Here is a 71456-nt window from a genome sequence, read left to right as displayed (position 1 = left end):
GGCAGTAACGAACCGTCAACATCCATTGACATCAGCGATGGACAGGTCGCAGACTCTCCGAGGTTGAGTAGGGCATGAAAGGCGGTAGGGCGTTGTGTCTCGAGTGGGCTAGTCCATCTTCTATGTTCTATTCTTCCTTGTCGTTGACCTCACCTTCACTTCATAGATCTTAAACCCCACCGTTGATCATGGAGACGGCAGATGGAGGACGTGATCGCCGATGCGAGTACAAACAAAGTGGACGACCGGCATCACCGTATGATAGGTTTAGGGTCCGTCCGCTTTTCTTTTAATGACAAATGTCTCAAATATGATGAATGTAACCCGGTTTATAAGAAAATCCGTCGTGTTTGTATGAATTTCGTCTGGTTTGTTGTATCCCAGCTTGAAATTTATGTGTGCAGTGCTGGATGGCCGCCCCCCCCCCCCCCCCCCCATCCGTGTACTTGGATTGGTGCCCCCCGTGTTGTGGATTGGTGCGAAAGTAAGGGGGTGTTTATTTTCAGGGACTTTTTGGTGTAGGGACTAGAAAAAGTCCCTCTTAGAGACTTTTTAACCAAACTGGAGGGACTACTAGGGACTAAAAGTTATTTTTTGGGACTAAATGAAGAAGACTCTCAAGGAGAGTCTTTTTTGGGTTTTTTTGAGACTTTTCTAACAATGCCCCTACCTGCACCCATTGCCCCGCCGCCCCATGGTGTTGTTTGGTTGTTATTTTTTTGTATACTAGGGGTAACATGATCATTTAATAACCTCTAGGGAGGGACTAGGACTTTTTAGTCCCTGAAAACAAACAGGAAAGGACTTTTTAGGGACTAAGGACTTTTTAGTTGGGACTAAAAAAAGTCTTAAGACTTATGAACCAAATAGGGCCTAAATATGTGGGCCAGCGTTGGAGATACCCAGAGACCATTAAATCCAGGTCAGGGTACCATGCATTCCAGGGCACGCTACATTTTAATTATGTGACCTGTTTCATGACTTCTAAACTGAAGGCATGTTTTTTATATCGCATCTGCTCCTCTATAGCAACTAAATTCTTTCTATTTTTCTGAGGAACGACAAGTAAAAATTTTGTTTGTGGAGTAGCAGTAGTGTAGTCCCAAATATAAGATGGGAAGGCCATCGCAGACCCAACATATTTGCCTGACCTTGCCGAATGCGGGAAGGCCATGAGGGCCCTCATTGGAGGCAGGGATGAAGGCACACATTTGCAGGGGTGGGGTTATGAAGACAGGAACAAGTGTCATCCTCTTCTCGCTTCGTTTGGGTGGAATGGAGACGGGCGGAGTAAGATGAAGCCATGACCGTTGTATTTCAATCCGATGGCCGATGCAAATCGATCGAAAAGTCTATAAAATCGAGCAAATAAAGGATAGGTAAGTACTCCCTCAATTTCTTTTTTCTCCGCATATAAAACTTGTCTAAAGCCGAATTTAATAAAAAACTGACCAAATTTATATTAAAAATATTAGTATCCAAATTTATATTTAAAGACAACACAAAAATCACACAGCATGAAAATTAATTTCATGATGCATCTAATAATAATAGATTTCGCAGTAGAAAAGCAACGAAGAGAAGGATGTTTACTTACATACACGCCTTTACTGCTACTCCGGGCCGAGAAGGATCCACAACTTCCCAATCTTCCACGAGTCCATGAAAAAGAAAATTCACGAGCATGTCGGGGGTTGGGGAAACGACGCCGATTGGGTCCTGTCCTGTCCTGTCAGTGCGTCGAGATCCATCTGTAGACGACGAATTCAGTAAAGTCGTCGACATGGCGTGTGCTTGTGTGTGCCCACGCCATCACCATCGGTAAAATGTACTCCTATGTGATGCCGATCGATGGTGATTGCTGTCTCCAATTGGTATCTCCCTCCCCGATCAATCGATCGATCCAGCACGAACGCACGCACGCATCACGCATGGTATGGTAGCTAAGTTAACCCACAGAATGGCCGGAACTGGTAGCTCAAGGCACTCATTAGAGAAAATTCCTTATTTGACACTGTATTAAAATTTGATTCCTTATTTGACACTAAAAAAGTTTTTCTTCTCTATTTGGCACCAATCCTAAATTTTATTTCCTATACGACACTTTCGGGAGCCTTTGGGGAGGAGGACGAGGACGACGGCGACGTAGAGGAGGAGGTCCGGCGTAGGCGAGCGTCGAGGTCGGAGACGCGAGGCGGAGGGCGATCCGAGCGGCGACGGTGGTCGGCGACGGCGGGGCCTTCGGGCGGCAGTGGTGGCACACGGCGACGACGGGCGGGTGCGGCTCGGTGACGAAGGAATGATGGGGAGGAGATGAGGATGGGGCGGTCGCCGGCGAACGGTGAGACGGCGGGGACGAGCCGGGGTGTCGGGCGTCGGGTGCCGATCCTGATCCAGAATGGGGAGGGGGAGAGAGGAGTGGGGCGAGCGGGGTGGGTGGTTAGGGTTTTCCCCCAGTGGGGTGGATAAGGGGGAGGGTGTGGGGTGCGGCTGGGCCGGCCTGGCGGCCCTGTAGCCTGCTGGGCCGAGGCCTAGCTGGGGGGGGGGGGCTTTTACTTTGTTTTGTTTTTGTCTTAATCATGTTTAGTCTTTTCTTTTATTTATTTTCCCTTTACTGTTTTATTTTTAGTCCCATCTTATCTGAGTTTTATAAAAACATAAAAGTTGTACCAAATTCAGTATTACAAGTTTAAACCCCTAAATAAAATATTTTAATATTTTATAATTAACAAAAGGCATTTATTAAATTGGTTATGTTGTTGTTTCATTCCCATTTGAGCATCTAAAGATTTTATAAAAGTGTGGTTTCTCCAGCACAATTACCTATGCATTATTTGGCTCACACCGAACATTTGAAAACATTTATTGTTTGCTTGATTTTGAATTTGAATTTGAATTGGTTTCGAACTAACGTGAGACTAGCAACAGTAATCGAGGTGACATGGCATCCTTAGCGGAGGTTCATTGTAGCTTAAATATCCGGGCGTCATAAGCCCCCACGTTTGTCTCTTGGATACCTTAGTCCGTACGTCTGGACTACTAAGGGCATGAACTATGGTGGCTTACTGAGGGTCTTACTTGGCAGTTTATTGAAACAAAAGCTATAAAACATGATTACTACAGTAGCTTAATCATGTGAACACACAAAAACAGTAAGGGTAAATATTGGGTTGTCTCCCAGCAAGCGCTTTTCTTTAATGCCTTTTAGCTAGGCATGATGATTTCAATGATGCTCACATAAAAGATAAGAATTGAAACATAAAGAGAGCATCATGAAGAATATAACTAGCACATTTAAATCTAACCCACTTTCTATGCCTAGGGATTTTGTGAGCACACAATTTATAGGAACAAGAATCAACTAGCATAGGAAGGCAAAACGAGTATAACTTCAAAACTTTAAGCACATTTTCAGTAGCAGCATGAATGAGTTCAAGAATATAACCATCACATAAAGCATTCTTTTCATGATCTACAAACATATAAATTTTTCTACTCTCTACATAAGCAAAATTCTTCTCATTCGGAATAGTGGGAGCAAACTCAACAAAATAACTGTCATGTTCAACAAAATAACTGTCATGTGAGGCATAATCCAATTGAAAATTAAAATCATGATGGCAAGTTTCATGGTTAACATTATTCTTTATAGCATACATATCATCACAATAATCATCATAGATAGCAACTTTGTTCTCATAATTGGAACCTCTTCCGAATAGCGGAATCATTACTAACTAAAGTTGACACTCTTCCAAATCCACTTTCATAAATATCACACTAAGATTCAACACCGTCCAAAATAGTGGGATCACTAATTTCTAAAGTTGACACTCTTCCAAACCCACTTTAGATGATAGTATTATTCATACTCCAAAAGATATAAGTGAAGTTCATGGAGCTAGCATTCTACAATTAATATAGACTAACCAATATCCAAGCTCAAAATATATAAGTGAAGGACATGAAGCATTCTATAAAATCATACTCAAAAGATTTAAGTGAAGCACAAAGAGCATTCTATAAGGTCATACTCAAAAGATATAAGTGAAGCGCATGAAGCATTCTATAAATCGATGAAGGGCTATCTCATACTAGCATGGTTCTTAAAGAAAAAGAAAAACACAAATGACACAAATCATGTGGACAAAACAAAAACCGAGGTATACTGATAATTGTTGAAGAAGAAAGATGGGATGCCAACCGGGGCATCCCGAAGCTTAGATGCTTGAGTATCCTTGTAATATTTACTTGGGGTGCCTTGGGCATCCCCAATCTTGAACTCTTGCCTCTCTTTATTCTTCTCACATCGGTAACTCCTCGTTCTTCGAACACTTCATCCACAAAAACTTAACAAAAACTTTATGAGATTTGTTAGTATACTAAAGCAAATCACTACCTTTAGGTACTGTTGTAAACTCATTCCAATTTCATATTAACACTTTATCTACTGTATTCCAACTTCACTGTGGTTCATACCCCCCGGTACTACCCATAGATTCATCAAAATAAGCGAACAACACAAAGAAAACAGAATCTGTCAAAAACAGGACAGTCTGTAATAATCTGGAGATTTCGTATACTTCTGTAACTCCAAAAATTCTAAAACAAATATTAAAATTTAAACAAATTGTACAGAAGTAATGTGCAAAAAGTTTCAGACCCATTTGACTTTCGAGTAAAAAATGTAAATTCACGCGCTACAGGCAAAGTTTCTGTTTTTTGTACTGCACATAGTAAACAAGCAATCTAATCCTCCTAAAACCAAAACTTGGCATATTATTTTTATAATACATTGGATATATACAAGGGGATAATTTTTTTCAGAGAAACTTTCATGAATTTTTTTACATTGTTTCCATAAGCATGAACACACGTGTTCAAGGTCGACCCTCACTTCTCCAATGCATAACTTTCCAATCACTTCTCTTTTTGAAAAAAATGTTTTTAGGCACATGAGGCAAGTGAATCTTTTTGTATTTTATTTTTTTGATTTTTTTTTATGTTTCACCCACAACTAAAAATAAACAAAAAGGGAAAACAAAAACTACTTAGTGAAGAAAGCAAACAAGCATACACAAGAATATCAACCCCACGCTATTGCTCCCCGGCAACGGCGCCAGAAAAGAGCTATATAATCCCCAAGTGTAGGGAATCATCATAGAAATTCCCAAAGGTGGAAGTGATAAGTATGCAATGTCGAACCCACAAGGAGCTAAAGGCAAGATCAATATCCTCTCAAGTCCTATCCGCCACTGATACGACTCTACGTACACCAAACATTTGCTTTCAATTAGAAACGAGAAATAAAACTACGTTGTGGGTATGAAGAGGATAAATTTGCATGATATCGGAGAGCTAAGATATAAAAATAGGTGTTGTTATCATAAATTTAGAATATATTACTAGATATTATAAATAGCGAGTGTGGAATAATGATGGGTCGGTGTGTGGAATTATCCTAGGCAATTGTTAACAAGACAGGTAGTCATCATTGCAATTTCATATGAGGGAGATGCATAAGCTAACACACTTTCTCTTCTTGGATCATATGCACTTATGATTGGAACTCTAGCAAGCATCCGCAACTACTAAAGATCATTAAGGTAAACCCCTACCATAGCATTAACATATCAAGTCCCCTTTATCCCATACACAACAACCCCCTTACTCGGGTTTATGCTTCTATCTCTCAAGCAATCCACTATAAGCGAATCATGAACGTATTGCAACACCCTACAATGGGAATCCCTCACGCTTGCGCGACACAGAGGGCACAATAGGACATCACCAAAATAAAACATACAACCCATACCAATCTAGATCATCAATTAACCCAAAGACAAAGAATATCTACTCAAAACATCATAGGATGGAAACACATCATTGGATCATAATATGTGGCATAAAGCACCATGTTCAAGTAGGGATTAAAGCGGGATGCGGGAGAGTGGACCGCGTAAAAGAGATGAGGATGGTGATGATGATGGTGATGTTGATGAAGATGATCACCGCGGCGATGATTCCCCTCCAGATGGCACTCCGGCGCCACCGTGAGAGAGGAGGAGAGGTTATCCCCCTTGTGCTTCCTCCTCCATGGCCTCCCCCCTGGATGGGGAGAGGTTCTCCCTCAGGTCCTTGGCCTCCATGGCGATGAAGGCCCCTCCGAGATCCTTCTTCATGGCCTCCGGTGATGATGGCCCCCTCCAGCAGGGTGCCAGAGAGGGCCTAGATTGATTTCTTGTGGCTACAGAGGCTTGCGGCGGCGGAACTTCCGATATAGGTTATTTTCTGGAGGTTTGGGCATTTATAGGAGAGGTTGGCGTCGAGAACAAGTCAAGGGGGCCCACGGGGAGTCCACGAGGCAGGGGGGCGCACCCCAGGGGGGTAGGGGCGCCCTCCACCCTCATGGGGCCCACGGGACTCCCCTCCTGTAACTTTTTGTTCCGGTATTTTTTATATTTTCTAGAAAAAATCTCGGTTGATTTTCAGCGCATTTCGAGAACTTTTATTTCTGCACAAAAACAATACCACGGTAGTTCTGCTGAAAACAACATCAATCCGGGTTAGTTCTAATCAAATCATACCAAAATGATATAAAACTATTTTAAACATGGCATGAATACTTCATAAATTATAGATACGTTGGAGACGTATCAACACCCTACTCCTATGAGCATATTTGAGAGACTGAGCCGGCATATCATCATTGACGAAGTCACCTCAAGCGCCTGTAGTCAACGGAAACGTCTTCTTTCACAGAATGCACATCACCCTATATCCTGAAATAAATCCAGGATAATGCGAGCACCAGGACTTGAACCCTGATGGGGTGGGGATACCGCTATCCTCCTAACCATCAAACCACAGGTTGGTTCGCTCATGAACTACTTTATATCCGAATTGTTGTCAATAACTAAGACACGATAATGTGATACTAATATTTAGCATGTCAGAACTGTTTAACTCAAAAGAAAAATATTACATATGACACATGCAAAAAAACTATGTCTAAATCATAATAAAAAGTGTTCAATTTTTTGTTGGTCATGTGCTATATTTTTCTGAGAAGAAAGCAATTTTTTGCTTTTATTTTTCCATTCAACCCGCTAGCGGCCGTCGCCAAAGTACAAGCAGCCGGACTTGGGAGTTTCTGTTGTGTGTGACACAAACTCCACAGTTTTCTTCATTATATTAACCAGAGATAGACGGTCTTTGTAAACGCTTTCAATATTTATGTTGTTTCTCATGTGGAGCATGGGGGATTCCAAGGAGTTTGTTTATGTCGTAATGCCGATGATGGGTAATGAAGGAGGTGGAGGAGGGGGTCTTGAGCCATTACAACACACGGGCATTTGTGCTACACAGAAAAGGTTTTGATGAGATGTTTTCACATATTTGATTCACTAAATTTGAAAATGCATCATATTTTCTTTCGTTATAACGCACGGGCGTATGTGCTAATAATGGAGTCTGGCGTAGACATGAGCAGAAATTTTGAAACATATTATCCACTTTGCAATATACTCTTTTTAGGAAAAATAATACAGTAGAGTTCCATTGTATCTGAACGGCAAACTCCTTCGACGCATTGGTGCACCTTGCACCTACCACTGCGGATCAGTACGTCGACCCTCTCCTACCACCGCGTCCATCAGCTCTTCGTCGGCGACTAGCCTGGCGAGCGCATCACGGGCGACGCACACCTCCAGCTCCATGCTCCCTGCCCCTTCGCCGCCCTCGTAAACCGTGACCATCCCGTCCACCTTGTTCCCGGCGCCGCTCCGGACGGCTACCGGCCTGCCCCACCCGAAGTCGTTGCCGTACACGTCGAACCGCGGCGATCCGGTGACCACCATCGCCGCAGGAGGAAATCGGCCGTACTCGGACAAGTACTTGAAGCCGGGGTTAGCAGCCCACGCCGCGAGCTCGTCCTTCACGCTCGCCTCGTCGACAGCAGCCACGGCCTGGTTCAAAAGCCACGCCGCCCAGCCCAGCCGGCCATCGCCCAGTATCTCGCCGACGGTGGACCTGCCTGCGACTCGCGTCACCGCGTTGCCCAGATAACCCTGCAACATGCCCTTCACGCGTGTCCGGCATCCCACGGGGAGCGCGCACGTCGTCTCCTGGTCCGGCGCGAGCCCACGGGCCCGACACATTGCTCGCCATAGATGTGCAAGCACGGCTTGCAAGGAGGAGATGGTGGCTGTGCCGGTGGCCATCTCAGCGTTCGCTTTCGCCTTCAGCTTCTTCACGCTCTCCGACGAGAAACGGAGCGAGCATTCCTGCACCGGCGGGTACTCGAACCGCCTGGCGATGTCCTCCACCCTGGCAAAGGGGAGAGGGATCGGCACGGTGCAGCCGTCGAGGAACCATCTCTTAGGAGGTGGGGCCACCGTGGAGATGTCTCCGTTGGCGGCGGCGCGGCTCCGGCTGATATCCGACCATGCGTTGAACAGGTCCCAGAACGTGGTCCCGTCGGCGGCGCCGTGGTTCAGCGACATGGCGACCACGAGGCCATCGGCGAGCTCCGTGACCTGCGCGGCCAGGACCGGCCGGCCGGGGTCGACGATGGCGTCGGCGCCGAGCATCCCGCTGAGAGGGAAGAAGGACCACACCACCCGTGGGATGACGTGAAGCGGGCCGGCGATGTCGGCGACAGCCACCCCGGGCGCCACGGCGTGGACGAACTCGGCGCCTTCGTCGCCGCAGCGGAGCGAGATCGTCAAGCTCGGCCGAGGTGACGGCGCCCCGTCGTCGTCGGTGGCCCCCGGCGCGACGGTGAAGCGGCCGGCGAGGGGGTAGAAGCGGCCCACGGCGCGCGCGAAGGACGACGCGAGGTGTTCGACTGCGTGTGCGCCGGCAGGAGGCTTGGGCAGGACGACCCCCTTCTGGATGTAGTCCACCGTGATCCGCCGCAGGTCCCATGGCGTCAGGTGGACGGTCTCAGGCTCCCCCGGCAGGGAGCTCGTTTGATAATCTGGCTTGAGCATACGCCGAGATACGATCTGGACTCCGCGGCCTTCCATTTTGATCGCCGGAGCAGAGTAGCGAAACTGTTATTTTGCGTTCGACCGTGTTTGTTGTATCATTGTATGGCCATGGATTGGGCGATATAAATAAGCCTATTAGCAGGTACTGCCTCGTTTTTATTTACTTTGTATGTTAAAATTGACTAAAGTCAAATTTTATAAAGTTTGATATAGTTTATAGAAAACAATATAAACATTTATCATAACAATATAATAAATCTAATGATATTGATTTGTTATTATATATGTAAATATATTTGTTTATAAACTTTGTCAAAGTTTATAAACATTGACTTTGACCAAAGATAATATGCGGCAAATAAAAACGAAGGAAGTACATGCACACATACACTCAACTTTATAGACAAAGTCAATGAGAACACTTTCTTCCATTAAATGAACATCACTAGAAAAGCTGGTATAAATTGAAATAATGCAAGCACCAGTGAAAGAACTTGAACTCTGATAAGGCCTTGTACAATGAGAGGTGCTTAGAGAGATGCTTAGAAAAGTAAACCGGTTTTTTCTGAAGCACCGGTGCCAATTTCTACAAGAGAAACGCTTAGTTAAGCATCTATCCTATACAAATAAGCACCGGTGCTTAAGAAAAGCCTGATTTATTTCTCTAAACACCTCCCCTAAGCACCTCCCATTGTACAAGGCCTAAATTGGTACCAGCATAAAGAACCTAACCATAAGTTAGGTTCAGTTCACACCCGAGAGGGATATAAAGACAAGACAACGATGTGATCGGTTTTCCATGAAAAACATGGGAGTGGCTACAGTCAAAAAAGTCTATCACTGCGTTTTATAAATAAAGCAACCAACACATCCATACATCAAGTTCAATAGGGCATAGAAATTAAAGTCCGTTGGGCAACAACAAAAACATGCCAGAAGGAAAGAAGAGAGCAGTTATTTGTTAGGTGCATGTGGAAAATAAATTATAATGGCTATGTGCACAAAACAAAAAGCAAATAGAGCAACGTCACGGCATTAGAAGACTGGTTTTCATAAATTTAAATTCTTTTGTAGCTTTTTAGCGGAGGAAATCTTTTCTAGCTTAAGATGTCTAATCATTTGCACCCTCCGCACTCATCTATTGATTAAGTGATCAGTCCTAATCAGCTAGGATTCGATGTTAAACAAGTCATATATACATGTGCGTATATGATATGACACATTGGGCTCAGCCAATCAACCATAGAGCAGTTCATCCACACAAAGACTTAATACATAAATGATGCAATTGATGATGAAATCGATGACGTCGAGCCATCATGAGTTGGAGACAAGATTACGGAGTGTGGAGGGTAACGGGGTGAGGTGTGAGCCAATGATTGGATTCAGCGGGGAGAAATTAGAGCATGGTTAATAATATAGTTTTTTGCTGCCTATAACAATGTTGTCATGTCGTCTATACGCAGCGTAATAGCCAACACTTATAATAGTTAACTATATAGAAGTACTACTTTATTAATATAAGACCCGCCTTTCATTCTCACAAAGCCATAAATCTACTGTTTCTCTTTTTTCTCCTCTTCTCTCTCTTCCAACTCATTAAAAACAGAATTTTTAAATCTTTGTAGCCCGCTTACATCAGCTTATTAATTATACATGCTCTTAGCTAAATGATTACACAAAAAGTTTGCAAGCAAAGCTTTAGGTGTAGGTTTATTGGTTGCCCTTTTTGCTTGTGGCACCATTCTTTTTCTTTCCTTCAAATGTACTTCATCTCTAGAGCTACCATAAAGATAATATGTGAGTCTATACCAACGAGCTGAGCAGGCATGTTCAACTTTTGTATTTAATATGATAAAAAGACACATCTTTATGTATAATGTTTTGGTCACACAAGCGAGTGGCTGCGACAATGACCTCCAAATTAGAATTTCTAGACTATATGTAGAAAAGCACCTACAAAATTATATATGCTGACCAACCTATGACAAACACGGTAAGATGAAATAATCCATTACATTTATTCACATATGCTAACTTATCTATCTATACATATACTAAAGTGCCTAAGGGCATATCCAAGGAGGGGCCCTAAGCTGCCCGCAATTGTCTGGACCGCGCGGTCCGGACATGCTTTGCCATCCAATGCGGGTTTGTCTATATCGGTCCGCTGAGCGGTCCGGACATACTTTTCTCGGCAAACTCAAGACGAATGCGGGGGCTTTGTGGGAGTCGGGATAGAATCCACGTAGGACTCCGACACCCCGGCCCATCCAAATGTTAGGGAACGTAACAGAAATTCAAAATTTTCTTACGAGTCACCAAGATCTATCTATGGAGAGACTAGCAACGAGGAGAAGGAGAGTGCATCTACATATCCTTGTAGATCGCTAAGCGGAAGCGTTCAAGAGAACGGGGTTGAAGGAGTCGTACTCGTCGTGATCCAAATCACCGAAGATCCTAGTGCCGAACGGACGACACCTCCGCGTTCAACACACGTGCAGCCCGGTGACGTCTCCCATGCCTTGATCCAGCAAGGAGAGAGGGAGAGGTTGGGGAAGACTCCGTCCAGCAGCAGCACAACGGCGTGGTGGTGGTGGAGGAGCGTGGCAATCCTGCAGGGCTTCGCCAAGCACCGCGGGAGAGGAGGAGGACTTGGGAGAGGGGGAGGGCTGCGCCAGAACTTGGGTGCGGCTGCCCTCCCCACCCCCCACATATATATAGGGGCAAGGGAGAGGGGGGTCGGCCCCCTCAGATCCAATCTAAGGAGGGGGCAGCGGCCAGGGGGGTTGCCTTACCCCCCAAGGCAAAGGGGGGCGCCCCCTTTTAGGGTTCCCCCAAACCCTAGGCGCCTTGGGCCCTGGTGGGAGGGCGCACGAGCCCACCTGGGGCTGGTCCCCTCCCACACTTGGCCCACGCTTCCCTCTAGGGCCGGTGGCCCCACTTGGTGGACCCCCGGGACCCTCCCGGTGGTCCCGGTACGTTACCGATAGCACCCGAAACTTTTCCGGTGACCAAAACAGGACTTCCCATATATAAATCTTTACCTCCGGATCATTCCGGAACTCCTCGTGATGTTCGGGATGTCATCCGACACTCCGAACAACATTCAGTAACCACGTATATCTATTCCCTATAACCCTAGCGTCATCGAACCTTAAGTGTGTAGACCCTACGGGTTCAGGAACCATGCAGACATGACCGAGACATTCTCCGGTCAATAACCAACAGCGGGATCTGGATACCCATGTTGGCTCCCACATGTTCCACGATGATCTCATCGGATGAACCACGATGTCGAGGATTCAATCAATCCCGTATACAATTCCTTTTGTCTAGCGGTATGTTACTTGCCCGAGATTTGATCGTCGGTATCACGATACCTTGTTCAATCTCGTTACCGGCAAGTCTCTTTACTCGTTCCATAACACATCATCCCGTGATCAACCCCTTGGTCACATTGTGCACATTATGATGATGTCCTACCGAGTGGGCCCAGAGATACCTCTCCGTCACACGGAGTGACAAATCCCAGTCTCGATTCGTGCCAACTCAACAGACACTTCCGGAGATAGCCGTAGTGCACCTTTATAGCCACCCAGTTACGTTGTGACGTTTGGTACACCCAAAGCATTCCTACGGTATCCGGGAGTTGCACAATCTCATGGTCTAAGGAAATGATACTTGACATTAGAAAAGCTTTAGCATACGAACTACACGATCTTTGTGCTAGGCTTAGGATTGGGTCTTGCCATCACATCATTCTCCTAATGATGTGATCCTGTTATCAACGACATCCAATGTCCATGGTCAGGAAATCGTAACCATCTATTGATCAACGAGCTAGTCAACTAGAGGCTTACTACGGACATGGTGTTGTCTATGTACCCACACATGTATCTGAGTTTCCTATCAATACAATTATAGCATGGATAATAAACGATTATCATGAACAAGGAAATATAATAATAATAACTAATTTATTATTGCCTCTAGGGCATTGTTCCAACAGTCTCCCACTTGCACTAGAGTCAATAATCTAGTTCACATCGCCATGTGATTAACATTGACAGGTCACATCGCCATGTGACCAACATCCAAAGAGTTTACTAGTGTCACTAAACTAGTTCACATCACCATGTGATTAAGACTCAATGAGTTCTGGGGTTTGATCATGTTTTGCTTGTGAGAGAGGTTTTAGTCAACGGATCTGCAACATTCAGATCCGTATGTATTTCGCAATTCTCTATGTCATATTGTAAATGTTGCTTCCACGCTCCACTTGGAGCTATTCCAAATGGTTTCTCCACTATATGTATCCGGTTTGCTACTCAGAGTCATTCGGATAGGTGTTAAAGCTTGCATCGACGTAACCCTTTACGCAGAACTCTTTATCACCTCCATAATCGAGAAACATGTCCTTTATTTACTCCAAGGACAATTTTGACCGCTGTCCAATGATCCATTCCTGGATCATTCTTGTACCCCTTGACTGACTCATGGCAAGGCACACTTCCGGTGCGGTACACAGCATAGCATACTATAGAGCCTACGTCTGAAGCATAGGGGACGACTTTCGTCCTTTCTCTCTCTTCTGTCGTGGTCGAGCTTTAACTCTTAACTTCATACCTTACAACTCAGGCAAGAACTCCTTCTTTGACTGATCCATCTTGAACACCTTCAAGATCATGTAAATGTATGTGCTCATTTGAAAGTACCATTTAGCGTTTTTTGATCTATCCTCATAGATCTTGATGCTCAATGTTCAAGCAGCTTATTCCAGGTTTTCTATTGAAAAACACCTTTCAAATAACCCTATATGTTTTCCAGAAATTCTACATCATTTCTGATCAACAATATGTCAACAACTTATACTCATCAGAAATTCTATAGTGCTCCCACTCACTTCTTTGGAAATACAAGTTTCTCATAAACTTTGTATAAACCCAAAATCTTTGATCATCTCATCAAAGCGTACATTCCAACTCCGAGATGCTTACTCCAGTCCTTAGAAGGATTGATGGAGCTTTGCAATATTTGCTAGCGTTCTTCAGGATTGACAAAACCTTCTGGTTGTATCACATACAACCTTTCCTCAAGGATATCGTCGAGGAAACAATGATTTGACATCCTATCTGCAAGATTTCATAAATCATGCAGTAATTGCTAATATAATCCCAACAGACTCTTAGCATCGCTACGAGTGAGAAAGTCTCATCGTAGTCAACTCCTTAAACTTGTCGGAAAACATCTTAACGACAAGTCGAGCTTTCTTAATGGTGATACTTACCATCATTGTCTGTCTTCCTTTTAAAATCCATCTGTACCCAACGGCCTTACGACCATCAAGTATTTCTTCCAAAGTCATGGATCCTTTCTCTGATTTTATGGCCTCGAGCCATTCGTCGGAATCCGGGCCCACCATCGCTTCTCCATAGCTCGTAGGTTCATTGTTGTCTAGCAACATGACCTCCAAGACAAGATTACGTACCACTCTGAAGCAGTACACATCCTTGTCGACCTACGAGGTTTGATAGTGACTTGATCCGAAGTTTCATGATCACTATCATAAGCTTCTACTTCAATTGGTGTAGGTGCCATAGGAACAACTTCCTGTGACCTGCTACACACTAGTTGAAGTGATGGTTCAACAACCTCATCAAGTCTCCACCATCCTCCCACTCAATTCTTTCGAGACAAACCTTTCCTCTAGAAAGGACCCGATTCCAGAAACAATCCCTATTGCTTTCGGATCTGAATTAGGAGGTATAACCAACTGTTTTGGGTGTCCTATGAAGATGCATTTTATCCGCTTTGGGTTCGAGCTTATCAACCTGAAACTTTTCCACATAAGTGTCGCAGCCCCAAACTTTCAAGAAACGACAGGTTAGGTTTCTCTAAACCATAGTTCACACGGTGTCATCTCAACGTAATTACGTGGTGCCCTATTTAAAGTGAATGCGGTTGTCTCTAATGCCTAACCCATGAACGATAGTGGTAATTCGATAAGAGACATCATGGTACGCACCATATCTAATAGGGTGCAACTATGATGTTCGGACACACCATCACACTATGGTGTTCCAGGCGGTATTAATTGAGAAACAATTTCCACAATGTCTTAATTGTGTGCCAAAGCTCGTAACTCAGATACTCATCTCCATGATCATATCATAGACATTTTATCCTCTTGTCACAATGATCTTCAACTTCACTCTGAAATTACTTGAACCATTCAATAATTCAGACTTGTGTTTCATCAAGTAAATATACTCAGTATCTACTCAAATCATCCGTGAAGTAAGAACATAACGATATCCACTGCGTGCCTCAGCACTCATTGGACTGCACACATCAAAATGTATTACTTCCAACAAGTTGCTTTCTTGTTCCATTTTACTGAAAACGAGGCTTTCAGTCATCTTGCCCGTGTGGTATGATTTGCATGTCTCAAGTGATTCAAAATCAAGTGAGTCCAAACGGTCCATTTGCATGGAGTTTCTTCATGCATATACACCAATAGACATGGTTCACATGTCTCAAACTTTTCAAAACGAGTGAGTCCAAAGATCCATCAACATGGAGCTTCTTCATGCGTTTTATACCAATATGACTCAGTGCCACAAGTATGTGGTACTATCACTACTATCTTATATCTTTTGGCATGAATATGTGTATCACTATGATCGAGATTCAATAAACCATTCATTTTAGGTGCAAGACCATTGAAGGTATTATTCAAATAAACAGAGTAACTATTATTCTCCTTAAATGAATAACCATATTGCGATAGACATAATCCAATCATGTCTATGCTCAACGCAAACGCCAAATAACAATTATTTAGGTTTAACACCAATCTCGATGGTAGAGGGAGTGTGCGATGCTTGATCACATCAACCTTGGAAACACTTCCAACACATATCGTCAGCTCACCTTTAGCTAGTCTCCATTTATTCCGTAGCTTTTATTTCGAGTTACCAACACTTTGCAACCGAACCGGTATCTAATACCCTGGTGCTACTAGGAGTACTAGTAAAGTACACATTAACATAATGTATATCCAATATACTTCCGTCGACCTTGCCTGCCTTCTTATCTACTAAGTATCTAGGGTGGTTCTGCTTTAGTGTCTGTTCCTCTCATTACAGAAGCACTTAGTCTCGGGTTTGGGTTCAACCTTGGGTTTTCACTAGAGCAACAACTGTTTTGCCGTTTCATGAAGTATCCCTTCTTGCCCTTGCCCTTCTTGAAACTAGTGGTTTTACCAACCATCAACAATTGATGCTCCTTCTTGATTTCTACTTTCGCGGTGTCAAACATCGCGAATATCTCAAGGATCATCATATCTATCCCTGATATGTTATAGTTCATCACGAAGCTCTAGCAGCTTGGTGGCAATGACTTTGGAGAAACATCACTATCTCATCTGGAAGATCAACTCCCACTCGATTCAAGTGATTGTTGTACTCAGACAATCTGAGCACAAGCTCAACGATTGAGCTTTTCTCCCTTAGTTTGCAGGCTAAGAAAATCGTTGGAGGTCTTATACCTCTTGACGTGGGCACGAGCCTGAAATCCCAATTTCAGCCCTCGAAACATCTCACATGTTCCGCGACGTTTCGAAATCGTCTTTGGTGCCTCATCTCTAAACCGTTTAACTGAACTATCACGTAGTTATCAAAACGTGTATGTCAAATGTTCGCAACATCCACAGACGACGTTCGAGGTTCAGCACACCGAGCGGTGCATTAAGGACATAAGCCTTCTACGAAGCAATGAGGACAATCCTTAGTTTACGGACCCAGTCCGCATAATTGCTACTATCAACTTTCAACTAAATTTTCTCTAGGAACATATCTAAAACAGTAGAACTAAAGCGCGAGCTATGACATAATTTGCAAGAATCTTTTGACTATGTTCAGGATAATTAAGTTCATCTTATGAACTCCCACTCAGATAGACATCCCTCTAGTCATCTAAGTGATTACATGATCTGAATCAACTAGGCCGTGTCCGATCATCACGTGAGACGGACTAGTCATCATCGGTGAACATCTTCATTTTGATCGTATCTACTATACGACTCATGCTCGACCTTTCGGTCTCTTGTGTTCCGAGGCCATGTCTGTACATGCTAGGCTCGTCAAGTCAACTTAAGTGTTTCGCGTGTGTAAATCTGGCTTACACCCATTGTATGTGAACGTTAGAATCTATCACACCCGATCATCATGTGGTGCTTCGAAACAACGAACTTTCGTAACGGTGCACAGTTAGGGGGAACACTTTCTTGAAATTTTAATGAGGGATCATATTATGTACTACCGTCGTTCTAAGCAAATAAGATGCATAAATATGATAAACATCACATGCAATCAAAAAGTGACATGATATGGCCAATATTATTTTGCTCCTTTTGATCTCCATCTTCGGAGCTCCATGATCATCATCGTCACCGGCATGAAACCATGATCTCCATCATCATGATCTCCATCATCGTGTTTTCATGAAGTTGTCTCGCCAGCTATTACTTCTACTACTATGGCTAACGGTTTAGCAATAAAGTAAAGTAATTACATGGCGTTGTTCAATGACATGCAGGTCATACAATAAATTAAGACAACTCCTATGGCTCCTGCCGGTTGTCATACTCATCGACATGCAAGTCGTGATTCCTATTACAAGAATATGATCAATCTCATACATCACATATCATTCATCACATTCTTTTTGGCCATATCACATCACATAGCATACCCTGCAAAAACAAGTTAGACGTCCTCTAATTGTTGTTTGCATGTTTTACGTGGCTGCTATGGGTTTCTAGTAAGAATGTTTCTTACCTACGCAAAAACCACAACGTGATATGCCAATTGCTATTTACCCTTCATAAGGACCCTTTTCATCGAATCCGATCCGACTAAAGTGGGAGAGACTGGCACCCGCTAGCCAGCTTATGCAACAAGTGCATGTCAGTCGGTGGAACCTGTCTCACGTAAGCGTACGTGTAAGGTCGGTCCGGGCCGCTTCATCCCACAATACCGTCGAAACAAGATTGGACTAGTAGCGGTAAGCATATTGAACAAAATCAACGCCCACAACTACTTTGTGTTCTACTCATGCATAGAATCTACGCAATAGACCTAGCTCATGATGCCACTGTTGGGGAACGCAGCAGAAATTCAAAATTTTCCTACGAGTCACCAAGATCTTTCTATGGAGAGACTAGCAACGAGGGGAAGGGGAGTGCATCTACATACCCTTGCAGATCGCTAAGCGAAAGCGTTCAAGAGAACGGGGTTGAAGGAGTCGTACTCGTCGTGATCCAAATCACCGGATATCCTAGTGCCGAACGGACGGTACCTCCGCGTTCAACACACGTGCAGCCCGGTGACGTCTCCCATGCCTTGATCCAGCAAGGAGAGAGGGAGAGGTTGGGGAAGACTCCGTCCAGCAACAGCACAATGGTGTGGTGGTGGTGGAGGAGCGTGGCAATCCTGCAGGGCTTCGCCAAGCACCGCGGGAGAGGAGGAGGACTTGGGAGAGGGGAAGGGCTGCGCCAGAACTTGGGTGCGGCTGCCCTCCCCACCCCCCACATATATATAGGGGCAAGGGAGAGGGGGCCGTCCCCCTTAGATCCAATCTGAGGAGGGGGCGGCGGCCAGGGCGGTTGCCTTACCCCCCAAGGCAAAGGGGGGCGCCCCCTTTTAGGGTTCCCCCAAACCCTAGGCGCCTTGGGCCCTGGTGGGGGGCGCACCAGCCCACCCGGGGCTGGTACCCTCCCACACTTGGCCCACTCTGCCCTCTGGGGCCGGTGGGCCCACTTGGTAGACCCCCGGGACCCTCCCGGTGGTCCTGGTACGTTACCGATAGCACCCGAAACTTTTTCGGTGACCAAAACAGGACTTCCCATATATAAATCTTTACCTCCGGATCATTCCGGAACTCCTCGTGACGTCCGGGATCTCATCCGGGACTCCGAACAACATTCGGTAACCATGTATATATATTCCCTATAACCCTAGCATCATCGAACCTTAAGTGTGTAGACCCTATGGGTTCGGGAACCATGCAGACATGACCGAGACGTTCTCCGGTCAATAACCAACAGCTGGATCTGGATACCCATATTGGATCCCACATGTTCCACGATGATCTCATCGGATGAACCACGATGTCGAGGATTCAATAAATCCCGTATACAATTCCCTTTGTCTAGCGGTATGTTACTTGCCCGAGATTCGATCGTCGGTATCCCGATACCTTGTTCAATCTCGTTATCGGCAAGTCTCTTTACTCGTTCCATAACACATCATCCCGTGATCAACCCCTTGGTCACATTGTGCACATTATGATGATGTCCTACCGAGTGGGCCCAGAGATACCTCTCCGTCACACGGAGTGACAAATCCCAGTCTCGATTCGTGCCAACCCAACAGACACTTTCAGAGATACCCGTAGTGCACCTTTATAGCCACCCAGTTACGTTGTGACGTTTGGTACACCCAAAGCATTCCTACGGTATCCGGGAGTTGCACAATCTCATGGTCTAAGGAAATGATACTTGACATTAGAAAAGCTTTAGCATACGAACTACACGATCTTTGTGCTAGGCTTAGGATTGGGTCTTGTCCATCACATCATTCTCCTAATGATGTGATCCTGTTATCAACGACATCCAATGTCCATGGTCAGGAAATCGTAACCATCTATTGATCAACGAGCTAGTCAACTAGAGGCTTACTAGGGACATGGTGTTGTCTATGTACCCACACATGTATCTGAGTTTCCTATCAATACAATTATAGCATGGATAATAAACGATTATCATGAACAAGGAAATATAATAATAATAACTAATTTATTATTGCCTCTAGGGCATATTTCCAACACCAAAACCCTCCCCCGACCCCGCGCATCCATCCTCCCCAATCTCACTCCTTCCTTCTTTCTCTCTTGCCTTCGCCGCCGCTCCACCACCCTGGCCAAAATGCCACACCCCTGCCAAAACTTTATGCCTCCATCGCCTCCAGCGTTCCAGGCAGGCTCCACGGCGCTTCTCCCCCATCGTTGTTCAAACCCTCTCCTCCGACCACCACGCCAGATATCATCCGCTACTTCTATACTCACCATGCCCGGCAACAGTTTGATGAATTGTCGAAGCTATAAAAGTTGTGCCCTATTCTTTCAAGCAATGGATTCCGATTCGGAGTACATATATAAGCACTATGTTGAGTCGTCCGATGGCTTGTCCGGCGAGGAGGACTACACGTATGAGATGGTGATGATGCAGTCGGTCCTTGAAGACGCGGAGCGTGCGGAGGAGTGATACATCTCCGTCGTATATACTTTTCCTAACGCTTTTCCTCTTGTTTTGGACTCTAATTGCATGATTTGAATGAAACTAACCCAGACTGACGATATTCTCAGTAAAACTACCATGGTGTTGTTTTTGTGCAGAAATAAAAGTTCTCAGAACGGAATGAAACTTTGTGAACGTTCTGCTAGCTGAGTTGAAAAACGAGTAACTCGTGTAGCTGGTGGTACTGTGGAAGGTGTTGCAACAACTAGGGCTGTCACTGCTTGTCTGGTGGCAGCTATTAGTTTCTGTTTGGCTTGTTTTGTAGCTCGTGTAGCATGGGATACCGCGTTTGTACAATTTTTCGCTGAACTTTGACCTTCTATTGCACCATTACCAGCAGAATCTGCATAATTATTCTACTTTCGTTTCCGTGTGTCCTTAGTACTAACACCATCCCCTGTCATTTTGTGTTCCTTCCTCTTTCTCTGTGCCATGTTAAGTCAAGCCGACAAGAAAAAGGAATAAAACTTTAGTTCTTCGGAACAAATTGATGCGTGATACAGACGAACTAAACTTTGATGTTAGACAACCACATGATAGGAGGATGTAATATGTACGAAAAACAGGACGACATGAGATAATCAGAACTATGATGTGTAACCTAAGCAGAATGCATTTCAATAAATTAGAAGCAATGCAATGGAAGGTAGACACCATATGAAAGATGCTACAAATACCGCTCTGTCAAGTTAACAGTGTCTCGTCATAACTGGCGTTTAAACAAATGTGAATCAGTACAAGAAATAAATCATATGCAAGATGCAAACAACAACACACTACCAAGTTAAAGCTCTCTCATCATTAGTGCCATTGCATATTCACAGCATTGCATATTCAGAGCTTATGATGTGTAAACTAAGCAGAAGACATTTCAACAAATTAGAAGCAATGAAAGCTAGACACCATATGTAAGGCAAAGGTTTGCCCTTGATATGTTTTCTATTTTACCGGTCTCATGGTTGTAGTTGGGAGACCGGGTTATAGGATCGATTGCCGTACTATCAAGGGGGGCATCATGATGAGTAGCTTGATCGTATCATTCGTAGAGAGCTCGAACCATTGCATCATTGCATCATCTTTATTGGTTCTTGTTTGTCTTTTCTCCTTGTTAGATTTGGAGCTTATGGTCATCTTGATGACAAGCTCGAGTTCATCGGAAACGGAGTTCACGTGCATCTTCTATGATGTTTTTGATGTTGGAGGTTATGCCGGTTCTTCTCTGTTGGAGGATTGTCTCTTCTATATCTTGGCATACCTCCCCTGCCTCTTCGCTGTTGGATGCTACTCGTCGTCATCTATCCAACAAGCTTGAGTTTGCTCAATTTAGAGTTCATTTGCAGAAGTTGTGGCAGTTCTGGTTTTTCTGGAGCATCTGTTTTGCTTGGAAGTGGCATAAGGAAGGCGCCAGCGGTAGTACCGCGGCCCGGGGCAGCAGTACCGCTGTTTCACAGCAGTAGTATCGCCCACGACCACAGGCGGTAGTACAACTCCGATTCCGCGCTAGTACCGCCTCGACTCGAGACCTGCGTGTCTCCTGTTGGGTTCAGCGGCAGTAGCAGCGGCAGTATGAGCGGTAGTACCGCTTGTAAGCGGTAGTACCGCTTGTAAGCTACTAGTGCCGCTCAACGGCCCTCCTCTTTGTTCCTTCTCCCTTAGGCGATGTGCGAGGTCCCAACGGTACTCCGAGCAGCAATACCGCTGCGGCCAACGGTGGTACCACTCCCTAGAGCGGTAGTACCGTTCGCTGCAGGCTGAGAATGGGGATAACGGTTGGATTTTTTCCCCTCCTATAAAAGGGGGTCTTCTTCCCCATTGAGCCTTATCCTTTGAGCTCGCGTTCTTCCCCCATTGTTGACCTTCTTCGAGCTTGCTTTCACTCAATCCCTCCATGGATTCTTGCTAGTTTGGGGGAGAAAAGAGAGAGGAGATCTAGATCTACGTTTCCACCAATCACTTTCTCCTCTATGTGAGGGGAACCCTTTGGATCTAGATCTTGGAGTTCTTTGTGTTCTCTTCTTCGTTCTTCCTCTCATTTGGGAGAGAAGGACTTGGGCACTCCGTGTGCCCTTGCCATTGCATTTGGTGCATCGGTTTGTGTTCTCCACGGTTATACGTGGAAGTTTCTAGTTGAGAAGCTTATTACTCTTGGGTGCTTGGTATCCTTGAGCTAGCAACATCTTATCGGGTGAGGCTCAGGCCGACGAAGGCCACACACAACCGTCAAGGATATGAAGTTGCGAAGAGTTGGAGGTAGTGCAGAGGCTTGGCCGCTTGGGGGTGGAAGGAAGAGTCTGACTCGGTCTCAAAATTGGTTGACCAGCTCAAAACCGTTACCAGGGTTGTCTTTTGAAACTTTTTGGTAAGTTGAGGGTGCAATTCGACCGGTTTCGAAGATAAGGGTTGTAAATCAAGCCTGGTTTGTTCATGGTTGAAAAGTGGATTTTTCTCTTATTTATATCGCCCAACCCATGGCCTCACAACAAACACGGTTGAGCGCAAAATAACAGTTTGGCTACTCTGCTCCGGTGACCGGCGCGTGTGCGTGCATGCGTTCGCGTGTGTTACGTTGGCGCGTGAGTGTGCCTCGTAGTCCATCCCATAGGATCAGGTTGTTGGAGTTGGTTGCAAAGCAGCCGGGGCGATCCGAGCATGCGTTTGAGCGCGTCCTGTGCGCGGCCGGTGTGGCATCATGCGGATCGTGCGCGCAGCCGGGCGAGACGGGCACTAGCGGCGTGCGTGCGTGCGCCTGTGCCCTCTCCTTCTTTCACGAGTACCCGGCTTCCTCGCAACACAAAAATGGAAGGCGGCGCAGTCCAGATCGTATCTCGGCGCACGGTCAAGCCAGATTACCAAACGAGCACCCGGCCGCCGGAGCCCGAGACCGTCCACCTGACGCCGTGGGACCTGCGGCGGATCACGGTGGACTACATCCAGAAGGGGGTCGTCCTGCCCAAGCCTCCGCCCGGCGCGCACGCCGTCGAACACCTCGCGTCGTCCTTCGCGCGCGCCGTGGGCCGCTTCTACCCCCTCGCCGGCCGCTTCACCGTCGCGCCGGGGGCCACCGACGACGACGGGGCGCCGTCACCTCGGCCGAGCTTGACGATCTCGCTCCGCTGCGGCGACGAAGGCGCCGACTTCGTCCACGCCGTGGCGCCCGGGGTGGCTGTCGCCGACATCGCCGGCCCGCTTCACGTCATCCCACGGGTGGTGTGGTCCTTCTTCCCTCTCAGCGGGATGCTCGGCGCCGACGCCGTCGTCGACCCCGGCCGGCCGGTCCTGGCCGCGCAGGTCACGGAGCTCGCCGATGGCCTCGTGGTCGCCATGTCGCTGAACCACGGCGCCGCCGACGGGACCACGTTCTGGGACCTGTTCAACGCATGGTCGGATATCAGCCGGAGCCGCGCCGCCGCCAACGGAGACATCTCCACGGTGGCCCCACCTCCTAAGAGATGGTTCCTCGACGGCTGCACCGTGCCGATCCCTCTCCCCTTTGCCAGGGTGGAGGACATCGCCAGGCGGTTCGAGTACCCGCCGGTGCAGGAATGCTCGCTCCGTTTCTCGTCGGAGAGCGTGAAGAAGCTGAAGGCAAAAGCGAACGCCGAGATGGCCACCGGCACAGCCACCATCTCCTCCTTGCAAGCCGTGCTTGCACAGCTATGGCGAGCAATGTGCCGGCCCGTGGGCTCGCGCCGGACCAGGAGACGTCGTGCGCGCTTCCCGTCGGATGCCGGACACGCGTGAAGGGCATGCCGCAGGGTTACCTAGGCAACGCGGTGGCGGGCGCCGTCGGCAGGGCCTCCGTCGGCGAGATCCTGGGCGACGGCCGGCTGGGATGGGCGGCGTGGCTTCTGAACCGGGCCGTGGCTGCGGTCGACGAGGCGAGCGTGAGGGACGAGCTCGCGGCGTGGCCAGGAAACCCCAGCTTCAAGTACGCTGCCGAGTTCGGTGGGGATCCTCCTGCGGCGATGGTGGCCACCGGCTCGCCGCGGTTCGACGTGTACGGCAACGACTTCGGGTGGGGCAGACCGGTGGCCGTCCGGAGCGGCGCCGGGAACAAGCTGGACGGGATGGTCACGGTCTACGAGGGCGGCGGAGGGACAGGGAGCATGGAGCTGGAGGTGTGCCTCGCCCCTGATGCGCTCGCCAGGCTCGTCGCCGACGAAGAGCTGATGGCCGCGGTGGTAGGAGGGCCGACGTACTGATCCGCGATGGTAGGTGCATGGTGCACCAATGCGTCGAAGGAGTTTGCCATTCAGAATTTCAGATATACAATGGAAGTCTACTGTATTATTTTTCCTAAAAAAGAGTGTATTGAAAGTGGATAATATGTTTCAAAATTTCTGATCATGTCTACGTCCAGATTCCTCCAGCTATAGATGTTACTAGCACATATATGCCCGTTGCAACAAAGAAAACAAATATGATGTGTTTTCGAATTTAGTGAACCAAATATGTGAAAAACATCTTATCATATTTTTTTCCCTGTGTAGCACAAATGCCCCTGTGTTGTAATGAAAGACAAAATACCCCAATTCACTAACCCAATGGCTCAAGACCCCCTCCTCCATTACCCATCACCAGGCATGATGACATCAACAAACTCCATGAAATCCTCCATACTCCCACACGAGAAACAGCATAAATATTAGGAGCATTTACAAAGACTGTCAATCTCTAGCTAATATAATGGAAAAAACTGCAGAGTTTGTGTCACACGCAGCAGAAACTCCAAGTCTGACTGCTTCTACTTTGGTGACGGGCGCTAATGGGTCGACCAAATGAATAAAAGCAAATTTTTTGTTTTCTTCTCAGAAAAATATAGCACATGACCAATAAAAATGAACAATTTTTTTATTATGATTTAGACATATTTTTGTGTGTGTTATACGTAATATTTTGCTCTTGAGTTAAACAGTTGTGACACGCCAAATATTAGTATCACAGTATCGTATCTTAGTTGTTGACGTCAACAATTTGGATATAAAGTAGTTCATGAGCGAACCAACTTGTGGTTTGATGGTTAGGAGAACGGTGATATCCCAAGCCCCTCAGGGTTCTAATCTTGGTGCTCGCACTATCCTGAATTTATTTCAGGACATCCGGTGATGGTGCGTTCAGTCGGAGGAGACATTTCTGTTGACTACGAGATGATTGAAGTGACTTCGTCAATCCCAAAATAATGTGTCGGACCAGTCTCTCAAATGTGCTCATAGGAGTAGATTATGCATGTGTGTGTTCATAGAAAGTGCACGCTGCGTATATATGAGCTACTGCTTATGTACTGTGTTCCCAAAAAAATAGATTCACCCGTGGCATGTGCACCTAAACAAAACACCTAGCAATTGAGCTACAAAAGAAGCCGTTCAACAAATTTAGACACAGAGAAGAAATTTCATCGGTTACTGATAAGCCTATTGTTCTTCAATAAACTTATATTCTACCATGTAAAAAAGATGATATTTTTGGGGCATAATTACCAATTGTCTCGCTATATGAGACAAAGTAACTATTGGTGTATGTTCATTTAAAATGGTATTAATTTTTTTCTTTTCGAATATCCTATTGTTCTTCAACAACTTATATTCTACTTAGATTATAATCGCATTATAATTTACTTTAACTTTAATATTATGTTCTGTTTTACTAGTTATAATTTTATGTTTAAACCCTATAACTTTAATTTTAAATAAAGGTAATATATTTAATACTTTATTTCTTGCTTATATTTTGTAATTCACATAGATATTAAGTTATATTCTTTGTCCATCAAATCAATAAAATATATGTAATATTATTATTTGGAATTCTAATGCACGGATGTGTCTGCTCATGCCTTCCAACACGATGGTTGTGTACACTGTCTGATCTGTGAGACTGGCCGCTCATGTCATGATGATCCGGTTGCATGCTACTATCATGTCTGCCATGGTGATATTGTGTAGGGGCATCTCCAAAGCGAACCTTCAAAACTCTACTATATGTCTAGACCATACTGTCCAGATCACTTTTATCATCCAATTATAACCTTTATACGTCCGCTTAGTACTCCGGACATATAGATTTCGGTTTCCAAGAGACAAATGTGGCGGGCTTTGCCAGAGTCCGGACATGCACTTGACCGATCATATGCATGGTCCTTCTCCTTTCTCTCTCCTACTAACCGCACATGCATGGTCCTCCTCTCCTCTCTCTACTCCCAACCGAACACTAAATCACAAATATCACATCACATGCATGGCGTCCATCTACGTTTTCTCTTCCCAATCGGATACTTTATAATTAGTGTTGGATGGCTCCCTCCCGCATCATCTCTGCGGACCACGTCCGAACATAAAAATGGACATACATTAAAGACATTTACGGGTCAGCTTTGAAGTGCCCTAAGTCACACGTTAGTGCATCCCAACACTGTGAGGCATATGACAGTAGTAGCAGCGCCAAGATTGGCCCATGACCTTGGCCAGCAAAGGTACAATGCAGCAACAGTGACAAATAGCGTTTACATCTACAATAAAGGAAGCAGCAGATAATTGCCCCTGTGCCAGTCGCCGCCATTGTATGACAGGAACCACGAAGGACATTTATATTACTAGTAAAAGGGCTTGTGCGTTGCAATGGGAGAAAAAAAAACCATAGTCCCTAAGGCCATGACAACATTTTGCCACCTCACCTATAACATTTTGTCGAACATTTTTTTCAATTTCATTAACACTTTTTAATACACAAAATTTTTAAAAAATCATGAACATTTTATTGATATCCCAAATATTTTTTAAAAATTGCGAACTTTTTTGAATAAGCGGACATTTTAAGAAAATTACGAACATTTTAAGAATCCACAAACATTTTATGATTTATTGAACATTTTATTTGAAAATTCTCTTTTTTTATTTTTGGAACTCTTTAAGTACCAAATTATTTAAAGGATAAAAAACAAAAAGATAAAATAAAAAATGAAAATAAAAAAATGAAATTTAAAAACAGGCCGCCCACACATAGGTCGACCGAAACGGGCATGTTGAGTCTTCTTCCAGCGCGCAAAGTGGAGTATAGGAGGTCCCTACTCCGTGGGCCGGCCCAGGCGGGGATTCCCCTGTGTGGAGTTTTTTTTTTGTCACTTATTGATGGCATCGGTGGGTAATATTTTGTAATTTTGAGGGCAATTTAGGTGACGTACTACTAAAAGCATTAATGACTTTATTATTATGTATATATTTATTACATTGAAGACACACATGGATGTCTTAAAATAAATATAGAAGGATGCAAGCACCAATATTAAGTTTAGGAGTTGGACCCTGGTGAGCTGGGATATCACTATCTTTCCAACCATTGAACCACGGATTGGTTCGCGTGTACTATGTTGAAGATTGAGCCGAGGTGTAGTACATGTAGTAGATTGGTTTCTCATTACCACGGATTTCAAAAAAATGTCTCGTTTGTATGCTCATTGTACGGTGTGGTTATTCGCAAAAAGAGACAAAAAATAAAAGAACGATGAGAAGATCTTAACTTGCTCGTGCTCCCCAAATATATATATACCGCACGGCGCACGCCCCAAGCCACACGGCACGATCTAGCGCAATCAAAATGAAAGTTGGCCGCCTCGGGGGCCTGAGACCGTGCACCTGACGCCATGGGACCTGCAGTGGATCACCGTGAACTACATCCAGGAGGGGTCGTCCTGCCTAAGCCCCCGTCCGCCGTGCACGTTGTCGAACACCTTAGCGTCATCCTTCGTGCGCGCCATGGGACAGAAAGCTCTTTTTACCGGTGCAGGAAGCTACCGGCGAACCATCCACCATTTACATGCTTTACGATATGTGTTTAAGTAGGACCCATTCATATGTATAACCATGTATTATGATAGTTAATCTTTTGTATATAGTCAAATCAATGTCAGATTAATAGGGCCCATGTCAGGAGAAGCAGTACTTTTTGCAGTGGGATATACGCATGCATGCAACATCTTTCCTCTCTCTCAAACAAACTCATGCATTTTATTTTTGTTTACATTTTAGATGGCCAATATTTTTTACAGCATTGTCCTAGTATTGAAAATTTTCATATATTCAAATTCGTGAACATAAGATCCTTAGAATGAGATCAATCTTGAGTATATTTAAACTAGTTTAATTTTTACTATTTCAATCATATCAAAATAATAATTTCACTCATTTCAAATTACAATTTTCAAAATGATTGAAATCAGTTATTGAAATGATTGAAACCACTTTCCAGAATATAGTTTTCTTTATGAGTTTCATATTCCAGCTTGCGAAACTGTTTCTTCAATGGAGTAACTGTGATGTGTTTTCTGAAACTAGTGAAATCTATCTTTTGTAATGACTGTAATCAATTTTTTGAAACAAGTGGAATATAGTATTTCAATTGAGCGACTGTAACGTGTTTACAGAAATGAGTGAAATGAGTGTAATGCGTTTTTTGAAATACTTATTTTGGAAACTAGTGAAATGAGTGTAATACGTTTTCTGAAAATGAGTGTACTGTGTTTTCTGAAACCAGTGAAATGAGTGAAATCTATATTTTGTAAATGATGCAGTGTGTTTCTGAAATGAGTGAAATAAGTTATTTCAATAAAAGTGAAATAAAACCAATTTTTGCCGTGAAACTATTTTTTCGGTGTTTGAAACTAATATTTTTATGAGCGGAATACATTTCAATATATTACATAAATTCGCAGTGAGATTAGTATTGCAAATGAGAGTAATGTGTTTCCTGAAATGTGTGAAAGCTATTTTTTTTAATGAGTGAAATGGTTTTTTAACCGATATTTTTTTAAACGAGTAAAATTTGTGAATTGAAATGAGTGAAATAGTTTATTGAAATGAATGAAATAGTTTTCTGAAACAAGAAATATAGTATTTCAGTTGAGTGAGTGTAATATATTTTTCTGAAATTAGTTTCTTGAAACGAGTGAAACGTAGTTTTAAAATCTATATATTTTTATGAGTGAAATCAGTTCTCTATGGGTGAATCTAATGTGTTTTGTAAATGAGTGGAATATGTATTCTGAAATTAGTAAAATAGTTTGTTTGGAGTGAGTAAAATATGTCTAATGAAATGAGTGAAATAGTTTTTTGAATGAGTTTTCTGAAACTCGTGTGAAACATACTCAAGTTTGGTCTTGTTTTACAGATTTTAGCGTCAAGAATTCAAATATATAAAATATTTCACAAATAGAAATATGGTTCATAAGTTATTAGCCATTCGAAATGTGACCATGAAATAAAATACAACTAGTTTGTTTTGGGGAGAGAGAACACGTTAGAATGCATGCAGCGATCCACACCCACTCTCACTTGCAAAAAGCTGCACACCAATGGGTTCCACTTGTGTATTTCAGTGGTATAATAATCTACATGTTTTATACTTGTTAGACTGCACGAATCTTGATGAAAGATAAAACTAACGGATGGTGGATTGCACACCGGTAAATCCTGGCACCGGTAAAAAAACATTTTGCGCCATGGGCCGCTTCTTCAACAACAATGTCTTCAAAAAATATAAAAACAATTCTCAAGTATCATCCTTGTAAGATCTAACCACTGAAGGCCAAATCATGGGTTTTTACCCTAAAGATCAAGTCTGTTTAAACTCAAACACTGCTTTCAGCAAGGCAAGGACACAAAAATATCAAAATTGCCAGATATAACTAATTAAGGTCCCACCTCGGGTTTTCATCCAAGAGCTTGAGGTCAATACTTGAGAAGCATCACCAAATCAATGTCAAAATGTGACGACCCCAACGACTACATGCGCAACACAATCTTGACGTGAGATGCGATGGAAGTGAAGACCAAGCTCAAACAAGCATGCAACCGAGTGGCGACAGGAGGAGCCAGTTTGCCACCAAGAACTGCGAGCAATGAAGGTCACCATCGTACATCGTGACGGTGACTGAGGGAGGAATGTCACCGGCCACCAAAATCTCAATTCAGAGCGCTACGACAATCACACACCGTTCTCATGGTCCGCAGTTCTCATCCGTGGCGGTAGAACCAGTCGGCAAAACATACTTATCGGCTTGTCGCTGCCTTTGGTCTATGTATCCTAGCATGATTGGCCGGGTCTTAAACTTAAGACCTCGTGAGCCCGAAGTATTTCGGCACGCTTATCTATGCATCTTGTATATTGTGCCGAGTGTTTTGCAATCTCTGAACATCTAAAAGGGCATATGAATCTTCTAGTAGAAAAACAGGTATCGTGCACTTCACTCGCTTGGCATTTCGTCACGTCTCTTCCTTCCTTTCTCAGTTCCCCGCAGCCGCTTCGCTCGCTTGCCTTCTCTCGCCGTCTCCGCCTCCTCCTCCAGTCCTCCGTCCCACCCCTCGACGATTCCTCGGCGATGGGCGGCGCGGCGGCGGCGACGGGCGCCGCCAGGTGGATCCAGCGGCTGAGCGCGGCCAGGATCTCGACGGAGGCGCTGGAGCGGGGCCAGAGCCGCGTCATCGACGCCTCCCTCACCCTCATCCGCGAGCGCGCCAAGCTCAAGGTCCCCCTTCCCTCTCCTCTTCTTTTCTTCTTCTTTCCCCATCTCCCGAATCACCGGCGCTGGATGGATTTTTTCTGCATATTCCATTCCATTCGGCGCGATTCGGATTGCACGCGTGCCACTGACTGACTTGACTGACTAAATAGAAAAAGTTCCTTTTTTTGGGTGGAGAATCAAGGTCTGTGTCAGTCCGGATCGAATCGACTCGTGTCCTTTCCTTTTTCTTGAATCTTCTTTTATCATTATTTCGCATCAGCTGATGGGAATACAGGTTCTTATATCCTCTCAAAGCACGTGATTAGCACAGTAGTACTACTAATTATCTACTGAAGAGTTACAGCCCCCTTGATACACTGCAATTTGGTCAGCTTACAGTAATGGTTCAGAAATAAACAGGGGAGAACATTTTACAGCAAACAGGGGAGAACACCTGTATCATCTCTTCTGAAATGGGGAAAGGCACACATTCATACAGTAGCAGACCTGATGTCCCACATCACAATTCTGTGAAACACCTGGACTGGACCGAAACAATTTTTATTTCAACATTAAGAAACACCGTCGGCTATCTTTTACTCACTTCGTCCCATAATGTAAGACGTTTTTTGACACCAGTGTCAAAAAACGTCTTACATTATGGGACGGAGGGAGTAATAAACTGTTCTCGGGAGTTGTTTGGTACTCATGTGACGATCGAGTCTTTTGAGGACTAAGCCTAATTGTTTTATTTAGACTATAACTAGGAGTAAGATATGGTCAAAGCTGGTCACATGCACATGGCCTCAGTTAAGCTTTTTCTCAGCTGGAATCTAGCACCTTCATAGTTTACTCTGGTGTTCCTTCTTTGAGGCAGCTGGTCTATTATATAGAACTTCTGTACTAATACCACACCTGAAAAAAGGCAAAGGGAGTTGGGCAAAAGTTATGTTCAAATAGTAACTTCCCCCTGCTTCTTTTAGGAAATGCTTGATTTGTTCAAATTTATCATTAAAACCCTAGGCTTGTTGATGTTTACAACAGTTGTACATTCCTACCACGTGATCTAATAAGTGAAATGGGATAAGTTTGCGGCTAGGTTACGGCTTCATGTTAGAATACAATACACTTATGAGTTATGAGAATTCTACTAGTCCTGAGTCCTGACTTTACTCATGCTTGGATGTAGGGCGAGCTGCTGCGTGCTATGGGCGGTGTCAAAGCTTCTGCAACACTCTTAGGAGTACCCCTTGGGCACAACTCGTCTTTCTTGCAGGGGCCTGCGTTTGCTCCTCCTCGCATAAGGGAGGCCATTTGGTGTGGAAGCACCAACTCTAGCACAGAAGAAGGTAAACTTAATATTATCAACATGCTAGTACCTTGTACGCAAGAGACATTTATCAAAGAAACAGTTATGGAGTTCATGCTATGCAGGCAAGGAATTAAATGATCCAAGGGTGCTAACTGATGTCGGTGATGTCCCCATACAAGAGATTCGTGACTGTGGTGTTGAAGATGACAGATTGATGCATGTAATCAGCGAGTCTGTCAAAACAGTAATGGACGAAGTAAGTATATATAGTGTCCCATCGTGTTTGATTCAGAATTTTTCTTTCAGCATATCCAAACATTTCAGTACTGTATTATAAAACATCAGAATCTGGTGAAGTTTGCTGGGATTTCTTATCTAAGCTGAAGCAGAATAATTTTTGAAGATCTTCACATATTTAACTATGACACGTCGTTGTATAGGATCCTCTTCGGCCGTTGGTCTTAGGAGGCGATCACTCGATATCTTATCCAGTTGTTAGGGCTGTGTCTGAAAAGCTTGGCGGACCTGTTGACATTCTTCATCTTGACGCACATCCAGATATCTATGACTGTTTTGAAGGCAACACTTACTCACACGCTTCTTCATTTGCAAGAATAATGGAAGGAGGTTATGCGAGGCGACTTTTGCAGGTAACTCTGTTTTTTCATGTCTGAGTTCTGAATCCCAAATGAAACATGTTGGTAACTTATTCGTTGCAAAACATTTTATGATGATTTAACATCAATAAGTTGTATCAAGGTTGAAATAATGGTTATAAGGTGTTACAAAGATTTTACCGGCTGGGAGTTTTAGAACTTTTTTGTACTGTCCCTGGACTAACCTTTTGGTGCTCTGCAGTCAGTAGTGTGCAACTCTGCTTCTACCCTGCTTCTGCGTCTTTACCTTGATTTTGATGCATTTCAGGTTGGACTTAGATCAATTACCAAAGAAGGACGTGAGCAAGGGAAGAGATTTGGTGTGGAACAGTATGAGATGCGCACCTTCTCCAGAGATCGGGAGAAGCTTGAGAATCTGGTAACTCACTAACATAAACCACATCATTTCATACATGTCTGTCTTTGTCAGTTATTCATTTTATCACGAGGACAGTTCATATTGATGTGTCCTATGGTTCAGTTCTTCCTATTAATTTCATTTGGTATTATCTACCTCTGTTGGTATTCAAAATTCATCATAGACCATTCTTTGCTCATTTTAATTCAACACAATGTGCAGTAGTAACCTTGTGTTTTTCTTTCCTGTACTCCTTCAGTCGAATACTTTATCACCAAAATGATATGAATTTCTTGAATGATTGTTCTTCACTGCTTTTGGCAGAAACTTGGGGAAGGTGTGAAGGGGGTGTATGTCTCCGTTGACGTGGACTGCCTCGACCCCGCATTCGCTCCTGGCGTGTCTCATATCGAGCCGGGAGGCCTCTCATTTCGCGACGTGCTCAACATCCTCCAGAATCTGCAAGGCGATGTCGTCGCCGGAGATGTGGTGGAGTTCAACCCGCAGCGCGACACGGTCGACGGGATGACGGCTATGGTCGCCGCGAAGCTGGTCCGGGAGCTGAGCGCCAAGATCTCAAAATGAGCAGCGACAGTCAGGACAGAGGCAGCAGCAGAGAGGATTTTCAGGCACAGTGGTCGTTGATCTTAGTTCCTGCCAATCATTCAGTTGTGCCACGTTTTAGTCTGACAATCTTCTATAAATAATAAAATCAGGCTGCAAAACGACTTCGAATTTGGTATGTGCTCTGTGGTATTTGTTGGTTCTCCTTTCACATGCACGCATCCAAGATTAAGCTCGTAGGTGCCTAGTAGTCGATAAGAACATCGTCTCTCACGCAAAGGATATGTTGAAAAATCTGAAATGAATTTGAAAAATCAAGGTGTCACTAGTCTTGAGTGAATTGATTAGTATGGTATCTGCAGGACTTGAGATAGTTGTAGTTGAAGAGCAAATGTAACGGAAAGTAATGGAACTAGGGAACAAGAGGCCACAAGTAAATAATAACTGACCCCGCAAAAAAAAGTAAATAATAACTGAAAGTGGGCGGTGTTTCCTTTAGTGGAGTGGAAGGGGTAGGCTTTCCACGGAGAGGTTCATCTTCATCTGTGTGTCTGCATGTACTTCTCTTCATCGGCGACGAGTGCCGTTTAAGTGTGCTGGTCCCGCGAGGTCTCAGCATGACAACTTCCTGACTGTCTATCATAATAAGTCTAGCCCAACTCTAGTGACATATGGACGATGACGGCGGCAATGCCTATAGTTCGCTTCAGTGTTTGTAGTCGTCGTTGGATGGTTCACGAACATGAATGTTTTGTTATTTCTGTGTTTTTTATACTGCCATGACATAATGAATTGATTGAAAGTTTCCCAAAAAAAAGCAGGGTTGGGTATATAGGCGGGAGGTGATAACATAAGATATAGTGATAGAGATGGTTATATTGAAGCACACGCTCGTGCTCCACATGGGCGAATAAAGGCCTCCACTCCACACAATATATACCCCTCACTCCAACCCACACAAGACGCACGATCGACCTCGAACTCACATTCTCCATAGAGGCCACTGTTCATCCGGCGATCAAAATGGAAGACGGCGGTGTGCAGATCATCTCCCGGCGCATGGTCAAGCCGGAGTATCAAAAGAGCTCACCACCGCCGGAGCCTGAGACCGTCCACCTGACGCCATGGGATCTCCGGCGGATCACCATGGGCTACAGCCAGAACGGCGTCCTCCTGCCCAAGCCTCCGGCCGGCATGCACGCCGTCGAACACCTCGCGTCGTCCTTCGCGCGCGCCTTGGGCCGCTTCCACCCCCTTGCCGGCCGCTTTGCCGTCGCGCCAGCGGGCAGCGCCGACAGCCTGACGATCTCGCTCCGCTGCGGCGACGAAGGCGCCGAGTTCGTCCACGCCGCGGCGCCCGGGGTCGCCGTGGCCGACATCTCCGGCCCGCTCCGCGTCATCCCGCGCGTCGTCTGGTCCTTCTTCCCTCTCAACGGGATGCTCAGCACGGACGCGGCCGCTGACCCCAGCCGGCCGCTCCTGGCCTCGCAGGTCACCGAGCTCGCCGACGGCGTCTTCGTCGGCATGTCGCTCAGCCACGCGGCCGCCGACTGGACGACGTTCTGGGACCTCTTCAACACGTGGTCGGAGATCAGCCGAAACAAGAGTGACATATCCACAGCGGCGCCGCCACTCGAGAGGTGGTTCCCCGACGGCTGCCCCGTGCCGATCCCTCTTCCCTTCACCAAGGTGCAGGACATGGCGACGCCTTTCGAGTACCCGCCGGTGCAGGAATGCTCGATCCATTTCTCCCCGGAGAGCATAAAGAAGCTGAAGGCGAAGGCGAACGCCGAGATGGCCGGCACGGCCACGGCCACGGCCCCCATCTCCTCGCTGCAGGCCGTGCTCGCGCACCTATGGCGAGCGGTGTGCCGCGCCCGGGTGCTGGGGCCGGACGTGGAGGCGAAGCTCACGCTCCCCGTGGGATGCCGGGCGCGGGTGAAGGGCATTCCGGAGTCTTACATGGGCAACGCCTTGACAAGTGGAGTAGCCAGGCACCCCGTCGGCGAGATCCTGGGCGAAGGCCGGCTGGGCCGGACGGCGTGGCTCGTGAACCGCGCCGTGGCGTCGGTCGACGAGGCGAGCGTGAGGGCCGAGCTCGCGGCTTGGCCTCGAAACCCCAGCTTCAGCCACGTGGGCGTGGATGGCCGCGATGGGGATCCTGCGGCGGTGATGATGAGCGGCTCGCCGCGGTTCGACGTGTATGGCAACGACTTTGGGTGGGGCAGGCCGGTGGGCGTCCGGACTGGGCCGGGGGACAAGGAGGACGGGCTGATCACGGTTTTCGAGGCCGGCGGAGAGGCCGGCGGCATGGAACTGGAGGTGTGCCTCCCTGCTGATGTGCTCGCCAGGCTCGTCGCCGACGAAGAGCTGATGAGCACGTCCGTCTAGGAGCTCAGCTGAGAGATGATGGCGCCGGAGCGGAGGTTTTGCCCTCGCCGACGGAGAGCCTGCTGGTTCCGGTGCTTTTATCTTGTTTAAAATGCCGTATCTTGTGTGCTGTAGTAAAACTAGTGATAATCCTGATGCCCAGCGTCAAGTTTGTTGCTGTAATAAAGTAATAAAATTATCTGGATACGAATGCCTCTGCCAGAGCTCACTTTGGGATGGAATGGCTACACGTCAGTCGTTCGATTTTCAAATTTGGCCAAGTCGATTGATTCTGTCCGTTGGATGCAGATCAAACAGTGGACAGCCTTCTTCTTCCACCAGCTTCTTCTTCTTCTTCCCAGGCTGCCACACAGGCTACCGGCCGATCCGCCTGCGGCCATCACTCGCAGCCGGCAGCGCTCACGCTTAGCCTCGCCGGTCTTGCCGCTGGCCCAGGCCATCTAGCCCCGCGCGTGTCCGGTATTAACCCTAATGTAGATGATGGAGTAGCCCTCTGGCGAGCCTTTTCTTTCTCCTTCCTTTCCTCCGGCGAACTCTCAAAATCGACTGACCCCAATTTAAAATTCATTCGACCGTCATTTAGCTAATGTGGATATGTTAAGAGAAAAAAAAATCTGATCTGATGAAATCGTGTACAACAAATTACAGAATGGTAACATATCGGCAACTAACAACTATATATATATATATATATATACAGTGATAGGATCATGTGCTTTGCCGGATATATGCTGTAGTACAGATTACCCCTCGATCTGACCAGAAGGGGCATCTCTGATTTGAACGGCCGGACATGCCGGAGCACATGGCGCTTGTGCTCATCTGCTCCAGATCTGTGCTAGTAATTGCTTATTTTCTTCATGTGCTTTCTATACACATGTGCTCCAGATCTTTGCCGTTGTGCTGGGACACGCTCATGCTACTAATTTTCTTGTATGGTTTACTGAAGCACGCTCGTGCTCCACGAAGAATGGCTCACATGGCCTCCCTCAATATATACAGTACTCCAACCCGGCCACCCCAACCCACAGAACACAAACGATCGAGCTCAAACTCACATCCTCCATAGTGGCCACCGCTCATCCGGCGATCAAAAATAGAAGGCGGCGCTGTCCAGATCGTTTCCCGAAGAGCTCACGGCCGCCGGAGCCTGAGACCGTCCACCTGACCCCATGGGACCTGCAGCAGCTCCTCGTGGACTACGTCCAGAAGGGCGCCGAGTTCGTCCACGCCGTAGCGCCCGGGGTCACCGGCACGGTCTGCATCCCGCGTGTGGTCTGGTCCTTCTTCCCTCTCAACGGAATGGCCAGCACACCTGCAGCTCCATGCCCTTAGTGGACCAGACACGTGCCTCGCGCCGGATGTGCTCGCCAGGCTCGCCGTCGGTCTAGGAGGGCAGAGGTGATGGCGGCGGACTTGGATCCTGATGGCGAGGCCTCACTCCTGAATCCTGATGGCCTCGCCGTTGGAGGGAGCGTGGCGGTGGAGGTGCCCCGTCGCCGTCGGCTTGCACTTTTGAGTGTGTCATGTCTCCGGTTTGCATGTATCCAGTCAGTCGGTCAGTCAGTCAGTCAGTCAGTCGTGTCTGCAAGTTTCAATCGGTTTGTTGCTGTACTTCTGCTCTTCCATTTCAACGTTTGCTAGTATTGTTATTTCGACGTTCAATCTTGGCCGGAGCATGTGCATGCAATCGGAATGTCCTAGAGCTCATACCATGTGGCAGGTGCTACTCCAAGACGGTATGGGCTAACCTATAAATTCACTTCTCCCCTAAACTTGTGCGCCTGCACTTTCTGCATACAGGCCGGCCATCACACGTTTTATCTCTGGCACACTGCCCAAAATGTTCCATCCTTTGAGAGAAGTGGATTCTTTCTAAAAAAGTTTCAAAAGATGTGCTAATGATAAGCAAGAAGATTACGAAGCACAACATGAAGGGAAAAAAACTTCCTCCGGCCCTTTTTACTCTCCATATACATTTGACTTCGAACAAATCTTCTATGTGGAGTAAAAAAGACAAGAGGGAGTAATATTCTAGTACTGCATAAGACTTATATAGGAATCAAAATAGTCTTTTATTTTCTTTAAAAAATTGATTTTATTGAATTATTAAAACCCTTTCAATTCGAATAAGAGTTGAGGAAGAATTGCAATGAGAGAGAGAGAGAGAGAGAGAGGGAGCATATCTGGCCTGGATGGGGCGCAGGCGGGCTGCTTGTGAGTGTCGGGGCTAGTCGCTCCCTTTCTCGCTGGTGGTCATATCCGATCAGATTGGGGAACTTCTTCGTTGGGTGTTTGATCTGGGAGGATTTCTACTTCAAATATGACTATGATAGCACCAGCTGAACTAGCAAGGTTGCGGGATGTAGCCGGAAGACTCCACTGTGGGTTTTGGCGGCTTTCGCTTCAGTCAATTTGCCGGCGACGGTGCGACGCACAGGGTTGGTGGTGTAGCGGTGTGGTGGAATTTCTAGCCTAACACGCCTGTCATTGCTAGGATCACAGAAAAGTGGTGGAGACAACACATGATTGATTTACAGTTCCCTTTTTGTCACTTTCTTGAAGGTTAACATCGACATAACAATCCCAACTGTTAGCTATCCTGTTGACATCCTAATATTTCCAATACGACGAAATCAACCCAAATCCATTGCATAGGTCCGTAACAGCTCCACATCACCATCAGTCCAAACCGCTGTAGACTCTAAACTGAATATTTTTGAAGGCGTCGGCGGCAGTACCCTTGCTGCTTAACCGCTTCTATGACTCTAGTACACATTAGGAAACTCAGGGTACACATTACGCAATTACAATGTAATGCGAGAGAGAGAGAGAGGGAATGTCTCTCCAGTCTTAATTAGCAATATAATGCTACAAGCGTCATATGAGTATATATATATCGATTAGACATTGAGGGTTTTACTCTTCTTTTTCTAAAATAAAGCTCTCTTGCAACCTATCATCAACAGCTAATGCATAATAATTAGCATAGCAAACTGCCACACTTAGCATTTCTGAAATTTTGATTTTGCCACGAAATGGCAATTGTGATAATTGTCAAAAAGCTAATAGTGGCAAAAGAGAAATATCAGAATCTAGAGTGGCATATGAAAAATTGGCAAAAGCTAAAGTGGGAAAAACAAAAAATTTCCCTTTTCTAGAGTTAACAGCTTACATTAACTGTAAGTTTTACTATTTTTGGAGAGACAAAGGAAAGGTGCTGAGGTTAGGTGTGGACATGGAAAGACCAACAGAAAGGGAAGTCTGATGAAGCTCGCAACTTTGGCGTCCGGCGGCGGCGAGACCAAGCCGCACGTCCTCCTGCTCCGTCCGGTGGACGCGCCCTTCGCCGCCGCTCTGCGCGACCGCTTCCACGTCCTTGACCTGTACGCGCCGGGGCAGGCGCTCCCGGCCCTGGCCTTCGTCGCCGCGGCCGCCGCCGTGCCAGAGCCCCCGCGCGCCATGGTCATCTGGGGAGGCGTGCGCGTGGACGCCTCGTTCCTCGACGCCGCCCCCTCCCTCCGCTGCGTCGTCAGCACGGCCGCGGGGCTCGACCACATCGACCTGGCCGAGTGCGCGCGCCGCGGCGTCGCCGTCGCCAACTCCGGGGAGGTCTACTCCGCCGACGTGGCCGACTACGCCGTCGGCCTGCTTCTCGACGTGCTCCGGCGCGTGTCGGCGTCCGAGCGCTACGTCCGGCGCGGGTCCTGGCCGGCGCAGGGGGACTATCCTCTCGGATCTAAGGTCCGGTTCCTGCCTCCTGTTTGGCTTTCTGTAAACTGACATTATTATGTTTCTGATTCTCGAAGCTTGAGAGAAATTCAGAGCAGTTGCTTGGAGAGATTGAAACAAGAATTATTTTGAGTCGGAGCAGACCGTTCACAAACTGAATTAGGGGTTCACAGACTCTCAGACCCAGTTCAATTTTGTCAATTTCTGAAGGTTAACATGATGAGTACGTATCACAAACCCAACAGCTAGCTATCCTCTTAGACATCCTAATGTTTCCAATACCAAGCAACCCAAATCCATTGTGTCGTGCAGTCACACAGAGGGAAGTTAATTTTGTGAGTGAGCAGCTTCTATCCAAATTTATTTATGGCAAATGCACTTGTTACAGACGCTGAAGTGAATTATTTGAGAAGGCATTTGCAGCGGCATCTTTGCTGTTTAACCGCTTCTATGATTCTAGTACCGATTAAGAAACTCAGGTTGGAAATCGATGGAGATTACCTGCAGATAGAGGGAGCGGGTCAGGGGAGAGGGAATGTCTGTCCGGGTTCAGTTAGCAATTTAATGCTGCAAGCTTCATGAGGGTAATATCGATTAGTGTATAGATTACACATACTCCTTGTGAGATATGAACCAAAGGTATGAACCGAAGATATGACTTACACAAGCATGGAATTAACCAGCGCATTCATCCTGGGATGAACCGAAGGTTGTATTCTTCTGTATGTCCTCTGCTTCATCGTCAGAGGTTTAGTTGGTCTCTTTTTTTGTGTGTTGTCTAAGACCTATTGGCGTGCTACACTGCTCTACTGCTACTTCCTCAGAAAGCCATGTATTGCGCACTTTTTTTGTGCTCTCTTCATTCAGTAATTGGCACCATGTATGTCTATGGTGCAAAGACATGTTTTTTTTTCTTATTCCTTTGGCACTAAAAACTAATACAATGTTGTTGGTGTTATTTTAATGGTCTCAGCTTGGTGGTAAGCGTGTTGGCATCATCGGCTTGGGGAACATCGGCTCACGGGTTGCAAAGAGGCTTGAAGCTTTCGGCTGCGTCATCCACTACAACTCGAGAAAACCTAAGGATTCAGTCTCTTACAAATACTTCCCAAATGTCCATGATCTTGCTGCTGAATCTAACGTGCTCGTTGTCGCGTGCGCACTGAACAAGGCGACACTGCACATCGTGAACAAGGATGTGCTGGAGGCCCTAGGAAAGGACGGTGTGGTCGTCAACATCGGCCGAGGAGCAAACACCGACGAGGCAGAACTGGTCATTGCACTCAGGGAGGGGAAGATAGCAGGCGCAGGCCTTGACGTCTTCGAGCACGAGCCAAAGGTGCCGGCGGAGCTGTTCACCATGGAGAATGTGGTTCTGTCGCGCCACGTGGCGGTGTTGACGGAGGAGTCTAGGTCGGACCTGTGTCTGCACACCATTGGCAACCTTGAAGCCTTCTTCTCCGGTCAGCCATTGCTCACTCCGGTGCATGCTGATTCTCTAGCGCAGTGAGCGCAAGTTAGCAAAAGTGCACCACAACTTTTGTTGATTGCGGAGTATGTGCAGATGTGTGACACGGTGCCTGCTGCTCTATTTACACGGACACGCATTGCAGGAGCTGATACCAGTGAGGTCTCTGCTCACCATGAGAAAAGAGATACAGAAAATAGATGAACATGCAAGGCAAACCACTGCAGAAATCAGAAATAGTGCCGCCAAAAGTAGTGGAGTTGCTTCTTCTAGTACTACTCTCTGTTTAGCCTTCTGTTGCCATTGTACAATTTTTTTCACATGAACATTCAGAACACAAGAAGCAAATTTGTGCAGCATTCCTCTGGTTGGTAAAGTCATGAGCATATTATTTCTGCAGATTGCACTTCATTCAGGCCGATTGATCACAAGAGCACAAGAGTGGATGATCGCAGACCAATTTTATCCAATCAACCAATGGTGCTCTTGTTTCAGAGCTGCGCGGGGCTGAGCAAAGGCTCCCCTGCGAAGAAGGCTTCGAGGTTTGCGGCGACAAACCTTGGACGTTGATAGGCTCTCAAAGTGCGATTGCTTGACAAAAAGGTGGAGTATATCTTATTATTTCCATCCCAATAAATATCTCACTGTTTTAGCCTATTTGATGATTGTTCTTCAAATGTGGAAATGAAATGCCACCACGGGTGTTTTCACGAAGGCCGTTGTCATACGACTAGGCCCACACAGAGAACGTCCAACGCATCAACCACTGCCTGTGGCCATCAAATTAAATGTGAATAACCCGTCATCCTCTCTTTGAAATAAGTGGCGCCTCCGCTTCTGCGAGTCCTCTCTTTGAAATAAGGGGCGCTTCCGCTTCTGCGAGTGCTTCGAACAATTTTATCTTGTCCATATTACCGTATCTATAGAGTCAATAATTTCTTGGGAATTACTAAACTCATTCACTCCGTGCCGTTACTCAACGGTTTTCTTGTTGAGGTCTATCCCGTAGGGGTAGTCAAATTGGATCAATGCTTGATTCTTAGGTTTCATCAGAAACGTAATTGGTTACTTTCAATCATGTAGATCAACAGTTCATATATACCACAACGATCTCAACAATAAACAGGGTGTATGTAGCACAGAGGAAAGAAACGCGCCTACTCTTCTAGTACTTACAAACCTCATACAACAGAATAGAGTCCAAACTTGGGTGTAGCAGCAACAGTAGTAGATTATTTCATGACGACGATAAATGGAGAATGAATGATCATGCGCTGGCCTAGGCAGTGATGGGGACGCTATGGAGGACGACCGTCTCCACGGTGAGACCGGGGCCGAAGCCGAAGAGAACGCCCCAGTCCATTCCCTCGCCCGTTGTGGTGTGGCCATCCTCGGCAGAGCGTTTGCGCATCTCGTCCATGATGAAGAGCACGCAGGCGCTGGACATGTTGCCATATTCGGAGAGGACATGCCTGGTGGCGCGCATCCGTTCCTTGTTCAGGTTTACCTTCGCCTCCACCATGTCAAGGATTGCCGGCCCGCCGGGGTGCGCCATCCAGAAGACGGAGTTCCAGTCATCGATGCCAATTGGCTTGAAGGCGTCCTCTAGGGCGCGCTCGATGTTCTTGGAGATGAGCCCGGGCACATCCTTGAGGAGGTGGAAGGTGAGGCCAACCTCCCGGAGGTGTCCGTCGATGGCGCCCTCCGAGTCCGGTAGAATCGTCTGGCTCGCAGACACCAGCTGGAATAGGGGGCGCTCGACGGACTCATCGGGGTCCGCACCGACGATCACGGCGGCTGCACCGTCGCCGAAGAGCGCCTGACCCACCAGCGAGTCGAGGTGGGACTCGTGCGGGCCGCGGAAGGTGACCGCGGTGATCTCGGAGCAGACCACCAGCACGCGCGCGCCGCGGTTGTTCTCGGCGAGGTCCTTGGCAAGGCGAAGCACGGTGCCGCCGGCGAAGCAGCCCTGCTGGTACATCATGAGGCGCTTCACGGAGGGGCGCAGGCCGAGCATCTTGGTGAGCTGGTAGTCGGCGCCCGGCATGTCGACGCCGGAGGTGGTGCAGAAGACAAGGTGGGTGATCTTGGAGCGCGGCTGGCCCCACTCCTTGATGGCCTTCTGCGCCGCCGCCTTCCCGAGCTTGGGGACCTCCACGACGACGATGTCCTGGCGCGCGTCCAGGGAGGGCGCCATGTAGGCGCACATGTTGGGGTTGTCCTGCAGGATCTCCTCCGTCAGGTGCATGTACCTCTTCCTGATCTGGGACTTGTCACCTGAACATGAAATGAAGCATAGTTTGTTCGTTAGGTCGCGTGTCCATCGTCCGAGAGAAGTCATAAAAGAGACGGCAAAGAAGAATGGAATGGAATGGAATTGATTGAGCTTACACATCCTCTTGAACTTGTCCTTGAGGTCGGCCATGTGGTCGCTCTTGGTGATCTTGAAGTAGTAGTCCGGGTAGTCGGCCTGGTAGACGCAGTTTGCCGGCGTCGCCGTGCCGATGGCCAGCACCGTGGCCGGCCCCTCCGCCCGCTGCGCCTTCCTCACCTCCTCCACCGTCATCGTCGCCGCCATTGATCTACACGTACGTTACAAGCGGCTGATCGACTAGCTAGCTCAACAGTGGCCGGCTGGAGGCGGAGATGAGTGTGACAGATACTGGTGCGGTGTGGTGATACGGGTGTGGGGAAAGGGATATATACTCCTAGGCGGGAAGGGTTGGTAGGGGAAATGCGGAGAAGTGATTTGGTCAGCTGGACGGGAAGATGGAGGGCCACGAATGCCGGGGCAGGAGATGCATGGATGGCGCGTGTGCCACGTACGTCTACCGTCCGGTCGAGTGGGGGTTAGTTGGGTCGCTTGGCTTTGCGCCTCCCCGGTTGCACGCACTCGTGTGCTATCATCTGCCCAGACAGTTGCACGCACTCGTGCTTGATTCCCTCAGCTACTACCACAGCTATAGTAGGACTCGTGTGGCCGTCCGCATCACCAGCAGAACGACAATTGTATCTCCTGAAGGCCCGAGAATTGTATCTCCAGAACGATAATTATTATTTTTTTATTTTTATTTTTATGGGTGCCCGAATATTGATAGAATTCGAAATATTGATAAGGTATTATCAATAATATGGGTGGGGTAGACCCATACCCATAAATAAATAATAATAATAATAATAATAATAATAATAATAATAACAATAACAATAACAATAATAATAATAATAATAATAATAATAATAATAATAATAATAATAATAATGGTAGCAAGAATAATTATGCAACAAGCAGCCATGCAACATCCGTATCGGGAAAGATCAAGGAGTTAATTGAAGACAAGACCCTTCATCCAAGTTGCATGAAGACAATATTCAGCCATGCATGGATGACCCATATCAGGGTGCATGCAAGGCGTGGAAGTATAAATCATGGCAAGAGTTGCAATGAAGACAAGAGCTTCAGTCTGGACAAAATCATCTGTCAAGACAAAGATTCCAGTCAAGACAAAAGTTCCAGTCAAGACAAAATTCGCGGTCAAGACAAATATTCCAGTCTGGACAAAATTCTCAGTCTGGACAAAGTTCTCAGTCTAGACAAAAATATCAGTCTAGCATCGGAGTCACGCAAGGCTTGATGTCGCAAACACCGAGGCACTTCAACGGTGCATAAGGCGTGTCAAGCTACGAGATACCCCGGCTTCCAGCTATGACGCAGAAGAATAAAAGAGGGGAGCATCCAGCATCCCTCGCGCACTATAAAAGGAGGAGGACTGAGCGCTGACACTGAAAGTGCTAGTTATCGACTAGAGGGGGGGGGGGTGAATAGGCGATTTTTATCAAAGTCTTCAAAACGTGGAAGTTTCGAAGACAAACAATAGAAATGACCTAATTGATATGCAGCGGAAGATAAACTACAACGAGCAAGCCATAGTCAAGTATGCAATAATGTGAACGTACAAAGACTAATAGCAGCAAGGTAGTAAGGATCAGGATGGAAGATAGTACGAAGCCAATCAACGATAGTAGTCAAGCAATGAAGTCAAACAGATAAGACAAATAAGCAATGACTTCACGAAGACAAACTCAAAGTAAAGGAGGGAAGAGATAGAACCAGTCACTTGTTGAAGACACAGGATTTGTTGGACCAGTTCCAGTTGCTGTGACAACTGTACGTCTGGTTAGGGAGGCTGAGATTCAACTCAGAAGACCGCGTCTTCACCTTATTCCCCTTGAGCTAAGGACACACAGTCCTCGCCCAATCACTCTGGTAAGTCTTCAAGGTAGACTTCCGAACCTTCACAGACTTCGTTCACCGGCAATCCACAATGACTCTTGGATGCTCAGAACGCGACGCCTAACCGGCTGGAGGATACACAGTCCTCAAGTGTAATAAGTCTTCAGGTCACACAGACAGAAAGACTTCAGTGATGCCTAACACTCTTTGGCTCTGGGTGTTTGGGCTTTGTCCTCGCAAGGATTTCTCTCTCAAAGGCTTCGAGGTGGGTTGCTCTCAAAACGACAAAAGCCGTAAACTAACTCTGAGCAGCCACCAATTTATGGTGTAGGGGGTGGGCTATTTATAGCCACAAGGCAACCCGACCTGATATGTCCGAAATGACCCTGGGTCACTAAGGAACTGACACGTGTTCCAACGGTCAGATTTCAAACACACACGGCAACTTTACTTGGGCTACAAGCAAAGCTGACTCATCCAGCTCTGGATAAGATTTGCTCTCATTGTCTTCGCTCGAAGACATAGGATTTGGGTTGAGCATCACTTCAGTCACTCTGACTTTGTTCACTTGGACCCCACTTAACAGTACGGTGGTTCCTATGACTCAACAAAGAAGAAAAGGAAACAACGAAACAACTCAGTCTTCGCGCTCCATAGTCTTCACTCAATGTCTTCTCATGTCATAGTCTTCAGTGTGAATATCTTCACACACCACCATTGTCTTCAATGTCTTCATACATTTTTAGGGGTCATCTCCGGTAGGTAAACCGAATCAATGAGGGACACTACCTGCGTTATCCTGCAATTCTCACAAACGCATTAGTCCCTCAACCAACTTTGTCGTCAATACTCCAAAACCAACTAGGGGTGGCACTAGATGCACTTACAATCTCCCCCTTTTTGGTGATTGATGACAAACTGGTTGAAGTTTTCAACGGGAAAGAAGTATGTGAAATTGTAAAGGATAGGGTATTGTCTTCATAAGTGGCAAGGGCTCCCCCTGAAGATGTGCATATAAATAATTTGCTTTTGGAATGCAAATGCACATGGCAGGTTGTACTTGTGGAGATCCTCTTCAACTTATGAAGATAATTCATCATGCATGAAATGATATAACTAAGAGAATGACATGCATAATGAAAATGGACGTCTGCAGAATGATCTAAGTGCGGAAGTTATCATCGCACATGAAAGAGCAAATAAGTACCAGACGACCATCGAGTTTAAGTGTTACAACTCAAAGAACGAAATGTATCAAAAGCAAGAGTTGTAAACACTAGGCAAAAATATAAAGCAACTGCCCATATGAACCCGCTTGAAGACTATCAAACTCATACGCTTCTCCCCCTTTTGTCAGTAATGACCAAAAAGGTTTGAAGACATAGAGCATCTACTCGTCCTCAGGAGGAGTAGTTGAAGCAGCAGGGTTGTCGTTGTCGTTTGGCGGTGCAGCGAACTTGGTGCAGTGTTGATGCGTGCAGAAGTAGGGGGTGGTGACGTAGCATCGTCTTCATCATCGATCACATTGGCATTTACAGTTGCCGCGGAGGAAGAATAGTCAGAGTCTTCAAGAGATGGAGTTCTTTGTAGGACAGCATTCCGTGGAGGAGTGGAGTCAAACTTGAATCTTTCAGTGAAGCCATCATCTTGAAGATCTGCTTCAGCACTGAGCAGGGTCAAACTCTTCCATGATCGTCGACAAGTTTCGTGAGTGACAAATGCATTCTTGGTGGCAAGGTTTCGAATGCGATTTACATCCACCAAGAGGCTTTGCATCTGATGCTTGAGCCAAAAATGATGCTTATCTTGTTTCTGATGCAGGGCCACAAGAAGTTCTCGATCATTTAGGACCCGTGAGCGCTTCCGAGGCCTTTGAGCAATTGTGCTCTCAGTAGCTTCAGTTGGCGCACGATGAGGTAGACGAGTGTTTCCAGCCATCGGATAGACACGCGTGACAGCTTGGACTCCTTCCATAGGCTGAGTGAAGCTTTGATGTTCAGCATTTTGAAGACAAAGAGGCTTCTTGGCAGGTTCAGGGTATATGGCTTCAACTGACATATCAACCTCTGGTAGGAAGATCACATGATTGCGAGCAGAGGGTTGATAGTTGACAGCAGAATGTTGCTTAATGAGGCGCATGACCCATGGAGCATAGAATTTCAGGCCAAAAAGGTCAGATCCAGATGCAGCCAGTTGCCTGATGAAGAAATCTTGCGCATTGAAGCTGATGCCATTGAGGATGTAAAAGACCAATGTCTTCATGGCTCCTTCAAGTTTTGCAGCTGATGAATGTCCTTTGATAGGCCATAGAGTCCGCCTGATGATGTGATATATGGTGCGCGGCAGATACTCAAGGTCATCAACAAAGAACTCCTTTGGGTATTCAGCGTCATGAGGCAATGGCTTCATCATGCTCAACATCTGGCTCATGTTGGGTTCAGGCTTATGGAAGATGCTCTCCAGTGCATTGCGGTGGTTTTGACAACCAGGTTCATATAGCTCTCCGGGAGTGGATAGGCCTGTAAGCTCAATGATGTCAAGAGCTTTGGCTTCATGATGAACATTTCCTGTCATCCACTCGAGAACCCATGTCTTTGTATCTCTGTTATAACCGCGAATGTGGAGCGTAGCATAGAATTGAAGCAATAGTTCTTCATTCCAATGTTCTTTGTCTGTCACAAAGCTGAGCAGACCAGCATCACGAAAGCAGTCAAGTGCTTCTTCTAAGCATGGCAGTCCAGCAATGGCTTCAGTGTCGAGGCGCATATGAGGGAAAATGCGCCCTTGATCATACAGAACACAGGAGTAATAGCTTCGCTGCTGATGACTCCAGAAACGATCTGATGATATTCTTGGCTTTGTGTAGGGGTTCTTTGAGCTGTCAAAGAATGTGTTGTGGCTTTTGAAGCCATTTGCATTGAAGGACCCGACAGATGTGGCAGTACCTGGAAACCTTGGCAGTCTTGGCTTTGGCTTCTGGACCTGAGGCCTATGCTCAATGTGATAATCAAACTGAGGACCAGAGACAGTAGGCGGAGGGACCAGAACGGGCCATCTTACTGTGATTAGCTCGCCATGGTTGTATGCTTGCTCAATTGTATAGGGCCTTGGTGGCGGAACAGGAGCAGTGGCAGCAACAGTGGCTTCGGGCTGCACAACAGAAGCTTCAGGAGCATTTTCAGCATTGACTTCTGGTATGGTGCTTGGGACAGGCTCCACATTAGCTTCAGCCATGACTATGTCATCAGCTTCATTGGTGTTGGTGGTGGCAGCCTCAAGGTTTTCAACCTCCACTTGATGAGCTGGAGGGTCAGGCACAGACACGTTCACATCATGAACACTTCTTCAGGAATGGGGGGAGTAGGGACACGTTCTTCTTGAAGTTCGTCATCGGCTGATGCAGCCGGATTGTCTTCAGCAGCTGGGGCTTCAGACACGGAGACATTCACAGTTGGAGTGGCTTCTGAAAACACTTGACGTGCAACAGGTTGATGGTGCACTTCTCCTTCTGGAACGCTCGGAAGAGGGACTTGAGGCCTTGGTCCTTTGCGAAGCCTTTGTAATACAGGCGACGCCTTTGGAGATGGAGTAGGCAGGTCCTCATCCTCTTCAACTTGCACGGATGGTGTGACTTGTTGTTGTTGGGGAGTACTGGGGGAGTCTTGTTGTTGCGGGCGATCAGCCCATGAAGCATCCTGAGCAATTGGCATCAGAGGACGACCAATGCTGATGATTTCTCTGTTCGTAAGAACAGGCGATGATACCACATTGTATTCAATTTGAGGAAGAACTTCATCATCTTCAACATTGTCATGGTGACCAATGTCTTCAGCAGTGATGGGATCAACTGCTGGAATCTCTTCAGCTTCAGGAGCCTCTGTGGAAGCAGGCTCATGAATAGTCATTTGAAGTTCTTGGGTTGCAGATGCAGGACGAACCACTGAGATGGGTTCAACAACAAGGGGCTCTGTGGGAGCAACCCAATTTTTCTTGGTCTTGCGCTTCTTCTTGGAGGGAGCAGCATCAGAGGCTTCTGAGGTTTTCCGTTTTCTGGCTTCAGCCTCTGCAGCCCTCGTCTTCTTCTGTTCTGAAGCGGTTGACGTGACTTTTGGCTTCGAGCCAGTCATGCTGCTTGGGAAGACAATGCGAGGTTCATCTTGCCTTGAAGGTGCAGATTGGACAGTCGATTTCTTCTTCTTTGCAGCCATCCTGGGGGTCGATGCCAGGACGACCAAGAGCCTTGCACTTCCCAGCCTCATTGTAGGCAAGCACACACTTGTCAGCCAGATTTTTCATGCGCTCTCTGGAGCCTCGAGCTTCTTCACGCTTCTTGTGAAAGGCTTCTTTGAGCTCGTGCAGCATGATCTTGAAGTTCTTGACATCTTGCACGTTGAGCGTGGCCACATGCTTCTTGAACTGAGCCTTTTCATAGTCACTCTTGTGCTTCAGTTCGACGATGCACTGAGCAATAGGTAGCTCAGAAGCAATGGCGCCATTGAAGGCGACGTTGAGGCCAATTGGAAGTTGCAAGTCATCAAAGCTGAGATTTGGTGTGTCAAACCACTCATCAATGAAGTTATGGATGATTGCCACGTCAAAAAGAGGCAAGTTGTTGAAGATCTCAGCTTCTTCCTTGCTCTTGATCAGTTGCTCAAGAGCATCATCTGCAAGATCGTCATCGCTGGACAGATCAATGTGCTCTTCACGCAGAATAGCAGCAGGAGTCAATGTCTGATCAGTACTCTTGATGATTTTGTTTTTCTTCTCCGTCTTCTTGGAGATGCGTGAAAGATCTTCAGACTGCACACTGTCTTCAGGAGGTGCAGTGGCCAGTGGCTTCACACGAGAAGCTTTTGGAGGTGCAGCTGATGTTGAAGCCTTAATTTTCTTTGGCTTCTGCGGCCTTGGAGGAGGAGCTGGGGCTTCATCAGAATCAGCATCATTATCAGAATGATCGACTTTGGCACCTTGCACCAAGATGTAAGAGATGAGGCCATCAAAGTTTGAAAAGGGGCCAATTCTATTTTCTTCCGCTTCACGTGTGCCATCAGCACGGGGAGCAGAGGGACCAGGATTGAAGTCTAATCCCCATGACTTCTTGTTTTCCTTTGCCGATGCCTTTGCATACTGGAAGTTGCGCTTGAAGAGATTATCGTCACGACACCAGAGCAATGATGATGGGTCGGCATTTCAGGCTGTGGTCCACGGACCATACAAGGATAGAATTCTTGTGCAATGGCTTCAGCTTTGTTCTTGGGGGAAGGCCTCGATAGAGAATATCACCCCAAGGACTCTTGATAGCATTCTTCTCAGCGTACTCCTGGGTCACGAATTTGTACTTGAACCATTGTTTAGCCCAATAGCGTCGAATCCATTGGATTCGTGTCTTGCGCTGATTATAATCCTCTTCAGGATCTGTTTTGTAGATTTCTGCAAGATCATCAGGCAGATCCTTTGATGTTCCCCCTCGACGCTGTCTGCCACCCTTCCTTACAGATTTCTCCGTAGCCATGAACTTCAAACTGAATGGTTTCAATATGTTCAAAGGCTTCAAAGGCTTTCGCTTGCTGGTCAGACAGGAACTGGCTTCGGGAGATTCAATGTGTTGCTGTAAGAATTCTGCAAACGAATGCAGACTATGAGAACCTAGGGATTCTCCCACGGACATGTACCTGTGACAGCATTAGAGATGCGAGGGAAGGGGAAGAGGTCATATGCATTCTCAGAAGATTTTGAAGATAAATCAGTTTGAAGACATTGACCTCATGTTGCGAAGACATTCACTTATATGTTGAGAGTCGGTTCCAGATTTGTACGAATCCGTGAATAAGTACAAGTGAGGAATCTAACTAGATATGAAGCTTAAGTGAATATACTAGGCAGTATGAGATGCAGACAGAGTAGATCTAATTTTGTATAGACAGAAACCAATTTTGGTAAATTGGATGAATCATTGAGGATCAAAAAGATGGTAAAAATAGAGTTATATTTACCACACGATGAACTGCTAGATGGGATGAATAGGAGACCGAGCAGTTCAATCCACCGTGCCCTAACTTGGCGACGGAGGACACCTACGGCGGCGGCGGAGAGGACGATGCCCGCGGCCGGCGTGAGGACGGCGTCGGAGAAGTCGCGGCAGCTAAGCGCTTCGTCGCCGGCGTCGTCGAGAGCTAGCGGTGGCGCTAGGGTTTTGACGAGGTGGAGAGGTGGAAGAAGGTTTTCTTGACCGCAGGGGGCACGTATTTATAAGAAGGTGTGCGGCACAGCGCAATTACGCAGGTGCCCCTGCCTGTTCACATCTGAGGGACACGTGGCAAGCATGCAACATACTCAGAGTTGTCCCACGTTCCCACGCCCGCCAAGTTTGTCGGATGGTCGTTCCGGCTTCTCCAGATTTCAACAATAAAGATGAATCATTTAAAAGGACTTGATGTTTGTCTCTGTGTCTTCTGCTGACAAGGATGCAGAGAAGACATTTGACAGTTTCAATAGAATGCATATGATTTGGACAGATAGAGTTTGAGATAGAAAGCATAGAAAGATTAGGGTCCGATCACATTCACTTAGTTCAAAAGATTCAACAGTGTAGACATAGCTATAAGTGAATGCTGTAGAGGACAGAAAACTAGTATATATATATGGGAAAGCAATCAACTCAACATAGTGAAGTAATTCATGAAGATAAGTTGAAAGTTGAAGACAAATCAAATGCGAATGTATTCAACAATAACGCCATGAGTGAAACACTTCAAACCAAGAAATTTGGTGGTGGCGTTACCCACCGTATAGGAAGTAGTAGACCCAGACACGGCGCACAATTATCGTGGCGCTCCGAAGTCAAATTACAAGTTAATGTATTCACACTTAGAATGTAAGTCTTCGTTGATTGAAGATATACTTTACTTCGTGTGTTGCACATCTAAGTCATCAACATGCATAAGTGTTAGGATGTGTGCCTGATCACAGGACATTTGAGGATTCCAAGATATTTAGCTCACACCGTAACTTGCAAAACCTTTTCTCATCCAAGGGCTTTGTGAAGATATCTGCCAGTTGCTCATCAGTGTTGACGTGAATGATGTCAATATCTTTCTTCATGACATGATCTCTGAGGAAGTGATGACGAATTTCAATGTGCTTTGTCTTCGAGTGCTGAACTGGATTGTCGGCAATCTTGACGGCGCTTTCGTTGTCGCAAAAGAGAGGGACTTGCTTCAGATTGATGCCATAGTCCTTGAGAGTTTGCTTCATCCACAGAAGCTGAGCACAACAAGATCCAACAGCAATATATTCATATTCAGCAGTTGAGAGTGATACACAGTTTTGCTTCTTTGAAGACCAACAGACAAGTGATCGTCCCAGAAAGTGACATGTTCCTGATGTAGATTTGTGATCCACCTTGTCACCAGCATAATCAGCATCCTAGAATCCAACCAGATCAAATCTTGAGCCCTTTGGATACCATAATCCGAGTGTTGGGGTGTAAGCCAAATATCTAAGAATTCGCTTCACAGCTAAGTGATGCGATTCCTTTGGTGCCGCTTGGAATCGAGCACACATGCAAACACTAAGCATAATATCTGGCCTAGATGCACATAGGTAAAGTAAAGAACCAATCATGGAGCGGTATACCTTTTGATCGAACTCTTTACCATTGTCGTCGGGACCAAGATGATGTTTGGCTGGCATTGGCGTCGTGTAACCTTTGCAATCTTGCATGCCGAACTTCTTCAGACATTCTTTGAGATATTTTTCTTGAGAAATGAAGATGCCATTTCTTTGCTGACGAATTTGAAGACCAAGGAAGAACTTCAGCTCACCCATCATGGACATCTGATATTGCTCTTGCATCATGTATCCAAACTCATCACTATACTTCTGGTTGGTGCAGCCGAAGATTATGTCATCCACATATATTTGGCATACAAACAGTTCACCATCATATGTCTTCGTGAAGAGTGTGGGATCTAGGGATCCTGGTTTGAAGCCTTTGCTCTTCAGGAAGTCTTTGATTGTATCATACCAAGCGCGAGGAGCTTGTTTGAGGCCATACAGTGCTTTGTTTAGTTTGTACACCATATCAGGATGTTTTGGATCTTCAAAGCCAGGTGGTTGAGCAACATACACTTCTTCTTCAATCTTTCCATTGAGGAAAGCACTCTTCACATCCATTTGATATAGCAAGATGTTGTGGTGATTAGCATAGGCTAGCAGTATGCGAATAGCTTCAAGCCTAGCCACCGGAGCAAATGTTTCATCGAAGTCAATTCCTTCAACTTGAGTATATCCTTGAGCCACAATACGTGCTTTGTTTCTGACGACTTGACCATGCTCATCTTGTTTGTTCCGATATATCCATTTAGTGCCAATAATGTTATGTTTGCGAGGGTCAGGGCGCTTGACAAGTTCCCAAACATTATTCAGCTTGAACTGTTGAAGTTCTTCTTGCATGGCTTGAATCCATTCAGGTTCCATAAAGGCTTCAGCAACTTTCTTGGGTTCAGATATTGATACAAATGAAAAGTGCCCACAGAAATTTGCTAACTGTGTTGCTCTTGAGCGAGTAAGCGGACCAGGTGCATTGATGCTATCAATTATCTTCTCAATTTGTACTTCATTTGCAACACGAGGATGAACTGGACGAAGCCCTTGCTCATGCTGATCATTGTCATCATTGGGAGGATTGTCTTTGGTCTGAGCATTGTCTTCAGGTTGGTTTGGTGCAGAAATGATAAGTTCCTCTTCAGGCTGTGCTTCAGAGGGCATGATTTCACCAGTTCCCATCAGCTTGATAGATTCGCTGGAAGGAGCTTCATCTAATGTGCTTGGCAGGAGCTCTCGTTGTGAACCATTGGTTTCATCAAATCGCACGTCCACAGTTTCAACGATTTTGTAGTGGAAGAGGTTGAAGACTCTGTAAGAGTGTGAATCCTTTCCATAACCGAGCATGAAGCCTTCGTGAGCTTTGGGTTCAAATTTTGACTTGTGATGGGGATCCTTGATCCAGCACCTAGCACCAAAGACTCTGAAGTAGCTGACAATTCACTTCTTGCCAGTAAGGAGCTCATAGGATGTTTTGCCCAGAAGCTTGTGGATGTAAACACGGTTGATGATGTGACATGCTGTATCAATAGCTTCAGGCCAGAACTTTCTTGGTGTCTTGTACTCGTCGAGCATTGTTCGAGCCATCTCAATGAGCGTTCTGTTCTTGCGCTCAACAATGCCATTTTGCTGAGGTGTGTATGGAGCAGAAAACTCATGAGTGATTCCCATTGTATCCAGATAGAGATCAAGCTTGGCGTTCTTGAATTCAGTGCCGTTATCACTTTTGATATGCTTGATCTTGACGCCATAGTTGTTCATTGCTTGACTGGCGAATCGTCTGAAGACATCTTGTACTTCAGTCTTGTAGAGAATTATGTGCACCCATGTATATCTTGAGTAGTCATCAACAATGACGAAGCCATAGAGACAAGCTGTTGTTGTGAGGGTAGAGTAGTGAGTAGGGCCAAATAAGTCCATGTGCAACAGCTCAAAGGGTTGAGATGTCGTCATGATTGTCTTCGAGGGGTGCTTGGCCCTCGTCATCTTTCCATCTTCGCAGGCACCACACAAATGATCTTTCTTGAACTTGACACCTTCGATGCCTATGACATGCTTCTTCTTGACGAGAGTGTGTAAGTTCCTCATGCCAGCATGCCCCAGCCTTCGATGCCAGAGCCAGCATTCTGAAGCTTTTCCAAGAAGACATATGGCAAGCTGTGGACCTGCTGAGAAATCTACCATGTATAGATCACCTTTTCTATACCCTTCGAAGACTAGAGACTTGTCAGATTCCATTAGTACAAGGCAACGATATTTTCCAAATATCACAATCATGTTTAAGTCACAAAGCATTGAGACAGACATTAAGTTGAATCCAAGGGATTCAACAAGCATCACTTTATCCATGTGTTGATCCTTTGAGATTGCAACTCTACCTAGACCCAATACCTTGCCTTTACCGGTGTCAGCAAATGTGATTTGACTCTTGTCGGATGGACGTAAGGTTGAGTCCATGAGAAGACTTCGATCACCAGTCATATGATTAGTGCATCCGCTGTCCATAATCCATTCTGAAGCACGAGGTGTCATACCCTACAGTGCAGTTAGGAGGATAGGCTTCACAAGGTATGTTGTGAAGCATAAGCATTTGACGCACACTTGGATTATCACAGCTTAGATGAAAGTTAGCACACGGTATGACAGGTAAGCGATTCATATGTGGAATACATAGTAAGTCATTTTATCATGCGTCCCTTTGTGTTTTAGGTCCCCAACAATAATATCAGACGCCTTTGATTGCTGGCTGGAGACCATATTCTGCAAAAGAGAGTTAATTATTCTTCACCACCCACATCTTCTGGGGTGGCTTAGAAGCAATGAGTCTAAGTGCAGCATCTGAGAATTTCGGCTTTGAAGCCCTAGCAAATAGCCTTGCAGGAGATGAACGATACTCATATGAATAAGCATAAAAGTTCTTAGTCCTATGAACATGGCGGTTTGAGGACACACGTTCATATTCATAAGTTTGAGTACTATTTCCCTGCAAAACATTGGCGTTAGGGTGACTCAAGTGAGTCCTGTATTCGTATGAAGCCGTTGGACCATATGATGCCTTTGGTTTGGGGTTTGTCTTGTTCCCAGGTGGTGTCATGATGACATTCACTGGAAGATTCTTAAGACAACTTTTGGGAACCCAGAACTTCTTCATAGGTGGTCCATTCCTGCAGTTAGTACCAATATACCTGGCAAACACTTCACCATTCTAATTTTTGAACAGTTTATAGTTTGCATCAAAGGATTCATCAATGATAATAGGATTAGCACAGGTAAAGCCAGATAAAGTGGATGGATCCACTGAAGGTTCCTTTGCAGCAACCCATGTGGTTTTGGGATACTGCTCAGGCTTCCAGTTGGAACCATCAGCATTCATTTTCCTCTCGAACCCAACACCCTCTTTCCTAGGGTTTCGGTTCAGAATCTTCTTTTTGAGGACATCACAAAGTGTCTGATGCCCTTTCAGACTTTTATACATCCCTGTTTCAAGCAATGTCTTCAACCTAGCATTTTCATCAGCAATAGTAGTGGTATCCTCAGTAGAGGGGTTAGTTTCCACATCAGTAGTTGAAGACAAAGCAACAGTAGCAGCATTGGAACATTCAGCAACAGAGGCAGCGTTATCACGCTCAATGCATTTTAAACATGGTGGTTCAAATCCATCCTGAGCGGAACTGATCTGTTGAGCGCGAAATGACTCATTCTCTTTTTGAAGATCTTCATGAGTCGCTTTCAATTTCTCAAACTCTTGCTTCCTTTGAAGATAATCATAGGAGAGCTTTTCATAAGTGGTTGAGAGCGTCTGATGAAGACTTTCAAGTTCTTGGTACTTAGCATGAAGATTTTTTATGACTTCAACTAAGGACTGTGAACGTGTCATTTCCGCGTCCAACAGGTCGTCGCTTTTGTCTAACAGTTTTTGAGTATGTTCCATAGCCCTTTGTTGTTCAGTAGCAATTTTAGCAAGTGTTTTGTAGCTGGGTTTAGATTCACAATCAGAGTCATCTTCACTTGATGTTTGAAAGTAAGCATCGCGTGATTTTACCTTGGCACCGCATGCCATGAAGCAGTAGGTGGGAGCAGGATAGTCCATGTCAACAGCTTCAGCGTTGGTGTGGAAGTCATTGTCTTCAGTGTTGAAGATGGACTTGGCAACATAGGCTGTGGCTAGAGCCAGACTTGCAATGCCAGGGTCGGACTCTTCTTCAGACTCCACCTCCACCTTCTCAGAAGCAGACTCCTCCTCTGAATCCATTTCCTTGCCAACAAAAGCACGAGCCTTTCCAGATTAGCTCTTCTTATGTGATGAAGACCTTGATGAGGACTTAGAAGAAGACTTTGAAGATTTCTTCTTCTTCTTGTCATCAGAATTATATTCCTTGCTCTTCTTCTTCTTGTTCTTCTCATTGTCCCACTGAGGACACTTAGAGATAGTGTCCAGGTTTCTTGCACTTGTGACATGTTCTCTTCTTGTTGTCATGAGTGGAGGCTTCATCATTTCTTGAGCTAGATCGTGAAGACTTTCTGAAGCCCTTCTTCTTGGTGAACCTCTGGAACTTCTTCACAAGCATGGCAAGTTCCTTTCCAATGTCTTCAGGATCTTCAGAACCGCAGTCAGATTTTCTTCAGATGAGGAAACCACTTTTGCCTTCAAGGCGCGAGTTCGGCCATAATTGGGACCATAGATATCTCTTTTCTCAGAAAGCTGGAACTCATGTGTGTTGAGCCTCTCAAGTATATCAAACAGATCGAGTGTCTTGGAGTCAGGACGTTCTTGTATTATGAGGGCAAGGGTGTCAAAGGAGCTGTCAAGTGATCTTAGTAGTGTCTTGACGATTTCATGCTTGGTGATCTTAGTGGCGCCAAGAGCCTGAAGCTCATTTGTGATGTCGGTGAGGCAATCAAACGTGAGCTGGACATTTTCATTGTCGTTTCTCTTGAAGCGGTTGAAGAGATTGCGAAGAACACTGATCCTCTGGTCTCTATGTGTAGAGACACCTTCGTTGACCTTGGATAGCCAGTCCCAGACTAGCTTTGACGTTTCCAGAGCACTCACACGGCCATACTGTCATTTGGTCAGATGACCACAGATGATGTTCTTTGCAGTGGAGTCCAGTTGAATGAACTTCTTGACATCACCAGGGGTGACACCTTCACCAGTTTTTGGAACGCCGTTCTTGACGACATACCAGAGGTCGACATCAATGGCTGCAAGATGCATGCGCATCTTATTCTTCCAGTAGGGATATTCAGTTCCATCGAACACGGGGCAAGCAACGGAGACTTTGATTATCCCTGCAGTCGACATAGCTAAACTCCAGGTGGTTAAACCGAATCACACAGAACAAGGGAGTACCTTGCTCTGATACCAATTGAAAGTGCTAGTTATCGACTAGAGGGGGGGGGTGAATAGGTGATTTTTATCAAAGTCTTCAAAACATGGAAGTTTCAAAGACAAACAATAGAAATGACATAATTGATATGCAGCGGAAGATAAACTACAACGAGCAAGCCATAGTCAAGTATGCAATAGTGTGAACGCACAAAAACTAATAGCAGCAAGGTAGTAAGGATCAGGATGGAAGATAGTATGAAGCCAATCAACGATAGTAGTCAAGCGATGAAGTCAAACAGATAAGACAAATAAGCAATGACTTCACGAAGACAAACTCAAAGTAAAGGAGGGAAGGGATAGAACCAGTCACTTGTTGAAGACACAGGATTTGTTGGACCAGTTCCAGTTGCTGTGAAACTGTACGTCTGGTTAGGGAGGCTGAGATTCAACTCAGAAGACCGCGTCTTCACGTTATTCCCCTTGAGCTAAGGACACACAGTCCTCGCCCAATCACTCTGGTAAGTCTTCAAGGTAGACTTCCAAACCTTCACAGACTTCGTTCACCGGCGATCCAAAATGACTCTTGGATGCTCAGAACGTGATGCCTAACCGGCTGGAGGATACACAGTCCTCAAGTGTAATAAGTCTTCAGGTCACACAGACAGAAAGACTTCAGTGATGCCTAACACTCTTTGGCTCTGGGTGTTTGGGCTTTGTCCTCGCAAGGATTTCTCTCTCAAAGACTTCAAGGTGGGTTGCTCTCAAAACGACAGAAGCTGTAAACTAACAAGAGAACGACGAGGTTACGCGCGCCCTGGGAAATCCTGAACACCCGGGAAGAACACGAGGCATGGGCGTTATTCCCTGGTATGAGGGATTTTCGGACTGGAATGACGACTACAGGTCCCGTGCAAGAAAGAATATGAAGGAAGAGAAGAAGAGGAAGTTGGAGGAGGAGCAGAGGAAGCAGGACACAGAACACCTTCAAGGCCTAGAAGAAAGGCACGCAGACCTGGCACTCAAATTCCAGCAGTAGCAGCAGCAGATCGACTCACTTAGCCAGGAAAGGGGGTCTCAGCAGCGGCAGCAGCAAGCGGATGATCGTCCAGCATTGGATAGCACCGTCCCATCCATGCCGAGAAGCAGCGTTGGTTCTGCCCTGGGCGATACACTGCTGGATACATACCCTGTGGATGACATCATAGAGAACACTAACTGTGAGCTACACTCCAAAATGAAGAACATATCCATGAAGGTGGCGGACGACGTTGCTTTTCCAGTTACCCCCGAAGCAACCTACCATTGCATCCCGATTACAGAGGGCTATGCTCATGTCATGGTTGATGAAGTGGTGGACCCATATTCGGGGCTAACGCTTGAAATTCCTGGAGGTGAAGACGAGCGCACACTGGGAGAGGCCATACATCGTATCATCCTATGGAGAAAGGATTGCATCATCTTTCGAAGTCCACCGACACCGCGTCGTCTGTCGACTCCTCCTCGAAGTCCGCCACCGAGTCAGCAGACTCTCGCTCCTCCAAGTCCACGAACGCGTCAGACGACTCCTCCTTGAAGTCCACCACCTCCTCCAAGTCCCCGAACGCGTGAGCTAACTCCTCCGGTTTCAAGTCCGGCACAGCGTCATGCCACTTCTCCAGTTTCAAGTCCAGCACCGTGTCAGGCCACACCTCCTTCTTCAAGTCTGGCACATCATCAGGCCACTTCTCCTGGTCCAACTCCACGTCAGCCGTCTCAGCAATCGCAGAAGAGACATGCCGCAGCTTTAGTGCGTAGCAGTACGAGTCGAGGTAGTTCAGGAAGTATAGGCGAAGACAAGAGATATAAATATGGTCCAAGCCTCGCTCCTCTTCCTCAGAGGCCTTACGACATGACTAAGGAGCAAAACTCAGCCATAGTGCAAGCCCAAGTGGACGCCCATTTTGGACCGAAACCGGCACCGCCGCCAAAGGAGAAAGTGCCTGAGAAAGTAATCGACCACTTCATTCGTATGGCTAGAGAACCAGCTCCCAAGCCTGTTGACTCGGACTATGAGCGCCAAATCAGGAAACTACATCGAGAACGGCTAAAGAAGGAAGCAAACTCGAGCTCGAGCCAACAAGCAGCTGGCAAAAAATGCGGGAAAACCGTTCCCCAGTTGGGAGAACAGGCGGCGCAAGCGATCCCCCCGCTTGTTGTGCCAACAACACATGAGAGGAGTAGTACGCGCAAATATTATTGTGGTCAAACCGTTAGCGTTCCCCAGCATGGCGATGTGGTAATAACGGAGGATCATATAATGCAGGCTCAAATGCTCAATATCTCTGTTGGACAACTCCTCGAAATCGAGCCCATGCCTACGCTTAGAGAATCGGAAATAGCATGGAAATATGTCCGGGGCCAACCTTTGGTCCATCCAGACAAGGTCAAGGACCTCCCAACGAGAATGTATCAATTGCATCAATGGTACATGAACATTACCAAGATTTCCAATCGAGAGTCCCTCATGGTGAATGTCAAGCATGAGCATTATTACCATGAGAAAGCTCTGGCCATTGAGTATCCAGAACTATTTCAGTTATACAATCAAGACGCACTCGACAAGTCTATCGTCAGTTGCTATTGTCTGTAAGTGATTTCTTTCTGTAATTTAAGTCTCAAGCTAGTTATGTAGTGATAATTTTGAGCAATCATTACATGTAATTGTCCTCACCATATTCTTTTTCTGTGGTATTATATGCAGTATGAAGATGTATGAAATGAAAAAAGTTGGACGCTATGGCGTTGGGTTCATTGACCCAAATACCATTAATGAGGACATATGGCAGATTGAATATTGTCAAGATGCTGTAGAGGAAAACATGCTAGAGTTCTTGAAGCGCCTCAATAGCAATGAAGATATACTACTTCCTTACAACTTCCCGTGAGTCACACTGTCTTGTACTACAAATTCTGTTTTTTGCTTACTAGCTAGCTAGATGTTAATAATTAAGACATGCAAACGTGTGCGTATGCAGTTGGCACTGGGTCTTGTTAGACATTAAAGTTGAGGAAGGAAAAGTTGAATTACTGGACTCACTAACTAAAGAAGATAAAGACTACACCATCGTGAAGGGGATAGTCAATAGGTAATTTCAATCATTATTAACTATATCTCGGCCTATTAATTATTAGTTCGTCATTTCCTGATATGAACTATTTAATAACCCCTTTATTAATTTTCTTTGCCGGCGGGCAGGGCATGGGCAAAGTTCATTAAGGCTACCATCTCTTTAATTCTTGTTTCAATATCATTAATTAATTATCATGCTTGATTAATCACTATTTGATTCAATTCCATTCTCGTAAAGGCCCTGAAGCAGGCGCCGGGGAATAATCTGTGTGCATTCTACGTCTGCGAGAACATTCGCATGATGACGTGCGAAAGGAGCAGATCTAATAGACATGACTGGGTACGTTTGTCAGAACACTATTCACACCATTATCGATATCTAGTCACACAACTAACGCACATGCATATTGATCTCCTTCTTAACAGTTCAGATCGGTGCGGGATATGCTCCTACCATCGGACCGCATACTAGCACTTCAAGAGGAAATAGCCGATTTTTTGCTCGACCAGGTCATAGATCCCAAAGGAGAATACTATTACCCACTACCGCCCCCATGAACCACTGTCATCGTGCTCCGGAGGCATCAAAGACAACATATGTAGGAGAAATTGTATATGTATATACATGTGTATGTGTGAATAATTAATGGTGTTGGTTTGTGAGACATTCGATGATATATGTATATATATATATGCGGTTCTACGTACGAGAAAATCTATTTATATATATGCATAACGTGTACAATTTGTAGTATCGTGAAATACCAGCAAAAAAAATTGAATGGAAAATAAATCAACCCCCCCCCCAAATATTTAGTACCGGTTGGTGTTACCAACCGGTACTAATGCCCTACGCGCACCTGGGCCTGGCTCGTGCCACGTGGTGGCACTTTAGCGCCGGTTCGTGACGAACCGGTACTAAAAGGGGGGGGGGGGGGCTTTAGTCCCCACTCTTTAGTGCCGGTTGGCGAACCGGCACTAAAGGCCGTTACAAACCGGCACTAAAGGCCGGTTCTGCACTAGTGAGTTTCGGGTTTCACTTGGTTTTTATATTATGAATTTATGAAATGAGTTCTTACGCTAGGGATCCTATAGGAGAAACCTCTGTCTGTAGTTCTCTGTTTAGCCGATGTGTGGCATTTGAATGAGAACCTTGTGGCCGTAGAGAAGTGTTCCCTTCGGGTAGAACTGCCTGGGAAGACGGTAGGAATTCATCAAATAAATTTGTAATATAAACATCAAGTGAAAGAACTTAGCTGCTTTTGAAGCAACATAGTGATGAATACGGAGAGTACCGAGTAGGATTAACACAACTGCTGCGTACCCGTAGGCTGTCTCGTTGGCTTCGTTAACCCGTAAAAGATCCTGCATATTAATAAAGATTAGTTAATTAAATAATTTCAAAAAAATTAAATTACCTAAGCACTTAATAATCTCGTACTTTAAATATTGTAGAAATTAAAAGTTTTTAATAATTTAATTTATTATATTTTGTGTGTTGGTATCTCAGCCAGAGTTTTAATCATTGAAAGACTAAAGTATTTAAATTTAAAATTAGTACAGGTAGACTGATCTCTACCAAAGAAAATATTAGCATACGGTGCAGAATAAATCCTTCTGAAGAACATACATGGCATACTACTCATAGCCAACTAAATTTAATTGTCGACCTCATTCATAACTTTTATATAACTTGGGGGAAAAGACAAGATAATTTAGACCAAAAATTTGAAAGTCTGTTAAAAGAACACAATAAGTTAGTAGAAAAATACACATGCTTGAATAATAAAATTGATCTAGTTCTATAGAAATTAGAAGAATCGAAAGGTAGAAACCTTATAATTTGTAAGAACAACGACTATATTAAAGAAGAAGTTTTATCCATAGGTAAGAATCTAAGTAGTGTTGTAAATAAGAATAAAGATTCATTATCAGGTGCTGAAATTGTTGGAAATATGCCCTAGAGGCAATAATAAAAGTATTATTATTATATTTCCTTGTTCATGATAATTGTCTTTTATTCATGCTATAACTGTATTATTCGGAAATCGTAATACACGTGTGAATACATAGACCACAATATGTCCCTAGTGAGCCTCTAGTTGACTAGCTCGTTGTGATCAACAGATAGTCATGGTTTCCTGGCTATGGACATTGGATGTCGTTGATAACGGGATCACATCATTAGGAGAATGATGTGATGGACAAGACCCAATCCTAAGACTAGCACAAAAGATCGTGTAGTTCATTTGCTAGAGCTTTGCCAATGTCAAGTATCTCTTCCTTTGACCATGAGATCGTGTAACTCCTGGATACCGTAGGAGTGCCTTGGGTGTATCAAACGTCACAACGTAACTGGGTGACTATAAAGATGCACTACAGGCATCTCCGAAAGTATCTATTGTTTTATGCGGATCGAGACTGGGATTTGTCACTCCGTGTAAACGGAGAGGTATCTCTGGGCCCACTCGGTAGGACATCATCATATGCGCAATGTGACCAAGGAGTTGATCACGGGATGATGTGTTACGGAACGAGTAAAGTGACTTGCCGGTAACAAGATTGAACAAGGTATCGGTATACCGACGATCGAATCTCGGGCAAGTAAAATACCGCCTGACAAAGGGAATTGTATACGGGATCGATTGAGTCCTTGACATCGTGGTTCATCCGATGAGATCATCGTGGAACATGTGGGAGCCATCATGGGTATCCAGATCCCGCTGTTGGTTATTGACCGGAGAATGTCTCGGTCATGTCTGCATGTCTCCCGAACCCGTAGGGTCTACACACTTAAGGTTCGATGACGCTAGGGTTATAAAGGAAGCTTGTATGTGGTTACCGAATGTTGTTCGGAGTCCCGGATGAGATCCCGGACGTCATGAGGAGTTCCGGAATGGTCCGGAGGTAAAGATTTATATATGGGAAGTCCTGTTTTGGTCACCGGAAAAGTTTCGGGCGATATCGGTATTGTACCGGGACCACCGGGAGGGTCCCGGAGGTCCACCAAGTGGGGCCACCTGCCCCAGAAGGCTGCGTGGGCCATTTGTGGGAGGGGACCAGCCCCTAGGTGGGCTGGTGCGCCCCCCACAAGGGGCCAAGGCGCAAGGGAGAGTGGGAGGGGGCAAACCCTAGTCCAGATGGGCCTTAAGGCCCACCTAGTGGGCGCCTCCCCTCTCTCCCCCTCCTGGCCGCCGCCCCCTTTGCCATCTAGGGCTGGCCGCACCCCTTGGGGGTGGGAAACCCTAGAGGGGGGCGCAGCCCCCTCTCCCCCTATAAATAGTGAGGCATAGGGCTGCCCATAAGACGCGATTTGATCTCTCGTTGGTGCAGCCCTGCCCCTCTCCCTCCTCCTCTTCTCCCATGGTGCTTGGCGAAGCCCTGCGGGATTGCCACGCTCCTCCACCACCACCACGCCGTTGTGCTGCTGCTGGATGGAGTCTTCCTCAACCTCTCCCTCTCTCCTTGCTGGATCAAGGCGTGGGAGACGTCACCGGGCTGTACGTGTGTTGAACGTGTGTTGTACGTGTGGGAGACGTCACTTGATCATCGGTGATCTGAATCACGACGAGTACGACTCCATCAACCCCGTTCACTTGAACGCTTCCGCTTAGCGATCTACAAGGGTATGTAGATGCACTCTTCTCTCCTTTCTACTCGTTGCTGGTCTCTCCATAGATAGATCTTGGTGTTACGTAGGAAATTTTTTGAATTTCTGCTACGTTACCCAACAGTGGCATCATGAGCTAGGTCTATTGCGTAGATTCTTTGCACGACTAGAACACAAAGTAGTTGTGGGCGTTGATGTTGTTCAATATGCTTACCGTTACTAGTCCAATCTTGTTTCGACGGTATTGTGGGATGAAGCGGCCCGGACCGACCTTACACGTACTCTTACGTGAGACAGGTTCCACCGATTGACATGCACTTGGTGCATAAGGTGGCTAGCGGGTGCCAGTCTCTCCCACTTTAGTCGGAACGGATTCGATGAAAAGGGTCCTTATGAAGGGTAAATAGCAATTGGCATATCACGTTGTGGTCTTGCGTAGGTAAGAAACGTTCTTGCTAGAAACCCATAGCAGCCACATAAAACATGCAACAACAATTAGAGGACGTCTAACTTGTTTTTGCAGGGTATGCTATGTGATGTGATATGGCCAAGAAGAATGTGATGAATGATATGTGATGTATGAGATTGATCATGTTCTTGTAATAGGATTCACGACTTGCATGTCGATGAGTATGACAACCGGCAGGAGCCATAGGAGTTGTCTTTATTTATTGTATGACCTGCGTGTCATTGAAGAATGCCATGTATACTACTTTACTTTATTGCTAAACGTGTTAGTCATAGAAGTAGAAGTAGTCGTTGGCGTGACAACTTCATGAAGACACGATGATGGAGATCATGATGATGGAGATCATGGTGTCGTGCCGGTGACGATGATGATCATGGAGCCCCGAAGATGAAGATCAAAAGGAGCAAAATGATATTGGCCATATCATGTCACTATTTGATTGCATGTGATGTTTATCATGTTTATGCATCTTGTTTGCTTAGGACGACGGTAGTAAATAAGATGATCCCTTACAAAATTTCAAGAAGTGTTCTCCCCTAACTGTGCACCGTTGCTACAGTTCGTCGCTTCTAAGCACCACGTGATGATCGGGTGTGATGGATTCTTACGTTCACATACAACGGGTGTAAGACAGTTTTACACAGCGAAAACACTTAGGGTTAACTTGACGAGCCTAGCATGTGCAGACATGGCCTCGGAACACGGAGACCGAAAGGTCGAGCATGAGTCGTATGGTAGATACGATCAACATGAAGATGATCACCGATGTTGACTAGTCCGTCTCACATGATGATCGGACACGGCCTAGTTAACTCGGATCATGTGATCACTTAGATGACCAGAGGGATGTCTATCTGAGTGGGAGTTCATAAGATGAACTTAATTATCTTGAACATAGTCAAAAGACTCTTTGCAAATTATGTCGTAGCTCGCGCTTTAGTTCTACTGTTTAGTTATGTTCCTAGAGAAAATATAGTTGAAAGTTGACAGTAGCGATTATGCGGACAGTAGAAAGCTTATGTCCTTAATGCACCGCTCAGTGTGCTGAACCCCAAACCTCGTTTGTGGATGTTTCGAACATCGAACATACACGTTTTGATAACTACGTGATAGTTTAGTTAAATGGTTTAAGTAGAGGCACCAAAGACGTTTTCGAAACGTCGCGGAACATATGAGATGTTTCGAGGGCTGAAATTGGGATTTCAGGCTCGTGCCCATGTCAAGAGGTATAAGACCTCCGACGATTTTCTTAGCCTACAAACTAAGGGAGAAAAGCTCAATCGTTGAGCTTGTGCTCAGATTGTCTGAGTGCAACAATCACTTGAATCGAGTGGGAGTTGATCTTCCAAATGAGATAGTGATGTTTCCCCAAAGTCATTGCCACGAAGCTGCTAGAGCTTCGTGATGAACTATAACATATCAGGGATAGATATGATGATCCTTGAGGTATTCGCGATGTTTGACACCGCGAAAGTAGAAATCAAGAAGGAGCATCAATTGTTGATGGTTGGTGAAACCACTAGTTTCAAGAAGGGCAAGTGCAACAAGGGATACTTCATGAAATGGCAAATCAGCTGCTGCACCAGTGAAGAAACCCGAGGTTGAACCCAAACCCGAGACTAAGTGCTTCTGTAATAAGGGGAACAACCACTGGAGCAGCATTACCCTAGATACTTGGTAGATAAGAAGGCTGGCAAGGTCGATAGAAGTATATTGGATATACATTATGTTAATGTGTACTTTACTAGTACTCCTAGTAGCACCAGGGTATTGGATACCGGTTCGGTTGCTAAGTATTAGTAACTCGAAATAAAAGCTACGGAATAAACGGAGACTAGCTAAAGGAGAGCTGACGATATGTGTTGGAAGTGTTTCCAAGGTTGATATGATCAAGCATCGCACGCTCCCTCTACCACCGAGATTGGTGTTTGCGTTGAGCATAGACATGATTGGATTATGTCTATCGCAATACGGTTATTCATTTAAGGAGAATAATGGTTACTCTGTTTATTTGAATAATACCTTCAATGGTCTTACACATAAAATGAATGTTTTATTGAATCTCGATCGTAGTGATACACATTTTCATGCCAAAAGATATAAGATAGTAATGATAGTACCACTTACTTGTGGCACTGCCATGTAAGTCATAATGGTATAAAACGCATGAAGAAGCTCCATGTTGATGGATCTTTGGACTCACTCGTTTTTGAAAAGTTTGAGACATGCGAACCATGTCTATTGGTGTATACGCATGAAGAAACTCCATGCAGATGGATCGTTTAGACTCACTTGATTTTGAATCACTTGAGATATGCAAATCATACCACATAGGCAAGATGACCGAAAAGCCTCGGTTTCAGTAAGATGGAACAAGATAGCAACTCGTTGGAAGTAACACATTTTGATGTGTGTAGTCCAATGAGTGCTGAGGCATGCAGTGAATATCGTTATGTTCTTACTTCACAGATGATTTGAGTAGATATTGAGTATATTTACTTGATGAATCACGAGTCTAAATTATTGAAAGGTTCAAGTAATTCCAGTGTGAAGTTGGAAGATCGTCGTGATAAGAGGATAAAAAATGTCTATGATACGATCATAGAGATGAATATCTGAGTTACGAGTTTTGGCACACAATTAAGACATTGTGGAAATTGTTTCATAATTAATACCGCCTGGAACACCATAGTGTGATGGTGTGTCCGAACATCATAGTTGCACCCTATTGGATATGGTGCGTACCATGATGTCTCTTATCGAATTACCACTATCGTTCATGGGTTAGGCATTAGAGACAACCACATTCACTTTAAATAGGGCACCACGTAATTCCGTTGAGATGACACCGTATGAATTATGGTTTAGAGAAACCTAAGCTGTCATTTCTTAAAAGTTTGGGGCTGCGACGCTTATGTGAAAAAGTTTCAGGATTAAGCTCGAACCCAAAGCGGATAAAATACATCTTCATAGAACACCCAAAACAGTTGGGTATACCTCCTAATTCAGATCCGAAAGCAATATGAATTGTTTCTGGAATCGGGTCCTTTTTCGAGGAAAGGTTTCTCTCGAAAAGTTGAGTGGGAGGATGGTGGAGACTTGATGAGGTTATTGAACCGTCACTTCAACCAGTGTGTAGCAGGGCACAGGAAGTTGTTCCCGTGGCACCTACACCAATTGAAGTGGAAGCTTATGATATTGATCATGAAGTTTCAGATCAAGTCACTCCCAAACCTCGTAGGATGACAAGGATGCGTACTACTTGAGAGTGGTACGTAATCCTGTCTTGGAAGTCATGTTGCTGGACAACAATGAACCTACGAGCTATGGAGAAGCGATGGTGGGCCCAGATTCTGATAAATGGCTTGAGGCCATAAAATCCGAGAGAGGATCCATGTATGAAAACAAAGTGTAGACTTTGGCAGAACGGCTCGATGGTCGTAAGGCTAATGAGTACAGATGGATTTCAAAAGGAAGACGGACAATGATGGTAAATGTCACCATTAAGAAAGCTCGACTTGTCGTTAAGATGTTTTCCGACAAGTTCAAGGAGTTGACTACGATGAGATTTTCTCACTCGTAGCGATGCTAAAAGTCTGTTGGAATTATATTAGCGATTACTGCATTATTTATGAAATCTTGCAGATAGGATGTCAAAACATTGTTTCCTCGACGATTTTAATGAGGAAAGGTTGTATGTGATACAATCGGAAGGTTTTGTCAATCCCGAAAGATGCTAATAAGTATGCAAAGCTCCAGCAATCCTTCTAAGGACTGGAGTAAGCATCTCGGAGTTGGAATGTACGCTTTGATAAGATGATCAAAGATTTTGGGTCTATACAAAGTTTATGAGAAACTTGTATTTCCAAAGAAGTGAGTGGGAGCACTATAGAATTTCTGATGAGTATATGTTGTTGACATATTGTTGATCAGAAATGACGTAGAATTTCTGGAAAGCATATAGGGTTATTTTGAAAGTGTTTTTCAATGGAAAGCCTGGATTAAGCTGCTTGAGCATTGAGCATCAAGATCTATAAGGATAGATCAAAACGCTTAATGGTACTTTCAAATGAGCACATACCTTGACATGATCTTGAAGGTGTTCAAGATGGATCAGTCAAAGAAGAAGTTCTTTCCTGAGTTGTAAGGTACGAAGTTAAGACTTAAAGCTCGACCACGGCAGAATAGAGAGAAAGGACGAAGGTCGTCCCCTATGCTTAAGACGTAGGCTCTTCAGTATGCTATGCTGTGTACCGCACCTGAAGTGTGCCTTGCCATGAGTCAGTCAAGGGGTACAAGAGTGATCCAAGAATGGCTCACAGGACAGCGGTCAAAGTTATCCTTAGTAACTAGTGGACTAAGGAATTTTCTCGATTATGGAGGTGGTAAAAGAGTTCGTCGTAAAGGTTACGACGATGCAAGCTTGACACCTATCCGGATAGCTCTGAGTAGAGAGACCGGATACATATAATGGAGCAATAATTTAGAATAGCTCCAAGTAGAACAGTTGTTTGGAATAGCTCCAAATAGAGCGTGGTAGCTGCATCTAGGAGATGACATAGAGATTTGTAAAGCACACACGGATCTGAAAGGTTCAGACTCGTTGACAAAAACCTCTCTCACAAGCAACATGATCAAACATAAAACTCATTGAGTGTTAATCACATAGTGATGAGAACTAGACTACTGACTCTAGTAAACTCTTGGGTATTAGTCACATGGCGATGTGACCTGTGAGTGTTAATCACATGGCGATGTGAACTAGATTATTGACTCTAGTGCAAGTGGGAGACTGTTGGAAATATGCCCTAGAGGCAATAATAAAAGTATTATTATTATATTTCCTTGTTCATGATAATTGTCTTTTATTCATGCTATAACTGTATTATCCGGAAATCGTAATACACGTGTGAATACATAGACCACAATATGTCCCTAGTGAGCCTCTAGTTGACTAGCTCGTTGTGATCAACAGATAGTCATGGTTTCCTGGCTATGGACATTGGATGTCATTGATAACGGGATCACATCATTAGGAGAATGATGTGATGGACAAGACCCAATCCTAAGACTAGCACAAAAGATCGTGTAGTTCATTTGCTAGAGCTTTGCCAATGTCAAGTATCTCTTCCTTTGACCATGAGATCGTGTAACTCCTGGATACCGTAGGAGTGCCTTGGGTGTATCAAACGTCACAACGTAACTGGGTGACTATAAAGATGCACTACAGGCATCTCCGAAAGTATCTATTGTTTTATGCGGATCGAGACTGGGATTTGTCACTCCGTGTAAACGGAGAGGTATCTCTGGGCCCACTCGGTAGGACATCATCATATGCGCAATGTGACCAAGGAGTTGATCACGGGATGATGTGTTACGGAACGAGTAAAGTGACTTGCCGGTAACGAGATTGAACAAGGTATCGGTATACCGACGATCGAATCTCGGGCAAGTAAAATACCGCCTGACAAAGGGAATTGTATACGGGATCGATTGAGTCCTTGACATCGTGGTTCATCCGATGAGATCATCGTGGAACATGTGGGAGCCATCATGGGTATCCAGATCCCGCTGTTGGTTATTGACTGGAGAATGTCTCGGTCATGTCTGCATGTCTCCCGAACCCGTAGGGTCTACACACTTAAGGTTCGATGACGCTAGGGTTATAAAGGAAGCTTGTATGTGGTTACCGAATGTTGTTCGGAGTCCCGGATGAGATCCCGGACGTCACGAGGAGTTCCGGAATGGTCCGGAGGTAAAGATTTATAT

The 71456-nt window shown here is 45.6% G+C and overlaps 5 protein-coding genes and 1 pseudogene across 5 annotated transcripts; 4 read left to right on the top strand and 2 right to left on the bottom strand.

The window, feature by feature from the left end:
- Positions 1-7461: 7461 nt before the first annotated feature.
- Positions 7462-9063, bottom strand: LOC123040107 (uncharacterized acetyltransferase At3g50280-like). The gene has a single exon (XM_044463039.1). The coding sequence runs from the start codon at positions 9027-9029 to the stop codon at positions 7608-7610; it is 1422 nt and encodes a 473-aa protein (XP_044318974.1). The 5' UTR covers positions 9030-9063; the 3' UTR covers positions 7462-7607.
- A 13888-nt stretch (positions 9064-22951) lies between these two features.
- On the top strand, positions 22952-24702 carry LOC123040106 (uncharacterized acetyltransferase At3g50280-like; annotated as a pseudogene).
- A 5866-nt stretch (positions 24703-30568) lies between these two features.
- Positions 30569-33915, top strand: LOC123043237 (arginase 1, mitochondrial). The gene is made up of 6 exons (XM_044465620.1): positions 30569-30871; positions 32037-32196; positions 32282-32415; positions 32600-32809; positions 33084-33194; positions 33498-33915. Exons 1-6 carry the CDS (start codon positions 30725-30727, stop codon positions 33756-33758), a joined length of 1023 nt encoding a protein of 340 aa, XP_044321555.1. The 5' UTR covers positions 30569-30724; the 3' UTR covers positions 33759-33915.
- A 544-nt stretch (positions 33916-34459) lies between these two features.
- Positions 34460-36314, top strand: LOC123040105 (uncharacterized acetyltransferase At3g50280-like). The gene has a single exon (XM_044463038.1). The coding sequence runs from the start codon at positions 34761-34763 to the stop codon at positions 36126-36128; it is 1368 nt and encodes a 455-aa protein (XP_044318973.1). The 5' UTR covers positions 34460-34760; the 3' UTR covers positions 36129-36314.
- Positions 36315-39354: 3040 nt separating this feature from the next.
- On the top strand, positions 39355-41727 carry LOC123043236 (glyoxylate/hydroxypyruvate reductase HPR3). Its single transcript, XM_044465619.1, has 2 exons — positions 39355-39872; positions 40834-41727. The coding sequence occupies exons 1-2, from the start codon at positions 39396-39398 to the stop codon at positions 41368-41370; spliced, it is 1014 nt and encodes a 337-aa protein (XP_044321554.1). The 5' UTR covers positions 39355-39395; the 3' UTR covers positions 41371-41727.
- A 670-nt stretch (positions 41728-42397) lies between these two features.
- Positions 42398-44027, bottom strand: LOC123040104 (chalcone synthase 2). Its single transcript, XM_044463037.1, has 2 exons — positions 43720-44027; positions 42398-43605 (listed from the first exon to the last, which is right to left on the bottom strand). Exons 1-2 carry the CDS (start codon positions 43904-43906, stop codon positions 42608-42610), a joined length of 1185 nt encoding a protein of 394 aa, XP_044318972.1. The 5' UTR covers positions 43907-44027; the 3' UTR covers positions 42398-42607.
- Between the last annotated feature and the right edge of the window lie 27429 nt (positions 44028-71456).

The sequence above is a fragment of the Triticum aestivum genome, chromosome 2B, assembly GCF_018294505.1.
Source record: "Triticum aestivum cultivar Chinese Spring chromosome 2B, IWGSC CS RefSeq v2.1, whole genome shotgun sequence".
Classification (NCBI taxonomy): Eukaryota; Viridiplantae; Streptophyta; class Magnoliopsida; order Poales; family Poaceae; genus Triticum; species Triticum aestivum.
The sequence above is the reverse complement of the archived record's forward strand: the minus strand, read 5'-3'. Positions and strand labels throughout refer to the sequence as shown.

Bases quoted from the DNA above. Each gene is read 5' to 3' on its own strand.
- LOC123040107 (XM_044463039.1), bottom strand. From the start codon at position 9,029: ATGGAAGGCCGCGGAGTCCAGATCGTATCTCGGCGTATGCTCAAGCCA.
- LOC123040105 (XM_044463038.1), top strand. From the start codon at position 34,761: ATGGAAGACGGCGGTGTGCAGATCATCTCCCGGCGCATGGTCAAGCCG.
- LOC123043237 (XM_044465620.1), top strand. From the start codon at position 30,725: ATGGGCGGCGCGGCGGCGGCGACGGGCGCCGCCAGGTGGATCCAGCGG. The intron at 32,197-32,281 runs GTAAACTTAATA...CATGCTATGCAG, and splicing joins CAACTCTAGCACAGAAGAAG to GCAAGGAATTAAATGATCCA. The intron at 32,810-33,083 runs GTAACTCTGTTT...GATGCATTTCAG, and splicing joins ATGCGAGGCGACTTTTGCAG to GTTGGACTTAGATCAATTAC.
- LOC123040104 (XM_044463037.1), bottom strand. From the start codon at position 43,906: ATGGCGGCGACGATGACGGTGGAGGAGGTGAGGAAGGCGCAGCGGGCG. The intron at 43,606-43,719 runs GTAAGCTCAATC...TTTCATGTTCAG, and splicing joins GGACAAGTTCAAGAGGATGT to GTGACAAGTCCCAGATCAGG.
- LOC123043236 (XM_044465619.1), top strand. From the start codon at position 39,396: ATGAAGCTCGCAACTTTGGCGTCCGGCGGCGGCGAGACCAAGCCGCAC. The intron at 39,873-40,833 runs GTCCGGTTCCTG...TAATGGTCTCAG, and splicing joins ACTATCCTCTCGGATCTAAG to CTTGGTGGTAAGCGTGTTGG.